Source organism: Salmo trutta, chromosome 23, assembly GCF_901001165.1.
Source record: "Salmo trutta chromosome 23, fSalTru1.1, whole genome shotgun sequence".
NCBI lineage: Eukaryota > Metazoa > Chordata > Actinopteri > Salmoniformes > Salmonidae > Salmo > Salmo trutta.
This window is the reverse complement of record NC_042979.1, coordinates 50,743,137-50,815,225: the sequence shown is the minus strand read 5'-3', so window position 1 is coordinate 50,815,225 and position 72,089 is coordinate 50,743,137. Positions and strand designations below refer to the sequence as shown.

At 44.0% G+C, this 72,089-nt stretch overlaps 1 pseudogene; it reads left to right on the top strand.

Annotated features, from left to right (window-relative positions):
• Nucleotides 1-26,525: 26,525 nt before the first annotated feature.
• LOC115159838 (SKI family transcriptional corepressor 2-like) lies at nt 26,526-67,488 on the top strand (annotated as a pseudogene).
• The last annotated feature ends 4,601 nt before the right edge of the window (nt 67,489-72,089 follow it).

Here is a 72,089-nt window from a genome sequence, read left to right as displayed (position 1 = left end):
CATCCCGGAAGTTGGAGTAGGCGTGGTCAAGTATTTTAGCAGTGTGAGTACTACAGTCAATATGTTGATAGATCTTTGGTTGCATTTTCCTCAAATTTGCTTTGTTAAAATCCCCAGCTACAGTAAATGAAGCCTCAGGGTGTGTGGTTTCCAGTTTGCATAAAGTCCAGTGAAGTTATTTGAGGGCCGTCTTGGTATCGGCTTGAGGGGAATAGACACGGCTGTGACTTTAACCGAAGAGAATTCTCTTGGGAGGTAATACGGTCGTCACTTGATTGTGAGGTATTCTAGGTTGGGCGAACAAAAGAACAAGTTCCTGTATGTTAACACAATCACACCATGAGTTGTTAATCATGGAACACACACCCCCGACCTTCTTCTTCCCGGAGAGATATTTATTCCTGTCTGCATGATGAACTGAGAACCAAACTGGCTGTTTGGACTCAGACAGTATATCCCGAGTGAGCCGTGTTTCCGTGAAACAGAATATATACTGCTCAAAAAAATAAAGGGAACACTTAAACAACACATCCTAGATCTGAATGAAAGAAATAATCTTATTAAATACTTTTTTCTTTACGTAATTGAATGTGCTGACAACAAAATCACACAAAAAGAATCAATGGAAATCCAATTTATCAACCCATGGAGGTCTGGATTTGGAGTCACACTCAAAATTAAAGTGGAAAACCACACTACAGGCTGATCCAACGTTGATGTAATGTCCTTAAAACAAGTCAAATGAGGCTCAGTAGTGTGTGTGGCCTCCACGTGCCTGTATGACCTCCCTACAATGCCTGGGCATGCTCCTGATGAGGTGGCAGATGGTCTCCTGAGGGATCTCCTCCCAGACCTGGACTAAAGCATCCGCCAACTCCTGGACAATCTGTGGTGCAACGTGGCGTTGGTGGATGGAGCGAGACATGATGTCCCAGATGTGCTCAATTGAATTCAGGTCTGGGAAACGGGCGGGCCAGTCCATAGCATCAATGCTTTCCTCTTGCAGGAACTGCTGACACACTCCAGCCACATGAGGTCTAGCATTGTCTTGCATTAGGAGGAACCCAGGGCCAACCGCACCAGCATATGGTCTCACAAGGGGTCTAAGGATCTCATCTCGGTACCTAATGGCTATCAGGCTACCTCTGGCGAGCACATGGAGGGCTGTGCGGCCCCCCAAAGAAATGCCACCCCACACCATGACTGACCCACCGCCAAACCGGTCATGCTGGAGGATGTTGCAGGCAGCAGAACGTTCTCCACGGCATCTCCAAACTCTGTCACGTCTGTCACATGCTCAGTGTGAACCTGCTTTCATCTGTGAAGAGCACAGGGTGCCAGTGGCCAATTTGCCAATCTTGGTGTTCTCTGGCAAATGCCAAACGTCCTGCATGGTGTTGGGCTGTAAGCACAACCCCCACCTGTGGACGTCGGGCCCTCATACCACCCTCATGGAGTCTGTTTCTGACCGTTTGAGCAGACACATGCACATTTGTGGCCTGCTAGAGGTCATTTTGCAGGGCTCTGGCAGTGCTTCTCCTGCTCCTCCCTGCACAAAGGCGGAGGTAGCGGTCCTGCTGCTGGGTTGTTGCCCTCCTACGGCCTCCTCCACGTCTCCTGATGTACTGGCCTGTCTCCTGGTAGCGCCTCCATGCTCTGGACACTACGCTGACAGACACAGCAAACCTTCTTGCCACAGCTCGCATTGATGTGCCATCCTGGATGAGCTGCACTACCTGAGCCACTTGTGTGGGTTGTAGACTCTGTCTCATGCTACCACTAGAGTGAAAGCACCACCAGCATTCAAAAGTGACCAAAACATCAGCCAGGAAGCATAGGAACTGAGAAGTGGTCTGTGGTTACCACCTGCAGAACCACTCCTTTATTGGGGGTGTCTTGCTAATTGCCTATAATTTCCACCTGTTGTCTATTCCATTTGCACAACAGCTTGTGAAATTGATTGTCAATCAGTGTTGCTTCCAAAGTGGACAGTTTGATTTCACAGAAGTGTGACTGACTTGGAGTTACATTGTGTTGTTTAAGTGTTCCCTTTATTTTTTTGAGCAGTGTATTACAATCCCTAATGTATCTCTAGAAGGAAATCCTCGCCCTCAGCTCGTCAACTTCATTATCCAGAGACTGAACATTAGCAAGTAATATACTCGGAAGCGGTGGATGGTGTGCGCGCCTCCTGAGTAGGAATAGAAGTTCACTCCGAGTACCTCTTCTGCGCCGGCGATGTTTTGGATCAGCCTCTGGAATCAGTTCAATTGCTGTTGAGATTTCTAGCTCACTCAGGAAAATAAATAAAAATATATATAGATAAAAGAGAAGCAAATGGGTCTGATGTGTTCAATTAAATGGGGAACGAGTGATTTCTTGAAGTTTCTTAGATGCTCAGATATGTTACGTTATGTGCGCATGCGCAGCTTCACTAGAGACTTAAATTACAGACTTGGTAATCACTTCACCGTAGACAATCATCAGGAGCACACAGCCCGTTGGTATGTAACTGCGAACTACTCAGTCTAGCATTGATGTTTAAGTCACTTATATGTTTGTGCACTGAACGTTTACCTCACTGTGTCGGTGTTAGTTGGCCGGGAGTAACTTGTAGCTCGCTGGGTGCGGTAGCTCAGCGAACCAGATGCTATATAGCATTAGGCTATTATTATCAGCCATTTGCATTGTGCTGATTGTTCGGAGCACTCTGCTGGTTTCTGGTGGCGGTGGTGATAGCGGTGGTTTGGTTCGGTGATCCATGGTGGAGTGCCGCGTTATGTTGCGTTTGTGTGTAAATCCTTTGGACGAGGCATGTGGTGGCATGGGTTCTGTGTCCTGTGACAGCGTCCATAGCAACCTGTGACGGCAGAGTCTCTGTGCGCATGCTCCTCTGGCGCTGGGCATTCTGGGTGATGTAGTCGGTGCTGTTTTAAGCCAGATTCGCCACATCTTTGGTGTTGCCGGCTTATTTGATTTATTATTTACATTATTATTATATTACTTGAATAATATACTAAATAATATATCTGTATAATATATTGTCATTACTTGTTTGTTGTATTTCAGGTTTATGACCTGTGGTCATTTGATTTAAAATAAAATGAAGGACAAAACACGAGTCATGACATTGTGTGCTTCCTGGTGAGCCTTTTCGGAGGGCTAAATAGCGAAAATCCGAACAATTGCCCTGGGGGGTACGAACAAAGGATCCGATTCGGGAAAGTCATATTCCTGGTCGTTCTGCTGGTAATGCTTGTGAGTTACCGCCTCTCTGATATCCAAATGTTCTTCCTGGCCTAATAATGTAAGAAATAACACATAAAACACCTACATTCTGCAAAGTTGCCTAGGGGCTAGAAGCATGGCTGCCTGCTCTATTAGCACCATTTTTACATGGTCGAATTGCTGTAAAGAAACCACACCTAAAGGACACCAATAATAAGAAGAGACTTGCTTGGGCCAAGAAACACGAGCAAAGGACATTAGACTGGTGGAAGTCTGTCCTTTGGTCTGATGAGTCCAAAATTGAGATTGTTGCTTCCAAGCGCTGTGTCTGTGAGACACAGAGTAGGTGAACGGATGATCTCCGCATGTGTGGTTCCCACCGTGAAGCATGGAGGAGGAGGTGTGATGGTGTGGGGTGCTTTGCTGGTGAGACTGTCAGTGATTTATTTACAATTCAATTCAATCTGAACCAGCATGGCTACCACAGCTTTCTGCAGCAATATGCCATCCCATCTGTTTTGCGGTTAGTGGGACTATTCTTTGTTTTTCAACAGGACAATAACCTAAAACACACCTCCAGGCTGTGTAAGGGCTATTTGACCAAGGAGAGTGATGGTGTCCTGCTTCATATGACCTGGCCTCCACAATCACCCGAACTCAACGCAATTGAGATGGTTTGGGGTGAGTTGGACCGCAGAGCGAAGGAAAAGCAGCCATAAAAGTGCTCAATGTATGTGGGAACTCCTACAAAACTGTTGGAAAAGCATTCCTCATGAAGCTGGTTGAGAGAATGCAAAGACTGTGCAAAGCTGTTCAAGTCAAAGGGTGGCTACTTTGAAGAATATAAAATATAAAATGCATTTTGATTTGTTTAAGACTTTTTTGGTTACTACATGATTCCATATGTTATTTCATAGTTTTGATGTCTTCACTATTATTCTACAACATAGAAAATATTACAAATAAAGAAAAACCCTTGAATGAGTAGGTGTGTCCAAACTATAGACTGGTCATGAATAAATGTATTTCTTTTGGGTATCAATTTACAATTTCGATTCACAGTCATTTTTAAAACATAATTCATGTTTTTACAAGCTGAATTTTGTTCTGAAATAAAGATCCTAACATATTAAAATAAAAAACGAATATACAGAGTCCTATTGTCAAGTCCTGACCAGTAAAAGGGGTTATTTGTCATTGTAGTTTGGTCAGGGCGTGGCAGGGGGTGTTTGTTTTGTGTTTTTCGGTGTTTTGGGGTTTAGGTTCTATGTTCTCTATTTCTATGTTTATATCTAGTTTTCTATTTCTATGTTGGGTTTTTGGCAATGACCTCCAATTAGAGGCAGCTGGTTGTCGTTGTCTCTAATTGGAGGCCATATTTAGTTGTGTTTGTTTCACTTTTGTGGGTGGTTATTTTCTGTACAGCCTGAGAGCCTTATGGAACTGATTTTCACCATTTGTTTATTTTGTTTAAGTGTTTTCTTTAAATAAATTAAGAAGATGAGCACTTTACCCGCTGAGCCTTGGTCCAATCCTTACGACACCCATGACACCTATCATGTTGACCAATGCTCCAATCATGGACCAGGTCTTATGTGAGACTAACCTGATTAAATAGAAGATATTTCAATGTGTATTTAAAATGTATTACTCAAATTCTTGAAAATGTTTTGAGAATTATCCATAGGTTTCAAGTCTTGTTTCCTGGATATTACAAAAGGTGTATCGCAGCGTTCGGTATTTGCATCACTACTCTGGACGGTTCTTACTTAGAATATGTGGACAACTATAAATACCTAGGTGTCTGGTTAGACTGTAAACTCTCCTTCCAGACTCCCATTAAACATCTCCAATCCAAAATTACATTTCCTATTTCGCAACAAAGCATCCTTCCCTCATGCTGTCAAACATACCCTCGTAAAACTGACCATCCTACCTATCCTCAACTTTGGCGATGTCATTTAGAAAATAGCTTCCAACACTCTACGTAACAAATTGGATGCAGTCTATCACAGTACCATCCGTTCTGTCACCAAAGCCCCATATATTACCCACCACTGTGACCTGTACACTCTCGTTGGCTGGCCCTTGCTTCATACTCGTCGCCAAACCCATTGGCTACAGGTTATCTACTAGTCTTTGCTAGGTAAAGCCCCGCTTTAGCTCAGCTCACTGGTCACCATAGCAGTACCCACTCGTAGCACGCGCTCCAGCAGGTATAATTCACTGGTCACCCCCAAAGCCAACTCCTCATTTGGCCGCCTTTCCTTCCAGTTCTCTGCTGCCAATGACTGCAACGAACTGCAAAAATCTTTGAAGCTGGAGACACATAAGCACCAGCTGTCAGAGCAGCTCACAGATCACTGCACCTGTACATAGCCCATCTGAGAACAGCCCATCCAACTACCTCATCCCCATACTGTATTTATTTATCTTGCTCCTTTGCACCACAGTATCTCTATTTGCACATTCATCTTCTGCACATCTACCATTCCAGTGTTTAATTGCTATGTTGTAATTACTTCGCCACCATGGCCTATTTATTGCCTCACCTCACTTATCTTACCTCAGCAAAACCAAGTGCATGCTTTACAACCATTCGCTGCCCGCACCCGCCCGCCCGACAAGCATCACTACTCTGGACGGTTCTGACCTAGAATACGTGGACAACTACAAATACCTAGGTGTCTGGCTAGACTGTAAACTCTCCTTCCAGACTCATGTCAAACATCTCCAATCCAAAATCAAATCTAGGATCGGCTTTCTATTTCGCAACAAAGCCTCCTTCACTCACGCCGCCAAACTTAACCTAGTAAAACGGACTCTTCTACCGATCCTCGACTTCTGCGATGTCCTCTACAAAATAGCTTCCAATTCTCTACTCAGCAAATTGGATGCAGTCTATCACAGTGCCATCCGTTTTGTTACCAAAGCGCTTTATACCACCCACCACTGCGACCTGTATGCTCTAGTCGGCTGGCCCTCGCTACATATTCGTTGCCAGACCAACTGGCTCCAGGTCATCTATAAGTCTTTGCTAGGTAAAGCTCCGCCTTATCTCAGCTCACTGGTCACGATAACAACACCCACCCGTAGCACGCGCTCCAGCAGGTATATCTCACTGGTCATCCCCAAAGCCAACACCTTTGGCCGCCTTTCCTTACAGTTCTCTGCTGCCAGTGATTGGAACAAATTGTAAAAATCGCTGAAGCTGGAGACTTACATTTCCCTCACTAACTTTAAACATCAGCTATCTGAGCAGCTAACTGATCGCTGCAGCTGTACATAGTCCATCTGTAAATAGCCCACCCAATCTACCTACCTAATCCCCATATTGTTTTTATTTACTTTGCTGCCCTTTTGCACACCAGTATCACTACTTACACACCATCATCATCTGCTCATCTATCACTCTAGTGTTAATCTGCTACATTGTAATTACTTTGCTACTATGGCCTATTTATTGCCATACCTCCTCATGCCATTTGCACACACTGTATATAGGCTTTCTTTTTTTCTATTGTGTTGACTGTACGCTTGTTTATTCCATGTAACTCTGTGTTGTTGTTTCCATAGCCTCCGTCTCTGCCTGTGAGAGGTGATACACGTGACCCCTGGGAAGTGCAGCGTCAACCAGGAGATTTATCGCACAATCGTCCCGTCGATGAAGTGAAGTGGTAAATGAGTTGCCTTCTTTTTAGACAAGGCGAGAGCCAAATCGGCACATTCAGGGGGAATGCTCAAGGTGGAGACCTGGTCTGGACTCTCCACCGTAGTAGCACCAACGGAAACCCAACCTGTTGGGGCCACCCCTTCCCGTTCGGATCCCGGTAACGGGATTGCTTGACAAGATACATGGCGCGAAATTCAAAACAGCAAAAATCTAATAATTTTAATTTCTCAAACAATCAACTATTTTACACCCTTTGAAAGATAAACATCTCCTTAATCTAACCACGTTGTCCGATTTCAAAAAGGCTTTACGGCGAAAGCATAAAGTTAGATTATGTTAGGACAGTACATTGACAAAACATTGACAAAACATTACACACAGCTATTTTCAATGCAAAGACAGGCGTCACCAAAAGCAGAAAACCAGCTAAAATTATGCACTAACCTTTGACAATCTTCATCAGATGACACTCCTAGGACATTATGTTAGACAATACATGCATTTTTTGTTCTATCAAGTTCATATTTATATCCAAAAACAGAAGTTTACAATGGCAGTGATGTTCAGAAAATATTTAGCCTCCAAAACTGCCGGTGAACAGCGCTACAATTTACAAAATTACTATTCGAAAACATTGGTAAAACATAATATTGTCATTTAAAGAATTATAGATTAACATCTCGTGAATGTAACCGCATTGCCAGATTTCAAAATAACTTTACTGGGAAATCACACTTTGCAATAAACTAGGTACTATGCTCAGAAAAATAGGCTAGGCGATACAGACTAGCGCCATCTTGGAGTCATCTAAAATCAAATATACTATTATAAATATTCCCTTACCTTTGATTATCTTCATCAGAAGGCACTTCCAGGAATCCCAGGTCCACAACAAATGTTGTTTTGTTCGAAGAAGTTCATAATTTATGTCCAAATAGCTCCTTCTTGTTAGCGCGTTCCGAAGGCTACTCAAAATGTATGAAGTGCGCGGAACATGTCGCCACGAAAGTACAATTTTTTTTTATTTACGTTCGTTCAAACACGTCAAACGTTGTATAGCATAAGTCTTTAGGGCCTTTTTCAGTCAGAACTTCAATAATATTCAAGGCGGACGATTGCATTGTCTTACAAAATGTTTCGGAACGAAAGACTACCCACATGCACGCGCATCATAGTAGTAATGGCCCTCCCCCTATGACAAAATTTCCAGGCCTCTCGTTCGGTCAGTTTTTACAGGAGAAGACTCAAACCACTTTGTAAAGACTGTTGACATCTAGTGGATGAATCCTAACTCACTGTGTGTTTCATAGGCAAAGGCTTGAAAGTGATTCCACATATCAGATTTCCACTTCCTGTTAGGATTTGTCTCAGGGTTTTGACTGCCATATGAGTTCTGTTATACTCACAGACACCATTCAAACAGTTTTAGAAACTTTAGAGTGTTTTCTATCCAAATCTACTAATAATATGCATATTCTCGTTTCTGGGCAAGAGCAGTAACCAGTTTAAATCGGGTACGTTTTTATCTGGCCATGAAAATACTGCCCCCTAGCCCCAACAGGTTTGCAAGAAAGACTAAATACCTGTTGATCTCTAGTTCTCACCAAAAATGTACAGATGGACCACATTTGAATAAATACAGTAGCCTATTTTGTTGCCTTACAACCTGATTTAAAATAGATTTTTTGGGGCGTGTGTATCATTTGATTTACACAGCATGCCTACCACTTTGAAGATGCAAAATATTTTTTATTGTGAAACAAACAACTTGAGCGTGCATAACAATTCAGTACTTTGTAGAGCCACCGTTTGCAGCAATTACAGCTGCAAGTCTCTTGGGGTATGTCTCTATAAGCTTGGCACATCTAGCCACTGGGATTTTTGCCCATTCTTCAAGGCAAAACTGCTGCAGCTCCTAACATCAAGGCGGTGACCCGATCCTGTAGGTTCATGCTCTACAACATTCGCAGAGTACGACCCTGCCTCACACAGGAAGCGGCGCAGGTCCTAGTCCAGGCACTTGTCATCTCCCGTATGGATTACTGCAACTCGCTGTTGGCTGGGCTCCCTGCCTGTGCCATTAAACCGCTACAACTCATCCAGAACGCCGCAGCCCGTCTGGTGTTCAACCTTCCCAAGTTCTCTCACGTCACCCCGCTCCTCCGCTCTCTCCACTGGCTTCCAGTTGAAGCTCGCATCCGCTACAAGTCCATGCTGCTTGCCTACGGAGCTGTGAGGGGAACGGCACCTCCGTACCTTCAGGCTCTGATCAGGCCCTACACCCAAACAAGGGCACTGCGTTCATCCACCTCTGGCCTGCTCGCCTCCCTACCTCTGAAGAAGCACAGCTCCTGCTCAGCCCAGTCAAAACTGTTCGCTGCTCTGGCACCCCTATGGTGGAACAAGCTCCCTCACGACGCCAGGACAGCGGAGTCAATCACCACCTTCCGGAGACACCTGAAACACCACCTCTTCAAGGAATACCTGGGATAGGATAAAGTAATCCTTCTACCCCCCCCCCCCTGAAAGATTTAGATGCACTATTGTAAAGTGGTTGTTCCACTGGATATCTTAAGGTGAATGCACCAATTTGTAAGTCGCTCTGGATAAGAGCGTCTGCTAAATGACTTAAATGTAAATGTAAATGTAAGTTGGATGGGTTCCGCTGGTGCACAGCAATCTTCAAGTCATACCACAGATTCTCAATTGAATTTGAGGTCTTGGCTTTGACTAGGCCATTCCAAGACATTTAAGTGTTTCCCCTTAAACCACTCGAGTGTTGCTTTAGCAGTATGCTTAGGGTCATTGTCCTGCTGGAAGGTAGACCTCCATCCCAGTCTCAAATCTCTGGAAGACTGAAAAAAGATTCCCTCAAGAATTTCCCTTTATTTAGCGCCATCCATCATTCCTTCAATTCTGACCAGTTTTCCAGTCCCTGCCGATGAAAAACATCCCCACAGATGTTGCTAACACCATGCTTTACTGTGGGGATGTTGTTCTTGGGGTGATGAGAGGTGTTGGGTGTGCGCCAGACATAGCGTTCTCCTTGATGGCCAGAAAGCTACATTTTAGTCTCATCTGACCAGAGTACATTCTTCCATATGTTTGGGGAGTCTCCCACATGCCTTTTGGCGATCACCAAACGTGTTTGCTTATTTTTTTCTTTAAGCAATGGCTTTTTTTCTGGCCACTCTTCCATAAAGCCCAGCTCAGTGGAGTGTAGGACTTAAAGTGGTCCTATGAACAGACACTCCAATCTCCGCTATGGAGCTGCAGCTCCTTCAGGGTTATCTTTGGTCTTTTTGTTGCCTCTCTGATTAAGGCCATTCTTGCCTGGTCTGTGAGTTTTGGTGGGCGGCCCTCTCTTGGCAGGTTTGTTGTGGTGCCATATTCTTTCCATTTTTTAATAATGGATTTACTGGTGCTCTGTGGGATGCTCAAGTTTAGGATCTTTTTTTATAACCCAATGCTAATCTGTACTTCTCCACAATTTTGTCCCTGACCTGTTTGGAGAGTTCCTTGGTCTTCATGGTGCCGCTTACTTGGTGGTGCCCCTTGCTTAGTGGTGTTGCAGACACTGGGGCCTTTCAGAACAGCTGTATATATACTGAGATCATGTGACAGATTATTTGACAGTTAGATTGCACACAGGTGGACTTTATTTAACTAATTATGTGACTTCTGAAGGTAATTGGTTGCAGACCTTACTTAGGGGATTCATAAAGGGGTGAATACATATGCACGCACCACTTTTCAGTTTTTTATTATTATAATTTTTATTTTTTATTTTATGAAACAAGTAATTATTTCATTTCACTTCATCAATTTGGACTATTTTGTGCATGTCAATTACATGAAATCCAAATAAAATTCGATTTAAATTACAGGGTGTAATGCAAAAAAATAGGAAAAACACCAAGGGGGATGAATACTTTTCCAAGGCACTGTAAGGTTTTAGGTTTTTAGGTTTCATTTATTGGCACCAATGAAAATAAGTGAAAGACAAAACAGAGAGATAAAAAGAGGTAAAAACAGTCTGCAGGTGAGGTTGGAAGACCAAAAAAATAGTACAAACAACAAAGCTTGTTCGATCATTTTAATAAATCATATTCATTATAAATTGTACATGATATACTCAGTATACAAGAAAAACATGTTTGATTATGTGTGTGTGTGAGTGAGTGTGTGAGTGTGAGAGTTAGGCTATATGGAGGACATTACTGAGTGGTTTGGTTCATCAAGCTGACCCCCAGTCTTCATGGAGGAGATTACTGAGTAGTTTGGTTCATCAGGCTGACCCCCAGTCTTCATGGATGTCACGGTTGTCGTAGTGATGAGACCAAAACGCAGCAGGTATGTGTATACTCATCTTCTTTATTAAAAGGAAAGAAGGCAAACCCAAAATAAACATGTATACAAAAAGAAACACACCGACAATAAACAGTCCTGTAAGGCTTGACGCTATACACGGAACAATCTCCCACAAATGACAAACACACCCTAATATATGGGACTCTCAATCAAAGGCAAATAGACACCACCTGCCTTCAACTGAGAGTCCCAACCCCAATTAACCAAACATAGAAACAGGCACACTAGACTAAACATAGAATACATGATAATCAAACAGTGCCCAAACACCCCGGAATACTTATATCAAATGCCCCTTCAACAAACACACCAACCCGAACCACATAAAACGAATACCCTCTGCCACGTCCTGGCCAAACTACAATAACAATTAACCCTTATACTGGCCAGGACGTGACAATGGAGGAGATTACTGAGTAGTTTGGTTCATCAGGCTGACCTCCAGTCTTCATGGAGGAGATTACTGAGTAGTTTGGTTCATCAGGCTGACCCCCAGTCTTCATGGAGGAGATTACTGAGTAGTTTGGTTCATCAGGCTGACCCCCAGTCTTCATGGAGGGGATTACTGAGTAGTTTGGTTCATCAGGCTGACCCCCAGTCTTCATGGAGGAGATTACTGAGTAGTTTGGTTCATCAGACTGACCCCCAGTCTTCATGGAGGAGATTACTGAGTAGTTTGGTTCATCAGGCTGACCCCCAGTCTTCATGGAGGAGATTATTGGGTAGTTTGGTTTGTCAGGCTGACCTCCAGTCTTCATGGAGGGGATTATTGGGTAGTTTGGTTCATCAGACTGACCCCCAGTCTTCATGGAGGAGATTATTGGGTAGTTTGGTTCATCAGACTGACACCCAGTCTTCATTGAGGAGATTACTGGGTAGTTTGGTTCATCAGACTGACCCCCAGTCTTCATGGAGGAGATTACTGGGTAGTTTGGTTTATCAAGCAGACCCCCAGTCTTCATGGAGGGGATTTTTGGGTAGTTTGGTTCATCACATGTTGTGGCAATGTGAAGATAAGAATTCCAGAGTAAGGTACCTCTTTATCTGATTGAGAATTGATTATGTGAGGTGTGGCAGATTGGAGGGTGAAGGTTATGCAGTGTCTTGTGTTATATAGATGGATTTCAGAATTAACCTGGAAGAATCCATTGAAGGGTTTAGGTAAACTGTCTGGGAGGTGGAAGAATCCATTGAAGGGTTTAGGTAAACTGTCTGGGACCTGGAAGAATCCATTGAAGGGTTTAGGTAAACTGTCTGGGACCTGGAAGAATCCATTGAAGGGTTTAGGTAAACTGTCTGGGACCTGGAAGAATCCATTGAAGGGTTTAGGTAAACTGTCTGGGACCTGGACGAATCCATTGAAGGGTTTAGGTAAACTGTCTGGGACCTGGAAGAATCCATTGAAGGGTTTAGGTAAACTGTCTGGGACCTGGAAGAATCCATTGAAGGGTTTAGGTAAACTGTCTGGGAGGTGGAAGAATCCATTGAAGGGTTTAGGTAAACTGTCTGGGACCTGGAAGAATCCATTGAAGGGTTTAGGTAAACTGTCTGGGACCTGGAAGAATCCATTGAAGGGTTTAGGTAAACTGTCTGGGAGGTATGAGTATTTGTAGATGAAAGTGCATATTTGCCGTACATTGATGTCGTAAATAGAGAAGATATTAGGTTTCTTAATGAAAGGTGCAGATGGAGCCACGTAATTAGAGGTGGCTAGTCTTGCAAATGGATTTTGTATGATGAGTAATTTGTGTAGGTAGGAGGCAAATGTACTGGCCCAGACAATATTACAGTAAATGAGATATGGGTAAATTAAGCTGTAGTAAAGAGTTAGGAAGCAAGTCTGATGACCCAAACCAGTAATCTTTCTGATGATACCAACACATTTCTTCATTTTACTGCAGACTGAATGAGAATCATCTTTCCAGGACACCTTCTCATCAATCAGAACTCAGAGGAATCTAGTGGATGTGACCTGTTCCATTTCATTGCCACCAATTGACATTCTGGATCTTTTGTTTTTTTCTTTACAATGTTTCTTATTCTTACTAGTGAATACAATGAAGTTAGATATTTTTTATATTTAAATATAATTTGTTTATCTGGAACCATTCATAAAATGTGGCCATTGCTGAGTTGGCTTCATTACTTTTTGTGGGATAAATCCAGTTGGTATCGTCAGCAAAGAGAATGGCAAGTACGGTAGAAGATACAGCAGCAAGGTCATGGAGATAGATTAGGAATAACAAAGGTCCAATTATCAAACCCTGTGGGACGCCACAGGATATCTTGGCCCTGGTACATGCACAGCCGTTTGCACAAACAAATTGTTCTCTATCATAAACATAACTATATAACCATTTATATGTATAATCATGATAATACAATTTAGAAAGTACGGTTTTATGATCAACCAAACGCTTTGGATAAATCTAAAAAGACGCCTAGAACGTGTTCATTGTTGTTCAGGGCTGTAAAGATTTTATCCACAAGTTGCAAAAGAGCCATATCCCGAGTGGTGCAGCGGTCTAAGGCACTGCATCTTAGTGCAAGAGGCGTCCCTGGTTCGATTCCAGGCTGTATCACAACCAGCCATGATTGGGAGTCCCATAGGGCGGTGCACTATTGACCCAGCATCTCTGGGGTAGGCTGTCATTGTAAAGAAGAATTTGTTTTTAACTGATTTGCCTAGTTAAATAAAGGTTATATTTTAAAAATGTAAATATCTTGGTGCTAATAAAGAATAGTGTTGATTTAAAAGTTTCAACATTCTGTTATACAGCAGTTTTTCCGAGATTTTAGAAAAAAAATTGTACAGACATTGGCCGATCATTTATAAAGGATCTTGGATCCCCCGATTTATGAAAGGGAATAACTGTGGCAATTTTCTAATCTTTAGCAATAAATCTTTAGGAACAATACCAGTTTGCAATGATTTGGTGAAAATATACATTCGAGGCTCAGCAATCGTGAGACACTGATTTCACCAAAGAGGCACCAATCTCATCATGACCTGCTGCTGATTTCTCTAAGTTACCAATTACCTCCATCACCTCCATTACATCAAACTGAAGCAGGGAATGGAAAACGTCCCTTAATGTAATCCAGGGGATTTCCATCAGTTCTCTATTTTCTTTGACAGAGAGGAATCAACATTCACAAAAAAAGTTGTTATATACATTAATTGAATGGTTCTCCCATCAATCGGGTTCCCACCTATATATATATGGACATTTGGATTGAAGATTTAATGTTTAAAAAACATGAGCTAGTTAAAAAGCTAAGATTTAAAGTGGGCTTCTTTTTTGGAAATAGATCTGGCCTCTCCCTAAATAGCAGGAAGCAAATTGTAGTCAACTTTCCTACCAGTTGTTGATTATGGTGATATTGTTTATCAAAGTGCAGCTGCTACTACACTTAAACCTTTGGATGTCATCTACCATAGTGCCCTTCGCTTTTTCACAGGTGACAATTTTAATACTCACCACTGCATCATGTATGAAAAGGTTGGCTGGTCCTCATCAGGGCCAGATTACCGAATGGGCACGCAGGGCACGTGCACTGGGGACCTCCATGGGGCCCGTAAACTGGAGGTCAGAGGGCCCCGAGATAGCATATGATAGCAAAATGTGAAATTAGCTTTAAAACTGCAAAAACTGCAAAGAAAAATCTCAGCCTCATGACAAAATGTTAACAAAAACATGAGATGAGCTATTAAAACAGAAAAAAAATCTCTGCCCAATGGCAAAAAGTGTGGAATTGCAGGAAATTAGCTTTAAAACTGTAAAAATGTGGCAAAGAAATTAACTTTATGTCCTAATAGTGTTATGTTGGGGAAAATCTAACTCAACACATCACTGCATCATGTTATGGCTTGTCATCGGCAAGGACTAGGGAGTTTTTTTAGGATAAAAATAAACGGAATAGAGCTAAGCACAGGCAAAAACCTAGAGGGAAATCAGCTTCAGTCTGCTTTCCACCAGACACTGGGAGAAAAATTAACCTTTTAGCAGGACAATAACCTAAAACAACAAGGCCAAATATACACTGGAGTTGCTTACCAAGATGACATTGAATGTTCCTGAGTGAACTAGTTACAGTTTTGACTGAAATTGGCTTGAAAATCTATGGCAAGACTTAAAAATGACAGTCTAGCAATGATCAACAACCAACGTGACAGAACTTTACACAAAAATAAAAAATAATGTGCAAAAATTGTACAATCTAGGTGTGCAAAGCAAAGTCTCACCCAGAAAGACTCCCAGCTGTAATCACTGCCAAAGGTGAGTCTAACATGTATTGACTCAGGGGTATGCATGCTTTCTGAAGGCACTGTATAGGCGTACACCATGTAAACTCAGCAAAAAAAGAAATGTCCTATCACTGTCAACTGCGTTTATTTTCATCAAACTTAACATGTGTAAATATTTGTATGAACATAACAAGATTCAACAACTGAGACATAAACTGAACAAGTTCCACAGACATGCGACTAACAGAAATTGAATAATGTGACCCTGAACAAAGGGGGGGGGGGTGTCAAAATCAAAAGTAACAGTCAGTATCTGGTGTGGCCACCAGCTGCATTAAGTACTGCAGTGCATCTCCTCCTCATGGACTGCACCAGATTTGCCAGTTCTTGCTGTGAGATGTTACCCCACTCTTCCACCAAGGCACCTGCAAGTTCCCGGATATTCCTGGAGGGAATGGCCCTAGCCCTCACCCTCCGATCCAACAGGTCCCAGACGTGCTCAATGGGATTGAGATCTGGGCTCTTTGCTGGCCATGGCAGAACACTAAAATTCCTGTCTTGCAGGAAATCACGCACAGAACGAGCAGTATGGCCGGTGGCATTGTCATGCTGGAGGGACATGTCAAGATGAGCCTGCAGGAAGGGTACCACATGAGGGAGGAGGATGTCTTCCCTGTAACGCACAGCGTTGAGATTTCCTGCAATTATAACAAGCTCAGTCCGATGATGCTGTGACACACCGCCCCAGTTAGTGTCTTAATGACCGTTCCACAGGTGCACGTTCATTAATTGTTTATGGTTCATTGAACAAGCATGGGAAACAGTTTTTAAACCCTTTACAATGAAGATCTGTGAAGTTATTTGGATTTTTACGAATTATCTTTAAAAAACAGGGTCCTGAAAAAGGGACGTTTCTTTTTTTGCTGAGTTTATATATTTTTTTATTTATTATATTTTTTTTCACATACTAAATTAATCAAATACTAATCACACTTATCTAATATCTTGTTTTTGATCTGTGCTTTACACATGTAAGTACAGTCACACCAGTAAATAAAATAACAAATGTAAATACAATTACACATGTAATTACAATAACGAATGTAAATACAGTAACAGATGTCAGTACTGTAACCCATGTAAATACAATAACACATGTAAATACAGTAACACATGTAAATACAGCAACACATGTAAATACAGCAACACATGTAAATACAGTAACATATGTAAATACAGCAACACATGTAAATACAGTAACATATGTAAATACAATAACCCATATAAATACACTAAAACATACAAATACAGTAACACATGTACATACAATAACACATGTAAATACAATCACCATGAAAATACAGTAATCCATGTAAATACAATAACATATGTAAATACAGTAACACAGGTCAATACAGTAACACAAATAATACAATAACAAATGTAAATACAATAACACATGTAAATACAATAACACCCGTAAATACAATCACTCATGAAAATACAGTAACACATGTATATACAATAAAACATGTGAATAAAATAACTCATGTAAATACAATAAAAAATGTAAATCCAGTAAACCATGTAAATACAATTACACATGTAAGTACAATAACACATATAAATACAATAACACATGTAAATACAGTAACCCATGTAAATACAGTAACACATGCAAATACAATAACCCATGTAAATACAATAACACATGTAAATACAATAACCCATGTAAATATAATAACACATGTAAATACAATCACCCATGAAAATACAGTAATCCATGTAAATACAATAACACAGTTAAATATTCAAATACAGCAACACATGTAAATACAATTATAACATGTAAATTCAATAACCCATGTAAATACAGTAACCCATTTAAATACAATAACACATGTAAATACAGTAATCCATGTAAATACAGAAACACATGTAAATACAGTAACCCATGTAAATACAGTAACACATGCAAATACAATAACCCATGTAAATATAATAACACATGTAAATACAATCACCCATGAAAATACAGTAATCCATGTAAATACAGTAACATATGTAAATACAGTAACACAGGTCAATACAGTAACACACATAATACAATAACTCATGAAAATACAGTAACACATGTATATAAAATAAAACATGTACATACAGTAACACATGTAAATACAATAACTCATGTAAATACAATAACACCTGTAAATACATTCACTCATGAATATACAGTAACACTGTAAATACAATAAAACATGTGAATAAAATAACTCATGTAAATACAATAAAAAATGTAAATCCAGTAAACCATGTAAATACAATTACACATGTAAGTACTATAACACATATAAATACAATAACACATATAAATACAATAACCCATGTAAACACAGTTAAACATTCAAATACAGCAACACATGTAAATACAATTATAACATGTAATTCAATAACCCATGTAAATAAAGTAACCCATATTAATACAGCAACACATGCAAATACAGTAACCCATGTAAATACAGTAACCCATGTAAATACAATAACACATGTAAATACAGTCACCCATGTAAATACAGTAACACATGTAAATACAGTAAGCCATGTAAATACAGTAACACATGCAAATACAATAACCCATGTAAATACAATAACACATGTAAATACAATAACCCATGTAAATATAATAGCACATGTAAATACAGTAGCCCATGAAAATACAATAACACATCCAAATACAATAACCCATGTAAATACAATAACACATGTAAATACAATAACACATGTAAATTCAATAACACATGTAAATACAGGAATAATTATAGTCACATAAGCAGCAACTTGTTGTTATTCACATCTCCTCTATCAATGTGTTATGATAAATAGATGCTATGACAACAATCTGTAAATATTAATCTGTTAAAGTGCCATCAATCACCTAATCACAGGATAACAGTTTGTTTGTGTCTGATATCAAGGACACCATTTATGTATCATTCTGTCAGTCATACAGTATGTTAATCCTGTTTAAAAACTCCCATAAAAGGCTGTTTATTATTCTGAAAAGGAAGAGCTGTTTTGATAGTGTGTTGTTGTTAGGCTTGGGGTAATAGTGTGGTGTTGTTGGATAATAGTGTGGTGTTGTTGGGGTTGGGGTAATAGTGTGGTGTTGTTGGGTAATAGTGTGGTGTTGTTGGGTAATAGTGTGGTGTTGTTGGGGTAATAGTGTGGTGTTGTTGGGTAATAGTGTGGTGTTGTTGGGGTACTAGTGTGGTGTTGTTGGGGTAATAGTGTGGTGTTGTTGGGTAATAGTGTGGTGTTGTTGGGTAATAGTGTGGTGTTGTTGGGGTAATAGTGTGGTGTTGTTGGGGTAATAGTGTGGTGTTGTTGGGGTAATAGTGTGGTGTTGTTGGGGTAATAGTGTGGTGTTGTTGGGTAATAGTGTGGTGTTGTTGGGTAATAGTGTGGTGTTGTTGGGGTAATAGGGTGGTGTTGTTGGGGTAATAGTGTGGTGTTGTTGGGGTTGGGGTAATAGTGTGGTGTTGTTGGGGTAATAGTGTGGTGTTGTTGGGGTAATAGTGGTGCTGTTAGGGTAATAGTGTGGTGTTGTTGGGTAATAGTGTGGTGTTGTTGGGGTAATAGTGTGGTGTTGTTGGGGTAATAGTGTGGTGTTGTTGGGGTAATAGTGTGGTGTTGTTGGGGTAATAGTGTGGTGTTGTTGGGTAATAGTGTGGTGTTGTTGGGGTAATAGTGTGGTGTTGTTGGGGTAATAGTGTGGTGTTGTTGGGTAATAGTGTGGTGTTGTTGGGGTAATAGTGTGGTGTTGTTGGGGTAATAGTGTGGTGTTGTTGGGTAATAGTGTGGTGTTGTTTGGTAATAGTGTGGTGTTGTTGGGGTAATAGTGTGGTGTTGTTGGGTAATAGTGTGATGTTTTTGGGTAATAGTGTGCTGTTATTGGGGTAATAGTGTGGTGTTGTTAGGGTAATAGTGTGGTGTTGTTGGGTAATAGTGTGCTGTTATTGGGGTGATAGTGTGGTGTTGTTGGGGTAATAGTGTGGTGTTGTTGGGGTAATAGTGTGGTGTTGTTGGGGTAATAGTGTGGTGTTGTTGGGGTAATAGTGTGGTGTTGTTGGGGTAATAGTGTGGCGTTGTTAGGTTAATAGTGTGGTGTTGTTGGGGTAATAGTGTGGTGTTGTTAGGGTAATAGTGTGTTGTTGTTGGGGTAATAGTGTGGTGTTGTTGGGTAATAGTGTGGTGTTGTTGGGGTAATAGTGTGGTGTTGTTGGGGTAATAGTGTGGTGTTGTTGGGTAATAGTGTAGTGTTGTTGGGTAATAGTGTGGTGTTGTTTGGTAATAGTGTGGTGTTGTTGGGGTAATAGTGTGGTGTTGATGGGTAATAGTGTGGTGTTGTTGGGGTAATAGTGTGGTGTTGTTGGGTAATAGTGTGGTGTTGTTGGGTAATAGTGTTGTGTTGTTTGGTAATAGTGTGGTGTTGTTGGGGTAATAGTGTGGTGTTGTTAGGGTTGGAGTAATAGTGTGGTGTTGTTGGGGTAATAGTGTCGTCTTGTTGGGTTAATAGTGTGGTGTTGTTGGGGTAATAGTGTAGTGTTGTTGGGTAATAGTGTGGTGTTGTTTGGTAATAGTGTGGTGTTGTTGGGGTAATAGTGTGGTGTTGATGGGTAATAGTGTGGTGTTGTTGGGGTAATAGTGTGGTGTTGTTGGGTAATAGTGTGGTGTTGTTGGGTAATAGTGTGGTGTTGTTTGGTAATAGTGTGGTGTTGTTAGGGTTGGAGTAATAGTGTGGTGTTGTTGGGGTAATAGTGTCGTGTTGTTGGGTTAATAGTGTGGTGTTGTTGGGTAATAGTGTGGTGTTGTTAGGGTTGGAGTAATAGTGTGCTGTTGTTGGGGTAAAAGTGTGGAGTTGTTGGGTAATAGTGTGGTGTTGTTGGGGTAATAGTGTGGTATTGTTAGGGTAATAGTGTGTTGTTGTTGGGGTAATAGTGTGGTGTTGTTGGGGTAATAGTGTGGTGTTGTTGGGGTAATAGTGTGGTGTTGTTGGGGTAATAATGTGGTGTTGTTGGGGTATAGTGTGGTGTTGTTTGGTAATAGTGTGGTGTTGTTGGGGTAATAGTGTGGTGTTGTTGGGGTAATAGTGTGGCGTTGTTGGGTTAATAGTGTGGTGTTGTTGGGGTAATAGTGTGGTGTTGTTAGGGTAATAGTGTGTTGTTGTTGGGGTAATAGTGTGGTGTTGTTGGGTAATAGTGTGGTGTTGTTGGGGTAATAGTGTGGTGTTGTTGGGGTAATAGTGTGGTGTTGTTGGGTAATAGTGTAGTGTTGTGTGGTAATAGTGTGGTGTTGTTTGGTAATAGTGTGGTGTTGTTGGGGTAATAGTGTGGTGTTGATGGGTAATAGTGTGGTGTTGTTGGGGTAATAGTGTGGTGTTGTTGGGTAATAGTGTGGTGTTGTTGGGTAATAGTGTTGTGTTGTTTGGTAATAGTGTGGTGTTGTTGGGGTAATAGTGTGGTGTTGTTAGGGTTGGAGTAATAGTGTGGTGTTGTTGGGGTAATAGTGTCGTGTTGTTGGGTTAATAGTGTGGTCTTGTTGGGGTAATAGTGTAGTGTTGTTGGGTAATAGTGTGGTGTTGTTTGGTAATAGTGTGGTGTTGTTGGGGTAATAGTGTGGTGTTGATGGGTAATAGTGTGGTGTTGTTGGGTAATAGTGTGGTGTTGTTGGGTAATAGTGTGGTGTTGTTTGGTAATAGTGTGGTGTTGTTAGGGTTGGAGTAATAGTGTGGTGTTGTTGGGGTAATAGTGTCGTGTTGTTGGGTTAATAGTTTGGTGTTGTTGGGTAATAGTGTGGTGTTGTTAGGGTTGGAGTAATAGTGTTGTGTTGTTGGGGTAATAGTGTGGAGTTGTTGGGTAATAGTGTGGTGTTGTTGGGGTAATAGTGTGGTATTGTTAGGGTAATAGTGTGTTGTTGTTGGGGTAATAGTGTGGTGTTGTTGGGGTAATAGTGTGGTGTTGTTGGGGTAATAGTGTGGTGTTGTTGGGGTAATAGTGTGGTGTTGTTGGGGTATAGTGTGGTGTTGTTTGGTAATAGTGTGGTGTTGTTGGGGTAATAGTGTGGTGTTGTTGGGGTAATAGTGTGGTGTTGTTGGGGTAATACTGTGGTGTTGTTGGGTAATAGTGTGGTGTTGTTGGGTAATAGTGTGGTAATGTTGGGTAATAGTGTGGTGTTGTTGGGTAATAGTGTGGTGTTGTTGGGGTAATAGTGTGGTGTTGTTGGGTAATAGTGTTGTGTTGTGGGGTAATAGTGTGGTGTTGTTGGGTAATAGTGTGGTGTTGTTGGGGTAATAGTGTGGTGTTGTTGGGTAATAGTGTGGTGTTGTTGGGGTAATAGTGTGGTGTTGTTGTGGTAATAGGGTGGTGTTGTTGGGTAATAGTGTGGTGTTGTTGGGTAATAGTGTGGTGTTGTTGGGTAATAGTGTTGTGTTGTTTGGTAATAGTGTGGTGTTGTTGGGGTAATAGTGTGGTGTTTTTAGGGTTGGAGTAATAGTGTGGTGTTGTTGGGGTAATAGTGTCGTGTTGTTGGGTTAATAGTGTGGTGTTGTTGGGGTAATAGTGTAGTGTTGTTGGGTAATAGTGTGGTGTTGTTTGGTAATAGTGTGGTGTTGTTGGGGTAATAGTGTGGTGTTGATGGTAATAGTGTGGTGTTGTTGGGTAATAGTGTGGTGTTGTTGGGTAATAGTGTGGTGTTGTTTGGTAATAGTGTGGTGTTGTTAGGGTTGGAGTAATAGTGTGGTGTTGTTGGGGTAATAGTGTCGTGTTGTTGGGTTAATAGTGTGGTGTTGTTGGGTAATAGTGTGGTGTTGTTAGGGTTGGAGTAATAGTGTTGTGTTGTTGGGGTAATAGTGTGGAGTTGTTGGGTAATAGTGTGGTGTTGTTGGGGTAATAGTGTGGTATTGTTGGGGTAATAGTGTGTTGTTGTTGGGGTAATAGTGTGGTGTTGTTGGGGTAATAGTGTGGTGTTGTTGGGGTAATAGTGTGGTGTTGTTGGGGTAATAGTGTGGTGTTGTTGGGGTATAGTGTGGTGTTGTTTGGTAATAGTGTGGTGTTGTTGGGGTAATAGTGTGGTGTTGTTGGGGTAATAGTGTGGTGTTGTTGGTGTAATACTGTGGTGTTGTTGGGTAATAGTGTGGTGTTGTTGGGTAATAGTGTGGTGTTGTTGGGTAATAGTGTGGTGTTGTTGGGTAATAGTGTGGTGTTGTTGGGGTAATAGTGTGGTGTTGTTGGGTAATAGTGTTGTGTTGTGGGGTAATAGTGTGGTGTTGTTGGGTAATAGTGTGGTGTTGTTGGGGTAATAGTGTGGTGTTGTTGGGTAATAGTGTGGTGTTGTTGGGGTAATAGTGTGGTGTTGTTGGGTAATAGGGTGGTGTTGTTGGGTAATAGTGTGGTGTTGTTGGGTAATAGTGTGGTGTTGTTGAGTAATAGTGTGTTGCTGTTGGAGCCTGTCTGTGGATTATGAGCTACAATAGATGTCCATATGTTCCCACATGATCCTGTTTGTCCATCGTGTTGTTCTGTTGTGTCACTGAGAAGGGGGAGCTGGGGAGGGACAAGAGAGAAGAGAGGGCGGGGGAGATGGGGAGGGACAAGAGAGAGAAGAGAGGGTGGGGGGAAACGGGGAGGGACAAGAGAGAAGAGAGGGTGGGGGTAGATGGGGAGGGACAAGAGAGAAGAGAGGGTGGGGGGAAATGGGGAGGGACAAGAGAGAAGAGAGGGTGGGGGGAAATGGGGAGGGACAAGAGATAAGAGAGGGTGGGGGGAGATGGGGAGAATGGGGGAGGGGATAACCGCTGTTCATTTCGCTGTTATTTCCCAGGCTAGATGAGACAGAACGAGACAAAACCACAGTTAGGCCATTATACCAAGACAGAACCACAGTTATACCCATTATACCAAGACAGAACCACAGTTATACCCATTATACCAAGACAGAACCACAGTTATACCCATTCTACCAAGACAGAACCACAGTTATACCCAATATACCAAGACAGAACCACAGTTATACCAATTATACCAAGACAGAACCACAGTTAGGTACAATATACCAAGACAGAACCACAGTTATACCCATTATACCAAGGCAGAACCACAGTTATACCCAATATACCAAGACAGAACCACAGTTATACCCATTATACCAAGGCAGAACCACAGTTATACCCATTATACAAAGACAGAACCACAGGTATACCCATTATACCAAGACAGAACCACAGTTATACCCATTATACCAAGACAGAACCACAGTTATACGCAATATACCAAGGCAGAACCACAGTTATACCCATTATACCAAGACAGAACCACAGTTAGGTACAATATACCAAGACAGAACCACAGTTATAACCATTATACCAAGACAGAACCACAGTTATACCCATTATACCAAGACAGAACCACAGTTATACCCAATATACCAAGACAGAACCACAGCTAAACCCATTATACCAAGACAGAACCACAGCTAAACCCATTATACCAACACAGAACCACAGTTATACCCAATATACCAAGACAGAACCACAGCTAAACCCAATATACCAAGACAGGACCACAGCTAAACCCATTATACCAAGGCAGAACCACAGTTATACCCATTATACCAAGACAGAACCACAGTTATACCCATTATACCAAGACAGAACCACAGTTAGGTACAATATACCAAGACAGAACCACAGTTATACCCATTATACCAAGACAGAACCACAGTTATACCCAATATACCAAGACAGAACCAAAGCTAAACCCATTTTACCAAGAGAGAACCACAGCTAAATCCATTATACCAAGACAGAACCACAGTTATTCCCAATATACCAAGACAGAACCAAAGCTAAACCCATTATACCAAGACAGAACCACAGCTAAACCCATTATACCAAGACATAACCACAGTTATACCCATTATACCAAGACAGAACCAAAGCTAAACCCATTATACCAAGACAGAACCACAGCTAAACCCATTATACCAAGACAGAACCACAGTTATACCCATTATACCAAGACAGAACCACAGTTATACCCATTATACTAAGACAGAACCACAGTTATACGCAATATACCAAGACAGAACCGCAGCTAAACCCATTATACCAAGACAGAACCACAGCTAAACCCAACATACCAAGACATAACCACAGTTATACCCATTATACCAAGACAGAACCACAGTTATACCCAATATACCAAGACAGAACCACAGCTAAACCCAACATACCAAGACATAACCACAGTTATACCCATTATACTAAGACAGAACCACAGTTATACCCAATATACCAAGACAGAACCGCAGCTAAACCCAATATACCAAGACAGAACCACAGCTAAACCCAACATACCAAGACAGAACCACAGCTAAACCCATTTCACCAAGGCAGATAATGGCAGAGTTATTTAACGACCATATGAAGCCGAGCAGCTAAACAATAATTATTACCATTAGACCTGCAGTTTACCTGTTCGCTTCGTGGCCCCACTCAAATACATTACTATCTACACTGTCAAGCCCCTCAGGGCAAATACACTTAACATAAATATCAAATAATTAAAAATGAAAAGACAAATTAATGTTGTTGCACGCTAATGAAAATATTAATTTAATGGAGTATTCATTTATTTTGTATTAGAATTTATATTATTACTGTTGCATTTAAATGACTTTTTTTTTGCTTAATGTAGGCATACCAAAACAATGTGAAAAACAACACCCCTACGCCGAACCCTAAACCTCCAACAGTGACCAGCAGTATATCCCAGACATGGAGGGAAGGTTCCAGTGGAATCATCTCAAAAGAACACTTCCTCTTCGTCCTTTGCTACTTTTGTTTTTCTGACTGTGGGACCAGAACAATAACTACAGTAAACAATATAATCTGTTTTCTTTATTCTCAGATATATCTTTCAGGGAATTACAACACGGATCATGGGATTACACAATTAATGCTGGTAGTCTGGGAAGCAGAGAGGGGAAGAATCCTGGTGTGACAGTGAAACCAGACTCTCTGTTAGGCTAGGATAGTCCAGGGAGACCGACCACACAATACCCAGAGCTATAGAAATATCTATGGCTCAGACCCTCCCTATCTCACTGTGATAGACGACACAGGAAAGGAACACCGGTGATGCTCTAACGCTTTTAATTGTATCAGGCTAACCTGAAGCCCTGATATCACTGGGGATAACCCTCTAACCCTTAATGATGAAGCCCCTGATATCACTGGGGATAACCCTCTAACCCTTAATGATGAAGCCCCTGATATCACTGGGGATAACCCTCTAACCCTTACTGCTGAAGCCCCTGATATCACTGGGGATAACCCTCTAACCCTTAATGATGAAGCCCCTGATATCACTGGGGATAACCCTCTAACCCTTAATGATGAAGCCCCTGATATCACTGGGGATAACCCTCTAACCCTTAATGATGAAGCCCCTGATATCACTGGGGATAACCCTCTAACCCTTAATGATGAAGCCCCTGATATCACTGGGGATAACCCTCTAACCCTTAATGATGAAGCCCCTGATATCACTGGGGATAACCCTCTAACCCTTAATGATGAAGCCCCTGATATCACTGGGGATAACCCTCTAACCCTTAATGATGAAGCCCCTGATATCACTGGGGATAACCCTCTAACCCTTAATGATGAAGCTTTTTTTGTGACATAGAAAGTAAGTCTCTGAATCGTTCATTAACCTCTCTTCCCCTGACCACACTTCAAACTAACAATGTTCCAGTGACCACAGCAGCAGAGTACCAAGGTGATTAAACCTCCTCATCAATATAAAACAACAGGCTGATTTATCTGCTTCCTGTCTCTAGTGTCCGGCTACACTAAGAGTCCTGTCAATAACAGCTAACAGCCTCATTAGGGTTTAGAGGCTGTTTACAGGACGAGGCAAGAGGAAGCTGTTTAAAGGCCGTAGTATGAGGGAGCTGTTTACAGGACGTAGTATGAGGAAGCTGTTTACAGGACGTAGTATGAGGAAGCTGTTTACAGGATGTAGTATGAGGAAGCTGTTTACAGGCCGTAGTAAGAGGGAGCTGTTTACAGGACGTAGTATGAGGAAGCTGTTTACAGGCCGTAGTAAGAGGAAGCTTTTTACAGGACGTAGTAAGAGGAAGCTGTTTACAGGACGTAGTAAGAGGAAGCTTTTTACAGGACGTAGTAAGAGGAAGCTGTTTACAGGCCGTAGTAAGAGGAAGCTGTTTACAGGACGTAGTATGAGGAAGCTGTTTACAGGACGTAGTATGAGGAAGCTGTTTACAGGCCGTAGTAAGAGGAAGCTGTTTACAGGACGTAGTAAGAGGAAGCTGTTTACAGGACGTAGTAAGAGGAAGCTGTTTACAGGACGTAGTAAGAGGAAGCTGTTTACAGGACGTAGTAAGAGGAAGCTGTTTACAGGCCATAGTAAGAGGAAGCTGTTTACAGGCCATAGTAAGAGGAAGCTGTTTACAGGCCATAGTAAGAGGAAGCTGTTTACAAGCCGTGGAAGGAGGAGAGGACCTGAGAGAGACGGGACTGTAGCGTCAGTGCGGGATGGCAGCAGAGTGGCCTGGTGATGAGATCAGACAACATTACTGGCTCTGAACAAACATGTTCATTAAGATGATACAAAGGTCTGACGTGAAGATAAAACACATCCTAAAATGATCAAGCAGACCTCCTAGTACTGGTACATCTATAACAGATCTCCTAGTACTGGTACAGCTATAACAGAACACCTAGTACTGGTGCAGCTATAATAGAACACCTGGTACTGGTACAGCTATAACAGAACACCTGGTACTGGTACAGCTATAACAGAACACCTGGTACTGGTACAGCTATAACAGAACACCTGGTACTGGTACAGCTATAACAGATCTCCTAGTACTGGTACAGCTATAACAGAACACCTAGTACTGGTACAGCTATAATAGAACACCTGGTACTGGTACAGCTATAACAGAACACCTGGTACTGGTACAGCTATAACAGAACACCTGGTACTGGTACAGCTATAACAGAACACCTAGTACTGGTACATCTATAACAGGACACCTAGTACTGGTACATCTATAACAGGACACCTAGTACTGGTACAGCTATAACAGAACACCTGGTACTGGTACAGCTATAACAGATCTCCTAGTTGTACAGCTGGACTCAAACAGCCCTCCTAGTCCAGGTTTGGTTTGGTGGTGTTGACTGCATGCTGTGTGGAGTGGTGGCAGCTTATTGGCTGAATAATATCTGTGTGGAGCGGTGGCAGCTTATTGGCTGAATAATATCTTCATAGCTCCTCCCATTATCTAATCGCATGCGCTCAGTAATGTCACAAATATCGCGTGCTATGCTTTTCACCTGTATAGTAAAATGTAGCGTAACCTGGTCACAAGAAAACTATTCGATAAAATAGTCCAGTTGTTTTGTGTCCCATATGTTATGATAGTCACGCTATAAACCCCAGGTACTTTCACCTGAGAGAGGAGACAGAGGGGTAAACCGGTATGATTCTGATGGCACATCAGACCGACCACCTATACCTGAGGAATTGTACATCTACTAGACAGAAGGTAAGATATAATCTAATATAATACATATAAATGTAAATATAAATGTGTATATTTACAGTATCATCCGATGTTGGTTTGACTATTTAGTCAGAAGATATATTCGATTTGGAATCTTTCTTCTGATTTGATTCAGTGACTATTTTCCACTGACCACCTCTGAGAGAAATGATAGATTTCAACATATAACCGTTTCATTCGATATAATTGATTTGTGGCTTCAACAGGACAGCATCAATTATTGCGGTAGGATAACATGAATGAACAGACATTTATGGCCCAATTCTATCACCTCACATGTGTTTCCCGCGTTTACATTTGCACACATACTGATAGAGTAGGCATACATATGTTTTATTTTCATAGTTTCATTGCATGAGCTGTCCTGGTACTTTCCTTGAGTTCGTTGAAAAGTTTCGTTGTCAGGCATGCACCTGCTAAAAGGTGCTGCCCGTCTTACAGACACGTGATTTGGGTTGTGGGCTCTGCATCCTTGAGACAGTCTCAATGTTCAGGAAGGAATACCTGGAACTATAACTATACTATGTACATACTATAGCATAACTATAACGACCTTGGAGTCTGTAAAACAGAGAGACTAAATGTCCTCTGAAATCTGATGCCGGCTGGGCGCCACGTTGTCTGTCGGTCTGTCTCTAATTGATTAATCTCCACTTAAACTTTCAGGAGTTTGTTTGCTGCAGCTCAAAGGAATTCCATGTGGAGTGGTGTTTTAATTATTATATAGCAAAAAGTCCATCAATAATTATTATGATGGGATATGGCTCAGTGAATCAGCCTTCTCTTTCTGTGGTTAAACCACTCTTAAACACTCTTATTCTCAAAATAAACCAAAAGGCTATCGCTTCATATATGGCGCCTCTAAAGAGTCTATATAGAACCCCAAAAGAAGCCTTTTGTTTCTAAAAGTGTGGGTCCATAATAATATGTTACCATGTTGGTGGTGAAATGAGTTGCATTAGGCAGAACCATCTGGTTAACAGTGCTCCCACTAGCACGCTCTATCCTGCACTGCTATAGCAGCTTCAACAGACCTACTAAAGTTTGATTCAGATTTCATTTGTTCATTCAATTGTTCAGAATTGATTTGTGACCAGTTGTATTTTGACATGTGCTTTGTTTTTCCCTCCACCTGCAGATTTCTGACTGAGCAACTCTCCTGCGTCAGAAGACGTTTTTCTACCGACGTCAGGGAGAGGTAGGACTATGTATGTATTGTGGAATATATCCATGTGATTTAGGGATGTGTTCGTATGTATGTATTGTGGAATATATCCATGTGATTTAGGGATGTGTTCGTAGGTATGTATTGTGGAATATATCCATGTGATTTAGGGATGTGTTCGTATGTATGTATTGTGGAATATATCCATGTGATTTAGGGATGTGTTCGTATGTATGTATTGTGGAATATATCCATGTGATTTAGGGATGTGTTCGTAACTGAATAAAATAGCCTCGATCTACTGCACGTGTGGCCTGACTTTCAAGAAGTAAATTTAGGCTACATAATTAAATTCAACCAAAAGGTTTCAGTCCACTTCCAGATGTTGTTATTGTGCTCATGTAGCCAGCAGTATTTTTTTTTTTAATAAAGGCGTCATGGTTTTATAATTCAACATTTATGTTTACACACAAATCTGGACGTGTAGCAAGGCCACATCATGACGTCAGAGCCCACCACCACACCAAGACATTTTATCTGATAGGCTACTTTAATCAAGCTACGGAAGGAGAAGAAGAAGAAGAAGAAGAATAGGAAACAGTTATTAGGAAACAACACTGACACTTTCCTCAATGAAACCCAGATTAGATTAATCTAGATTATACTGCAGGGTAAATCTTCACAGATGAAAACACACATGGTCTTGTAATTTAGTGATAGACCGCAGCATTAAATAAGGATTAAAATCCAGGTCAATTGTGCTCGTGCATTAGCAATAACCTATGTCACTTCCTAATCTACATATAGCCTAGGCCTACTTGTGATATAACATCAAAATGGCAAAAAAAAAAGAAAATCTATAGGTCTGCATTATAATTCTCCAACAAAAGCAAATGTAGCCAAAATACACTGCTCCCACGCGCCCTTCTGCCGCCAAAAGACACGCGGCCTAATCTCTGGCATCAGATGTTAATGATGTTTTACTGGAGGAGATCAGATGATGTATTTCTATATGATAATGACCCACCCCGGGCGCTGTTCATTTGTTGACTGATTTGAAGTTAAACGTCTCCGTATCACTTAGTCTTGTAACTCTTAATTTATAACGTTGTTTCTTATTGACCCTGCGAGGTCAAACAGCTATTCTGTTTTAAACGCATGATTAATTTCACAGTAGGGAGACCGTCACTGACATGACACGTCATGCATTATCAAAATGGACAATGAATTGATTTCGCACTTCAAATGGTCCAGTATAAAATATTATATATAGCCCATATTTATATAGTATAATTATCTTCCTTCCACTAGTATTTGTTGGCACACTTCACAGGCCCATCATTACTTCTACACTGGTGCAAAGCGTCCAAATTAAAGTTTGTTAATTGAAAGGAAAATAAATATAGGCTATTAAAGTGTAACAGAAATAATACATATTATTTGATGATATTATCTTGACTTAATTTAGCCTGTTAAAGTAAAATGCTCGTTTTAAATAATCCAATGCAGTGAACATTGCATTGAGCCAATAGTGTATTGGTTTAATGAAATCGGATTTTCCTATTAAGTGTAGAACTATTCAATACTTAAACATGTATTCCTCCCTGGCTCAATAAATAATTCTCTATTTTTTTTGTTACCATTGTCATTCATATGCGTATATACTCACACCCTGAGTGTGTTGGACGGTGTGACTCTACTATACAGCCTAGTCTCCTATAGTCCTAGCTATACCATTCTAACCCTGGACGGTGGGAAGCTCCTGCCGGTTGATGCTGCTGCCTGGCCGCGTGCTCCGGTGCCTCTGCGGAGGCGAGACAAAAGCTCGAGCAATGACATCTAAATTGGTCTAAAGAGAAACAGATGGGGCTCGCCCTGCGTGCTGCTGTCACCAGGTCCGGTTTAGGCCAACAGCGATCTGTTCATATTTATTAACATGAAGGCAGGGGAATATAATACAAGCAAAATGATCATTCCATTCCGAAAACAAACGAATTGATTGATAAGTGTAGTATATGTAATATTACATTGAATGTATTTATTTAATAAAATGCTGAATATTATTTGCAATCAAAGTAGTGTAAATGTAAAGGGGTTTATTCTATTCACTGAAATCGCATTTATTTTTATTTATAAATATTAACAAATATTTTATTGGAATATCTAGGCTATATTATACCGTTCTTCCATCTCAATGATTAAATGTATCCAGTCAAACCTGAACCTCTTGTTGGTAATTCATCCTAGTTGTCGTTAATTCATATAATTATAATCGGTTTGATCCAGTGTTGCTGACGTCATCTGACTACATATCAATACTATTTGCATCAATAAACTGTTTAGGTAATTGATTAGGTGTTCCGGCTACAAACACTTAATCTGTTTCAGATTAACTGTTTCTCTCTTCCGCCCTGTATTGTTAGTGATGGGAGACATGGTGAGACATATGCGGCCTTCTACAATGATGAAGAAATAGCCGCTCTTTATTACCTTTTCTGTCTCATCTTCTCCTCTCATCTCCGCTTGGAAACTTGATGGATGGATTTCTCTGAATGTTGCCTATGTGGTCTTTAACAGACAATTTATGGAAACCCCGAAATTATCTCTTCATGATGACGACAATTAGAAACTTGATAAATACTCACGCCAGTAAACATGAAACCAGTTAAGTGATTTTAACAATCAGCATAATGTACATTACATGTTCACTACCCAGTCAGCTGACAGAAGGTGTCACAAGCTTTTCGCGACACCCGCAATAACATCCGCTAAACACGTGAATTTGACCAATAAAATGTTATTTGATCATATGGCCAATCAATAAATAGTGAACATTTAAATAAAATTTAATTGCTTGGTTCAGCTAGAAGCATATTGGCACACAGTTCATTGTATTCCTGCATGGGAAATCATAAATGTACAATTTCTTCCATGTATTTATGAAACAATGTTAATTTACCAGACATTCATAGGCCTATTCAATATTGTGATGACGGCCCATATGTGACAGGTCGTACAGGCCTGTAAATTTAAAACATATTTGGTAGCCTATAAAAGCATGTTTCGCGGTCTTGGTAGAGAAATCTTTTGAAAGGCAAATTTGCTTAGGACAAATAAAGTGCAATATAGAATTACCTGAAGGCATATTGATTATATTAGTTACAATTGTTAGCCTATACGCGATTTAGGTTTACAAAGTGTTTTAGCCTACTCCAGGTTATGTTTGAGTTACATAGCGCCATGAGTTCTGTGATGTAGGACCGACACCGTCTAAAATAGGTCACAGCAGCATTTTAGTTAGTGACATCGACCTACTTATTGTTCATCTCGTTGTTGGTAAGCCTGCTACATATCTGCTGTTTGTGGATTTGTGAGTCAGAGTCCTCATTCAGATTGGAGGTGTACAGCCCGTCTTTAGCCCCGGGGCCAGGCTCCTGCATTAGTCTCTTTAGAGTGTTGAGTGTCAGTTAGTGAAACGTCATTGGCTCCTGGCGGAAAGTACGGAGCTGAAAGAGGGGCAGAGCCACGCGCCAATCAAGTCTCGTCCGACACCGCCTGCCTCCAGACACGCGCCTTGTCCTTTAAAGGGAATAAGCCAGAGCGCGCTGCGCACTTTACTCATCACCGACTGGTAACTTTCTTTTATAGAACAACATATATTCTCTTCTTCTAATATTATTTTATACAACAACATATTATATCTTCTTCAATATTCGGACTTAATTTACGTCAGTTTTGTAAGGCGCGTGGTTTTTAATGTATCGTTTGTTTTGGGCGAGAGATAAGGGATGTCTTTATTTTCGTAACATTTGGATTTCTGTCATCACGCTATAGAGGAGGTAAGATATCCTATTTTGTCCACAGTGTAACAATTGAGGTTTGACGTGTATTATTGTGTTATTAGCCTACATTGTTATTTTTGATATTATTATTATTATTATTATTATGAGTAGGCCTGTTATTATTATGAGTATTAAATATTAGTTTTGTGGCTATCGGCATCAATGAGCAATAATTATTAGAATTGTATTATATTGAAAATGAATTCTGGTCTAAATCTGCTGAAAATCACTAGCATACCGATCACCTTTTGCGATATAATATAGAGCCTTTTATTTTAGAATATCTTGCACAGTAAAATACCTCGACCTTCTCCACTGCACATCTTGTCAGTAGGCTATCATGTCGTTGATGTGTATCTACTCTAGGTCCTGCCGGGATGACCCTCACATGTCTGTTTGATCTGCAGGTCAACCTGTATTTTGTCCTATAATGTTACGCGTGACAAATTACATAATTATTCAGCAGAGTTCACACCAAGCCAGGTCATATATTATTATAATACATACTATTAATAATTGGTTCTATACTGCCTCTCAGAATGAGGTGTTATATATTCTCCAGTGTTCTGACCAAACATTTGAAATACAAAATATGTATGAACATCAACGAAATGGAAGTTCTGTTAAATTACAATTATTTTTATTTTTAATTTCGTCATGTTCAGTTGCAATTCTATAACTTTTTATCAACGTTGTACATTTGTGGGCTATCAACAAATGACCCCTAAGTAAAATAACTATTGTTTTTTTTTTTTTTTACGAGTAATGCCTAATGATGGTTTGTCTCTATAATTCTCCCAGATATGCATTTGTTGAAAACAGTTCGGCTACTTCTTGTCTTCATGCGACATCGTGTCTTTAAGCGTTAAAGTCGAATACGCAGCGAGCTCAGGCGGGAGTTGCATTAAACTTACTCTGCAAAATGCGAGAAAAGGTTGAACATTTAACGCCTACAATACAAACTTAATTTAATGTTTATAATAAAATAATACAAATAAGAAACATAAGAAATCAAATGTGGTATTGCTATTCAATCATCGGCGAGTTCTTCACCATTAGGCATCTATTTTATTTTGATAATGAAAATTTGATATAACTATAATAATAAAAGTAATAATCATTATAATTATTTGAACTGAAAATCTGTCTGGCTGATGTGCAGTTTGAACTTAAATGTTAATGTGTGTTTGGTTTTCCAGCAGAGTATCATCCAGACAGACAGACTGACAGGAGGACCGACTCCACGGTAACACAACCTACTTCCTGGTTACCAACACCAGCGCTACCATGACGACCCCCCCCCAGCTCGTTCCAGCAGGAGCCCCTGACCCCCCCCAGACCCCCCCCACTCCTCCTCCCTGAAGCCCAACCAGGTGGGTCAAGTGGTTCTGTATGGTGTACCTATCGTCTCCTTGGTGATCGACCATCAGGAGCGGCTGTGTCTGGCCCAGATCTCCAACACCCTGCTGAAGAACTACAGCTATAACGAGATCCACAACCGTCGCGTGGCGCTGGGTATCACCTGTGTTCAGTGCACCCCTGTCCAGCTGGAGATCCTGAGGCGAGCTGGCGCCATGCCCATCTCCTCCCGCCGCTGTGGCATGATCACCAAGCGAGAGGCGGAGCGGCTCTGTAAGTCCTTCCTGGGGGAGAACAACCCCCCCAAACTGCCCGACAACTTCGCCTTTGATGTGTCACACGAGTGTGCCTGGGGTAGCCGTGGTAACTTCATCCCAGCACGCTACAACAGCAGCAGAGCCAAGTGCATCAAGTGTTCCTACTGCAACATGTACTTCTCTCCTAACAAGTTCATCTTCCACTCTCATCGTACTCCTGAAGCCAAGTACACCCAGCCGGACGCTGCTAACTTCAACTCCTGGAGACGCCACCTGAAGCTGTCAGATAAAACCCCTCCTGATGACCTGGCGTTTGCCTGGGAGGACGTGAAGGCCATGTTTAATGGTGGCAGCAGGAAGCGGTGTCTACCCTCATCTCACTGCTCCCCCATGGGGCCGGGAAAGGTTGTGAACTCTGGTCTGCCCCACATGATGACCCCTGACCTGGTCCAGAAGAGGAGCCGCTTTGAGGATGAGGAGGACCTGGATGGAAGCAGCCTGTCTCCCCATAAGAACCCTCGCAGCTACCCGGTGATCCCTGTGCCCAGTAAAGGGTTCGGCATGCTGCAGAAGTTCCCCCCCACCTCCCTGTTCCCCAGCCCCTACTCCTTCCCAGCCTTCAGCCTCTGTCAGCAGAAGAAAGATGACAGTGAGGTGGCTGGAGGACAGAAGAACACTGGTCTGTCAGGTCTGCTGTGGCCCGGTCGTAAAGACACCTTCTACCCTCCGTTCTGCATGTTCTGGCCCCCTAGGGCCGCTGGGGGCCTCCCGGTGCCCACCTACCTGCAGCCACAGCCGTCCGTCAACACCCTGTCCTCATTGGCCGAGAGCCCTTCCCTAAGGCAGGCCTTCCTTGACCTATCAGAGCCCTCACAGCCAAGGGCAGGGCCAGACATGAGGGCCACACCCAGGTCAGGCCTGTTTGACCCTGACTCCTCCCCCCTGACCTCTGATCTGCGCCCTGTGACCTCAGAGGGCTGGCTGAAGCTGCTGGACGTCCCGTCTCTCCAGGCCAGGAAAGCCTCCTACCACTCCGCTTTCCGACCCGTCGTCAAGGATGCAGAGAGCATCGCCAAGCTCCATGGAAACCTGGAGGAGTTTGGTTCAGATCGCCACCTGTCCCCCGCCACCAGCTGCAGCTACGCCTCTGAGAGCGGAGGAGAGGGGGAGGAAGAGGGAGAAGGAGGAGAGAGTGAGGAGGAAGGAGAGGTGGATGTAGAGACCAAGCAGGATGAGGAGGAAGAGGAATGCTTCAACAGACCAACCCCACCACAGACACACAGCAGCCTGCACCTCCGAGGGCTGACTGAAGGATCAGGACTATGGGAGAGAGGAGAGAAAGAGGCGGTTACCTTCCCCTGCAGCCCTGCAGATCACAGCCAGGACCAGAGCAGCAGTAGCCTGCCTGCATCTCCTCCTGCTCCCCCTGCCAGTCTCACACTCTCTCTCCCCAGCCCCACACACACCCCGCTGCCACTGGAGGACCAGGCCTACAAAAATGTAAATATTCCCTTAAGGCACTTTAACTAATTATTATTTAATTGGCGCTGTAGGCTGGCTGATGTAATATGCATAAAGAGATTGATAGCGGCGTCTCCCTGAAGAAATGAAACATCCACAGTGCTCTGATCCCTGATAGGAAGAACAGTCCGGTATTGTTTAATGGTCAAAATATATCGGTTCTCTCCTTGTCACTTTCTGCCTGTTAGCCTTTCTAATCTGGAACCTGTCGACTCCACATTAACAAGGCCAACGGAGTTGGTCCCCAACCAGGGGAAACAGTCGCGTTGTACTAATACAAGTGAGGAGACATTCACAGTCTAATAACAACACTAATGAAGAGGCATTCACAGTCTAATAACACTAATGAAGAGACATTCACAGTCTAATAACACTAATGAAGAGACATTCACAGTCTAATAACACTAATGAAGAGACATTCACAGTCTAATAACACTAATGAAGAGACATTCACAGTCTAATAACACTAATGAAGAGACATTCACAGTCTAATAACACTAATGAAGAGACATTCACAGTCTAATAACAACACTAATGAAGAGACATTCACAGTCTAATAACACTAATGAAGAGACATTCACAGTCTAATAACACTAATGAAGAGACATTCACAGTCAAATAGTAACATCAATGAGGGAAACATTCACAGTCAAATAACACTAATGAAGAGACATTCACAGTCTAATAACACTAATGAAGAGACATTCACAGTCTAATAGTAACGTCAATGAAGAGACATTCACAGTCTAATAACACTAATGAAGGAGACATTCACAGTCTAATAACACTAATGAAGAGACATTCACAGTCTAATAACACTAATGAAGAGACATTCACAGTCTAATAACACTAATGAAGAGACATTCACAGTCAAATAGTAACATCAATGAAGGAGACATTCACAGTCAAATAACACTAATGAAGAGACATTCACAGTCTAATAACACTAATGAAGAGACATTCACAGTCTAATAACACTAATGAAGAGACATTCACAGTCTAATAACACTAATGAAGAGACATTCACAGTCTAATAACACTAATGAAGAGACATTCACAGTCTAATAACACTAATGAAGGAGACATTCACAGTCTAATAACACTAATGAAGGAGACATTCACAGTCTCTTCATTGGTTAATAGTAACAGGCTTCCCATTGGATAGTAACACTACAGGCTTCCCATTGGTTAGTAACACGACAGGCTTCTCACTGGTTCGTAACACTACAGGCTTCCCATTGGATAGTAACACTACAAGCTTCCCATTGGTTAGTAACACTACAGGCTTCCCATTGGATAGTAACACTACAGGCTTCCCAGTGGTTAGTAACACTACAGGCTTCCCATTGGATAGTAACACTACAGGCTTCCCATTGGATAGTAACACTACAGGCTTCCCATTGGTTAGTAACACTACAGGCTTCCCATTGGTTAGTAACACTACAGGCTTCCCATTGGATAGTAATACTACAGGCTTCCCATTGGTTAGTAACACTACAGGCTTCCCATTGGATAGTAACACTACAGGCTTCCCATTGGTTAGTAACACTACAGGCTTCCCATTGGATATTAACACTACAGGCTTCCCATTGGATATTAACACTACAGGCTTCCCATTGGATAGTAACACTACAGGCTTCCCATTGGATAGTAACACTACAGGCTTCCCATTGGTTAGTAACACTACAGGCTTGCCATTGGATAGTAACACTAAAGGCTTCCCATTGGTTAGTAACACTACAGGCTTCCCATTGGATAGTAACACTACAGGCTTCCCATTGGATAGTAACACTACAGGCTTCCCATTGGTTAGTAACACTACAGGCTTCCCATTGGATAGTAACACTACAGGCTTCCCATTGGTTAGTAACACTACAGGCTTCCCATTGGACAGTAACACTACAAGCTTCCCATTGGTTAGTAACACTACAGGCTTATAGTAAGAGTATTGTTCATGATAGACAATATTAGGCCAAAAGGAGAATTGTTACACTCCATTGACTCTCCAAGTCTGTGAAAGCCAGGAGCTATTGTAATGTACACCAGCATTCTCTATCCCAGGACACCAGTGGTTCTATTGTGGGTAGCATTATTCAACACTATCTCTGACATGTAGATGTTAAAACCTCTGTCTCTCTCTGTGTTCTCAGACTCATAAAAGCAGAGACCATGGACTGCCTGTTTACACAACCAAAGAAAACTCCAACACAGCTCGTGAGTAGCGTTACCTCCTCATCTTATTGGTTTGAAGACATTGGTTCCTTTCTACCAGTTTTCTGTGTGCAGGTGACCAAATCAGCTCTGTTCCCTTATGAACAGATGAATGAATGTCCTTCTGTTCTCCTCTTCCTCTCTCATTCTCCTCTTGATGAAAACAAAGAGCCCAGCAGTTTCTTTGTATCAGAGACAGAATCATCTGGCCCAGAGTACTGGAGAGAGACGGCAGGTAAAACCTCTACTGTAATATCTAGCTGTTTAATCAAGACAGATAAACCTCCTCTATAATATCTAACTGTTTAATCAAGACAGATAAAACCTCTACTGTAATATCTAGCTGTTTAATCAAGACAGATAAACCTCTACTATAATATCTAGCTGTTTAATCAAGACAGATTAAACCTCTTCCTTAATATCAAACTGTTTAATCAAGAGAGATAAATCCTCTACTATAATATCTAGCTGTTTAATCAAGACAGATAAACCTCTACTATAATATCTAACTGTTTAATCAAGACAGATAAACCTCCTCTGTAATATCTAACTTTTCTAACTGGTTTATCAAGACAGATAAAACCATCACTTTAATCAGACTTTTATCTAGACAAGGAGAACAGCAGACTCGTTCTCCTCTCCCAGACCATACTGTAGGTTTAGGGATTACTAGAGATACATAAATAGATGGACTAGCTGATAGACTGTGCAACGGAACAACGGCTGTTTCCAGTGTTCCAATGTGGTCCAGAATGTTTTGTAGAATGTGTTCTACAGGGGGCCATTACAGTTCTAGAATGTGTTCTACAGGGGGCCATTACAGTTCTAGAATGTGTTCTACAGGGAGCCATTACAGTTCAACAAGACAATCAGCTCAACACAGGGAAGGTGACAATCTCCATCTCAACAATATCAAACCCATATAATTGCCTTTTCCCTTGGCAAAACCTTTCATTACAAAGATCACATCTTATTGCCTTTTATATCTGTCACAGAGACATTAAAAGGGTTTTATGACATCTATGCCAACATTCTTATTATGTAGCCCATAATGATATCCTCACATAATGTAGAATTTATTTCAAAAAATTACACGAAACAAATTAAATGAGACCACCTTTGTCTGATTGCTAAACGTCTCCCTGGGCGATGGACGACGTGATTAGAAGTTCTGATTCCAAAGACTCTCAGACTCTGTCTTAAGGAGAGGGCTGTTTCTTGGGAGAAAAATAATCTAATTTTCCATTTATGTAATGCAAACTGCCTTGGCTTTGACTATTCACGGTTAATTGACTGTCAAACGAGGTTGTTATCCTGAGGCACTGTCTGCTGATTTGCTTGTCAAATGAGACAGAGAGAGGAGAGGAGCGAGAGAGCGAGAGAGCGAGAGCAGGCCGTTCCAAATGAGGGAAGTGTTGGGAGGCTTAAGGAGGCAAGACATGAAATGACTAGAGAGGGAAAGAGAGAGGGAGAGAGAGAGAGAGAAAGTGAGAGATGGAAAGAGGGGGAGATTATACATAGAGAGAGGGGGAGATTATATACACAAATGTGCTGGATCGCTTCATTTAAGCCATTTGATTTGCCACATTGTCAGAATTCAGACACAAACACAAGACATTTTCAGGTTCATAGATGAAGAAATCAGGCCATAATGGAAACGACACTAACATTGTAGAAGAGTGATAGAACAATATGGTTATCATGGTTACAGGACTACAGTAATACAAATCCACTGTTACCAACGCAGCACGGCTACAGACACTATAGACTGCAGCCAGAACAATAGGTTTTACAGACAGCATAATAACGAAAATATTGTTTCAAGTCAATTATATTTCAAGCATTTTAGGGAAAGTATTTAACGTATTCACCAAGTGGTTTAATTAGTTATTTACATGATCAAGCGTTTTCCATGATTATTGATTGGTTTATAGCATAATGCAACAACATATTGTCTGACCGATATATTCAGTCAAATGAATAGTGGGCATGATTATAATGAGATTATTAGTGCAGTTTGACATTTAACATTTACAAACATGTGGTTCTTTACGAACGCAATGACCATTGAGAATGTAAATGACAGTAGTTCTCTGAGAATACAGTAGACAGGGCAATAGAAGATCATAGCCAGTCTAGGCTCCAGACAGGTGGAAATATGCAGTTAGACTGACACCTACAGGCCAATGGTTACATTGCAATCAGAGGACTACAGATTATTAGAGGGATAATATATAGGGATATATAGGGATAATATGTATATATATATATATATATATATATATATATATATATAATATATGTCATATTGTATGCTTCATTCATACTCAAAATGTATTTTCTTTCCTCCTTTCCAGGGGATCAAACTCAAGATGGAAGTTCTCCCGTGCCACTAAAGGAGGATGTGGAGAACATGGAGAAAGAGGAACTCCAGAAGGTTCTATTGGAACAGATCAACCTACGAAGACGACTAGAACAGGAGTTCCACGCTCTGAAGGGAAACTCCCCCTTCCCTGTGTTCCGTAGGTCTACCTCGCTGACTCTAACTTTAACCCCTCACACCCTAACCCCTCATACCCTAACCCCTAACCCTAACCCCTCACACCCTAACCCCTCACACCCTAACCCCTCAAACCCTAACCCCACACACCCTAACCCTAACCCCTCACACCCTAACCCCTCACACCCTAACCCCTCACACCCTAACCCTAACCCTCGTACCCTAACCCCTCATACCCTAACCCCTCACACCCTAACCCCTCACACCCTAACCCCTCACACCCTAACCCCTCACACCTTAACCCCTCGTACCCTAACCCCTCACACCCTAACCCCTCATACCCTAACCCCTAACCCCTCATACCCTAACCCCTCACACCCTAACCCCTCGTACCCTAACCCCTCACCCCTCACCCCTCACACCCTAACCCCTCACACCCTACACCCTAACCCCTCACACCCTAACCACTCACACCCTAACCCCTCATACCCTAACCCCTCACACCCTAACCCCTCACACCCTAACCCCTCGTACCCTAACCCCTCGTACCCTAACCCCTCACACCCTAACCCCTCGTACCCTAACCCCTCACCCCTCACCCCTCACACCCTAACCCCTCACACCCTACACCCTAACCCCTCACACCCTAACCCTAACCCCTAACCCTAACCCCTCATACCCTAACCCCTCACACCCTAACCCCTCACACCCTAACCCCTCACACCCTAACCCCTCGTACCCTAACCCTAACCCTCACACCCTAACCCCTCACACCCTAACCCCTCACACCCTAACCCCTAACCCCTAACCCTAACCCCTCACACCCTAACCCCTCACACCCTAACCCCTCGCACCCTAACCCCTCATACCCTAACCCCTCGCACCCTAACCCCTCATACCGTAACCCCTCGCACCCTAACCCCTCACACCCTGACCCCTCGCACCCTAACCCCTCGTACCCTAACCCCTCGTACCGTAACCCCTCACACCCTAACCCCTCACACCCTAACCCCTCACACCCTAACCCCTAACCCCTCACACCCTAACCCCTCGTACCCTAACCCTCATACCCTAACCCCTCATACCGTAACCCCTCGCACCCTAACCCCTCACACCCTGACCCCTCGCACCCTAACCCCTCGTACCCTAACCCCTCGTACCGTAACCCCTCACACCCTAACCCCTCACACCCTAACCCCTCACACCCTAACCCCTCACACCCTAACCCCTAACCCCTCACACCCTAACCCCTCGTACCCTAACCCCTCACACCCTAACCCCTCACACCCTAACCCCTCACACCCTAACCCCTCACACCCTAACCCCTAACCCCTCACACCCTAACCCCTCGTACCCTAACCCCTCATACCCTAACCCCTCGTACCCTAACCCCTCACACCCTAACCCCTCATACCCTAACCCCTAACCCCTCGTACCCTAACCCCTAACACCATAACCCCTCACACCCTAACCCCTCATACCCTAATCCCTCACACCCTAACCCCTCACACCCTAACCCCTCACACTCTAACCCCTCACACCCTAACCCCTCGTACCCTAACCCTAACCCCTCGTACCCTAACCCCTTACACCCTAACCCCTCACACCCTAACCCCTCACACCCTAACCCCTCATACCCTAAACCCTCACACCCTAACCCCTCGTACCCTAACCCCTCACCCCTCACCCCTCACACCCTAACCCCTCATACCCTAACCCCTCGTACCCTAACCCCTCACACCCTAACCCCTCGTACCCTAACCCCTCACCCCTCACCCCTCACACCCTAACCCCTCACACCCTACACCCTAACCCCTCACACCCTAACCCTAACCCCTAACCCTAACCCCTCATACCCTAACCCCTCACACCCTAACCCCTCACACCCTAACCCCTCACACCCTAACCCCTCGTACCCTAACCCTAACCCCTCACACCTTAACCCCTCACACCCTAACCCCTCGCACCCTAACCCCTCATACCCTAACCCCTCGTACCGTAACCCCTCACACCCTAACCCCTCACACCCTAACCCCTAACCCCTCACACCCTAACCCCTTGTACCCTAACCCCTCATACCCTAACCCCTCCTACCCTAACCCCTCACACCCTAACCCCTTGTACCCTAACCCCTCATACCCTAACCCCTCATACCCTAACCCCTAACCCCTCACACCCTAACCCCTCACACCATAACCCCTCACACCCTAACCCCTCATACCCTAATCCCTCACACCCTAACCCCTCACACCCTAACCCCTCACACTCTAACCCCTCACACCCTAACCCCTCGTACCCTAACCCTAACCCCTCGTACCCTAACCCCTTACACCCTAACCCCTCACACCCTAACCCCTCACACCCTAACCCCTAACCCTAACCCCTCACACCCTAACCCCTCACACCCTAACCCCTCGCACCCTAACCCCTCAAACCCTAACCCCTTGCACCCTAACCCCTCATACCCTAACCCCTCGCACCCTAACCCCTAACCCCTCGCACCCTAACCCCTCGTACCCTAACCCCTCGTACCGTAACCCCTCGTACCGTAACCCCTCACACCCTAACCCCTCACACCCTAACCCCTCACAGCCTAACCCCATACACCCTAACCCCTAACCCCTAACCCTAACCCCTCATACCCTAACCCCTCATACCCTAACCCCTCGTACCCTAACCCCTCACACCCTAACCCCTCATACCCTAACCCCTAACCCCTCGTACCCTAACCCCTCATACCCTAACCCCTCGTACCCTAACCCCTCACACCCTAACCCCTCATACCCTAACCCCTCGTACCCTAACCCCTAACACCCTAACTCCTCGTACCCTAACCCCTCACACCCTAACCCCTCACACCCTACACCCTAACCCCTCACACCCTAACCCCTCACACCCTAACCCCTAACCCTAACCCCTCACACCCTAACCCCTCACACCCTAACCCCTCACACCCTAACCCCTCGCACCCTAACCCCTCAAACCCTAACCCCTCGCACCCTAACCCCTCATACCCTAACCCCTCACACTCTAACCCCTCACACCCTAACCCCTCGTACCCTAACCCTAACCCCTCGTACCCTAACCCCTTACACCCTAACCCCTCACACCCTAACCCCTCACACCCTAACCCCTAACCCTAACCCCTCACACCCTAACCCCTCACACCCTAACCCCTCGCACCCTAACCCCTCAAACCCTAACCCCTTGCACCCTAACCCCTCATACCCTAACCCCTCGCACCCTAACCCCTCACACCCTAACCCCTCGCACCCTAACCCCTCGTACCCTAACCCCTCGTACCGTAACCCCTCGTACCGTAACCCCTCACACCCTAACCCCTCACACCCTAACCCCTCACAGCCTAACCCCATACACCCTAACCCCTAACCCCTAACCCTAACCCCTCATACCCTAACCCCTCATACCCTAACCCCTCGTACCCTAACCCCTCACACCCTAACCCCTCATACCCTAACCCCTAACCCCTCGTACCCTAACCCCTCATACCCTAACCCCTCGTACCCTAACCCCTCACACCTTAAGCCCTCATACCCTAACCCCTCGTACCCTAACCCCTAACACCCTAACTCCTCGTACCCTAACCCCTCACACCCTAACCCCTCACACCCTACACCCTAACCCCTCACACCCTAACCCCTCACACCCTAACCCCTAACCCTAACCCCTCACACCCTAACCCCTCACACCCTAACCCCTCGCACCCTAACCCCTCAAACCCTAACCCCTCGCACCCTAACCCCTCATACCCTAACCCCTCGCACCCTAACCCCTCACACCCTAACCCCTCGCACCCTAACCCCTCGTACCCTAACCCCTCGTACAGTAACCCCTCGTACCGTAACCCCTCACACCCTAACCCCTCACACCCTGACCCCTCACAGCCTAACCCCATACACCCTAACCCCTAACCCCTAACCCTAACCCCTCATACCCTAACCCCTCATACCCTAACCCCTCGTACCCTAACCCCTCACACCCTAACCCCTCATACACTAACCCCTAACCCCTCGTACCCTAACCCCTCATACCCTAACCCCTCGTACCCTAACCCCTCACACCCTAACCCCTCATACCCTAACCCCTCGTACCCTAACCCCTAACACCCTAACTCCTCGTACCCTAACCCCTCACACCCTAACCCCTCACACCCTACACCCTAACCCCTCACACCCTAACCCCTCACACCTTAACCCTAACCCCTAACCCCTCGAACCCAAACCCCTCGTACCCTAACCCCTTACACCCTAACCCTAATCCATCATACCCTAACCCCTAACCCTAACCCCTCATACCCTAACCCCTCATACCCTAACCCCTCACACCCTAACCCCTAACCCCTCGCACCCTAACCCCTCACACCTTAACCCCTCACACCCTAACCCCTCGCACCCTAACCCCTCATACCCTAACCCCTCGTACCGTAACCCCTCACACCCTAACCCCTCACACCCTAACCCCTAACCCCTCACACCCTAACCCCTTGTACCCTAACCCCTCATACCCTAACCCCTCCTACCCTAACCCCTCACACCCTAACCCCTTGTACCCTAACCCCTCATACCCTAACCCCTCATACCCTAACCCCTAACCCCTCACACCCTAACCCCTCACACCCTAACCCCTCACACCCTAACCCCTAACCCTAACCCCTCACACCCTAACCCCTCACACCCTAACCCCTCGCACCCTAACCCCTCACACCCTAACCCCTCGCACCCTAACCCCTCGTACCCTAACCCCTCGTACCGTAACCCCTCGTACCGTAACCCCTCACACCCTAACCCCTCACACCCTAACCCCTCACAGCCTAACCCCATACACCCTAACCCCTAACCCCTAACCCTAACCCCTCATACCCTAACCCCTCATACCCTAACCCCTCGTACCCTAACCCCTCACACCCTAACCCCTCATACCCTAACCCCTAACCCCTCGTACCCTAACCCCTCATACCCTAACCCCTCGTACCCTAACCCCTCACACCCTAACCCCTCATACCCTAACCCCTCGTACCCTAACCCCTAACACCCTAACTCCTCGTACCCTAACCCCTCACACCCTAACCCCTCACACCCTACACCCTAACCCCTCACACCCTAACCCCTCACACCCTAACCCCTAACCCTAACCCCTCACACCCTAACCCCTCACACCCTAACCCCTCACACCCTAACCCCTCGCACCCTAACCCCTCAAACCCTAACCCCTCGCACCCTAACCCCTCATACCCTAACCCCTCGCACCCTAACCCCTCACACCCTAACCCCTCAAACCCTAACCCCTCGCACCCTAACCCCTCATACCCTAACCCCTCGCACCCTAACCCCTCACACCCTAACCCCTCGCACCCTAACCCCTCGTACCCTAACCCCTCGTACAGTAACCCCTCGTACCGTAACCCCTCACACCCTAACCCCTCACACCCTGACCCCTCACAGCCTAACACCATACACCCTAACCCCTAACCCCTAAACATAACCCCTCATACCCTAACCCCTCATACCCTAACCCCTCGTACCCTAACCCCTCACACCCTAACCCCTCATACCCTAACCCCTAACCCCTCGTACCCTAACCCCTCATACCCTAACCCCTCGTACCCTAACCCCTCACACCCTAACCCCTCATACCCTAACCCCTCGTACCCTAACCCCTAACACCCTAACTCCTCGTACCCTAACCCCTCACACCCTAACCCCTCACACCCTACACCCTAACTCCTCACACCCTAACCCCTCACACCCTAACCCTAACCCCTAACCCCTCGTACCCTAACCCCTCGTACCCTAACCCCTCACACCCTAACCCCTCACACCCTAACCCCTCACACCCTAACCCCTCGTACCCTAACCCAAACCCCTCGTACCCTAACCCCTTACACCCTAACCCTAATCCATCATACCCTAACCCCTAACCCTAACCCCTCATACCCTAACCCCTCACACCCTAACCCCTCATACCCTAACCCCTCACACCCTAACCCCTAACCCCTCGCACCCTAACCCCTCACACCATAACCCCTCACACCCTAACCCTTTATACCCTAATCCCTCACACCCTAACCCCTCACACCCTAACCCCTCACACTCTAACCCCTCACACCCTAACCCCTCTTACCCTAACCCTAACCCCTCGTACCGTAACCCCTCACACCCTAACCCCTCATACCCTAACCCCTAACCCCTCGTACCCTAACCCCTCATACCCTAACCCCTCGTACCCTAACCCCTCACACCCTAACCCCTCATACCCTAACCCCTAACCCCTCGTACCCTAACCCCTAACACCCTAACTCCTCGTACCCTAACCCTAACCCCTCCTACCCTAACCCCTCACACCCTAACTGCTCACACCCTAACCGCTCACACCCTAACCCCTCACACCCTAACCCCTCATACCCTAACCCCTCACACCCTAACCCCTCATACCCTAACCCCTCACACCCTAACCCCTAACCCCTAAACCTAACCCCTCGTACCCTAACCCCTCACACCCTAACCCCTCATACCCTAACCCCTAACCCCTCGTACCCTAACCCCTCATACCCTAACCCCTCGTACCCTAACCCCTCACACCCTAACCCCTCATACCCTAACCCCTCGTACCCTAACCCCTAACACCCTAACTCCTCGTACCCTAACCCCTCACACCCTAACCCCTCACACCCTACACCCTAACTCCTCACACCCTAACCCCTCACACCTTAACCCTAACCCCTAACCCCTCGTACCCTAACCCCTCGTACCCTAACCCCTCACACCCTAACCCCTCACACTCTAACCCCTCACACCCTAACCCCTCGTACCCTAACCCAAACCCCTCGTACCCTAACCCCTTACACCCTAACCCTAATCCATCATACCCTAACCCCTAACCCTAACCCCTCATACCCTAACCCCTCACACCCTAACCCCTCATACCCTAACCCCTCACACCCTAACCCCTAACCCCTCGCACCCTAACCCCTCACACCATAACCCCCTCACACCCTAACCCTTTATACCCTAATCCCTCACACCCTAACCCCTCACACCCTAACCCCTCACACTCTAACCCCTCACACCCTAACCCCTCTTACCCTAACCCTAACCCCTCGTACCCTAACCCCTCACACCCTAACCCCTCATACCCTAACCCCTAACCCCTCGTACCCTAACCCCCTCATACCCTAACCCCTCGTACCCTAACCCTCACACCCTAACCCCTCATACCCTAACCCCTAACCCCTCGTACCCTAACCCCTAACACCCTAACTCCTCGTACCCTAACCCTAACCCCTCCTACCCTAACCCCTCACACCCTAACTGCTCACACCCTAACCGCTCACACCCTAACCCCTCACACCCTAACCCCTCATACCCTAACCCCTCACACCCTAACCCCTCATACCCTAACCCCTCACACCCTAACCCCTAACCCCTAAACCTAACCCCTCACACCCTAACCCCTCACACCCTAACCCCCCGCACCCTAACCCCTCATACCCTAACCCCTCGCACCCTAACCCCTCATACCCTAACCCCTCGTACCGTAACCCCTCACACCCTAACCCCTCACACCCTAACCCTAATCCATCATACCCTAACCCCTAACCCCTAACCCTAATCCCTCATACCCTAACCCCTCACACCCTAACCCCTCACACCGTAACCCCTCGCACCCTAACCCCTCAAACCCTAACCCCTCGCACCCTAACCCCTCATACCCTAACCCCTCGTACCGTAACCCCTCACACCCTAACCCCTCACACCCTAACCCTAATCCATCATAACCCTAACCCCTAACCCCTAACCCTAATCCCTCATACCCTAACCCCTCACACCCTAACCCCTCACACCCTAACCCCTCGCACCCTAACCCCTCAAACCCTAACCCCTCGCACCCTAACCCCTCATACCCTAACCCCTCGCACCCTAACCCCTCACACCCTAACCCCTCGCACCCTAACCCCTCGTACCCTAACCCCTCGTACCGTAACCCCTCGTACCGTAACCCCTCACACCCTAACCCCTCACACCCTAACCCCTCACAGCCTAACCCCATACACCCTAACCCTAACCCCTAACCCTAACCCCTCATACCCTAACCCCTCATACCCTAACCCCTCGTACCCTAACCCCTCACACCCTAACCCCTCATACCCTAACCCCTAACCCCTCGTACCCTAACCCCTCATACCCTAACCCCTCGTACCCTAACCCCTCACACCCTAACCCCTCATACCCTAACCCCTAACCCCTCGTACCCTAACCCCTAACACCCTAACCCTAACCCCTAACCCCTCGTACCCTAACCCCTCGTACCCTAACCCCTCCACCCTAACCCCTCGTACCTTAACCCCTCACACCCTAACCCCTCACACCCTACACCCTAACCCCTCACACCCTAACCCCTCACACCCTAACCCCTCACACCCTAACCCCTAACCCCTCACACCCTAACACCCTGACCCCTCACACCCTAACCCCTCGTACCCTAACCCTAACCCCTCATACCCTAACCCCTTACACCCTAACCCCTCACACCCTAACCCCTCACACCCTACACCCTAACCCCTCACACCCTAACCCCTCACACCCTAACATCTCACACCCTACACCCTAACCCCTCACACCCTAACCCCTCACACCCTAACCCCTCACACCCTACACCCTAACCCCTCACACTCTAACCCCTCACACCCTAACCCCTCATACCCTAACCCCTCACCCCCTAACCCCTCATACCCTAACCCCTCACCCCCTAACCCCTAACCCCTCGTACCCTAACCCCTAACACCCTAACCCCTCACACCCTAACCCCTCACACCATAACCCCTCACACTCTATCCCTTCATACCCTAATCCCTCACACCCTCACCCCTCGTACCCTAACCCCTTACACCCTAACCCTAATCCATCATACCCTAACCCCTAACCCTAACCCCTCGTACCCTAACCCCTCATACCCTAACCCCTCGTACCCTAACCCCTCACACCCTAACCCCTCATACCCTAACCCCTAACCCCTCGTACCCTAACCCCTAACACCCTAACTCCTCACACCCTAACCCTAACCCCTAACCCCTCGTACCCTAACCCCTCGTACCCTAACCCCTCGTACCCTACACCCTAACCCATCACAACCTAACCCCTCACACCCTAACCCCTCACACCCTAACCGCTCACACCCTAACCGCTCACACCCTAACCCCACACACCCTAACCCCTCATACCCTTACCCCTCACACCCTAACCCCTCATACCCTAACCCCTCACACCCTAACCCCTAACCCCTCACACCCTAACCCCTAACCCTAACCCCTCACACCCTAACCCCTCACACCCTAACCCCTCACACACTAACCGTAACCCCTCACACCCTAACCCCTCATACCCTGACTGTTACTCCTCACACCTTAACTGTTACCCTCACACCCTAACTGTTATCCCTCACACCCTAACTGTTACCCCTCACACCCGAACTGTTACCCCTCACACCCGAACTGTTACCCCTCACACCCTAACTGTTACCCCTCACACCCTAACTGTTACCCCTCACACCCTAACTGTTACCCCTCACACCCGAACTGTTACCCCTCACACCCTAACTGTTACCCCTCACACCCTAACTGTTACCCCTCACACCCTAACTGTTACCCCTCACACCCTAACTAACCCCTCAAACCCTAACTGTTACCCCTCACACCCTAACTGTTACCCCTCACACCCTAACTAACCCCTCACACCCTACTAACCCCTCACACCCTAACTGTTACCCTCACACCCCTAACTACCCCTCACACCCTAACTGTTACCCCTCACACACCCTAACTGTTACCCCCTCACACCCTAACTGTTACCCCTCACACCCGAACTGTTACCCCATCACACCCCTAACTGTTACCCCTACACCCTAACTGTTACCCCTCACACCCTAACTACCCCTCAAACCCTAACTGTTACCCCTCACACCCTAACTGTTACCCCTCACACCCTAACTAACCCCTCACACCCTAACTAACCCCTCACACCCTAACTGTTACCCTCACACCCTAACTAACCCCTCACACCCTAACTGTTACCCCTCACACCCTAACTGTTACCCCTCACACCCTAACTGTTACCCCTCACACCCGAACTGTTACCCCTCACACCCTAACTGTTACCCCTCACACCCTAACTGTTACCCCCCTCACACCCTAACTAACCCCTCAAAAACCCTAACTGTTACCCCTCACACCCCTAACTGGTTACCCCTCAACACCCTAACTAACCCCTTCACCCTAACTAACCCCTCACACCCTGACTGTTACCCCTCACACCCTAACTGTTACCCCCTCACACCCTAACCCCTCACACCCTAACCCCTCACACCCTAACCCCTCACACCCTAACTGTTACCCCTCACACCCTAACTGTTACCCCTCACACCCTAACTGTTACCCTCACACCCTAACTGTTACCCCTCACACCCTAACTGTTCCCCTCACACCCTACTGTTACCCTCACACCCGTAACTGTTACCCCTCACACCCTAACTAACCCCTCACACCCTAACTGTTACCCCTCACACCCTAACTAACCACTCACACGCTAACTGTTACCCCTCACACCCTAACTGTAACCCCTCACACCCTAACTGTTACCCCTCACACCCTGACTGTTACCCCTCAGACCCTGACTGTTACCCCTCACACCCTAACTGTTACCCCTCACACCCTAACTAACCCCTCACACCCTAACTGTTACCCCTCACACCCTAACTGACCCTCACACCCTAACTTTTACCCCTCAAACCCTAACTAACCCCTCACACCCTAACTGTTACCCATCACACCCTAACTGTTATCCCTCACACCCTAACTGTTACCCCTCACACCCTAACTGTTACCCCTCACACCCTGACTGTTACCCCTCACACCCTGACTGTTACCCCTCACACCCTGACTGTTACCCCTCACACCCTAACTGTTACCCCTCACACCCTGACTGTTACCCCTCACACCCTAACTGTTACCCCTCACACCCTAACTGTTACCCCTCACACCCTAACTAACCCCTCATACCCTGACTGTTACCCCTCACACCCTAACTAACCCCTCACACCCTAACTGTTACCCCTCACGCCCTAACTGTTACCCCTCACACCCTAACTGTTACCCCTCACACCCTAACTGTTACCCCTCACACCCTAACTGTTACCCCTCACACCCTGACTGTTACCCCTCACACCCTAACTGTTACCCCTCACACCCTAACTGTTACCCCTCACACCCTAACTGTTACCCCTCACACCCTAACTGTTACCCCTCACACCCTAACTGTTAACCCTCACACCCTAACTGTTACCCCTCACACCCTAACTAACCCCTCACACCCTAACTGTTACCCCTCACACCCTAACTAACCCCTCACACCCTAACTGTTACCCATCACACCCTAACTGTTATCCCTCACACCCTGACTGTTACCCCTCACACCCTAACTAACCCCTCACACCCTAACTGTTACCCCTCACACCCTAACTGTTACCCCTCACACCGTAACTGTTACCCCTACACCCTAACTAACCCCTCACACCCTAACTGTTACCCGTCACACCCTAACTGTTACCCCTCACACCCTAACTGTAACCCCTCACACCCTAACTAACCCCTCACACCCTAACTGTTACCCCTCACACCCTAACTAACAACTCACACCCTAACTAACCCCTCACACCCTAACTAACCCCTCACACCCTGACTGTTACCCCTCACACCCTAACTAACCCCTCACACCCTAACTAACCCCTCAGACCCTGACTGTTACCCCTCACACCCTAACTGTAACCCCTCACACCCTAACTAACCCCTCACACCCTAACTAACCCCTCACACCCCTGACTGTTACCCCTCACACCCTAACTAACCCCTCACACCCTAACTGTTACCCCTCACACCCTAACTTTTACCCCTCACACCCTAACTGTTACCCCTCACACCCTAACTGTTACCCCTCACACCCTGACTGTTACCCCTCACACCCTAACTAACCCCTCACACCCTAACTGTTACCCCTCACACCCTAACTGTTACCCCTCACACCCTAACTGTTATCCCTCACACCCTAACTAACCCCTCACACCCTAACTGTTACCCCTCAAACCCTAACTGTTACCCCTCACCCCCTAACTGTTACCCCTCACACCCTAACTGTTACCCCTCACACCCTGACTGTTACCCCTCACACCCTAACTAACCCCTCACACCCCTAACTAACTCCTCACCACCCTAACTAACCCTCACACCCTAACTGTTACCCTCACACCCTAACTGTTACCCCTCACACCCTAACTAACCCCTCACACCCTGACTGTTACCCCTCAAACACTAACTGTTACCCCTCACACCCTAACTGATACCCCTCACACCCTGACTGTTACACCTCACACCCTAACTAACCCCTCACACCCTAACTAACCCCTCACACCCTAACCCCTCACCCCTAACTGTTACCCCTCACACCCTAACTGTTACCCCTCACACCCTAACTGTTACCCCTCACACCCTAACTAACCCCTCACACCCTAACTGTTACCTCACACACACCCCTAACTAACCCCTCACACCCTAACTAACCCCTCACACCTAACTGTTACCCCTCACACCCTAACTAACCCCTCACACCCTAACTGTTACCCCTCACACCCTAACTGTTACCACCTCACACCCTAACTACCCATCACACACCTGACTGTTACCCCTCACACCCTACTGTTACCCCTCACACCCTAACTGTTACCCCTCACACCCTAACTAACCCCTCACACCCTAACTGTTACCCCTCACACCCTAACTGTTACCCCTCACACCCTGACTGTTACCCCTCACACCCTAACTGTTACCCCTCACACCCTAACTAACCCCTCACACCCTAACTGTTACCCCTCACACCCTAACTGTTACCCCTCACACCCTAACTAACCCCTCACACCCTAACTGTTACACCTCACACCTTAACTGTTACCCCTCACACCCTAACTGTTACCCCTCACACCCTAACTAACCCCTCACACCCTAACTAACCCCTCAGACCCTGACTGTTACCTAACTGTTACCCCTCACACCCTAACTGTTACCCCTCACACCCTGACTGTTACCCCTCACACCCTGACTGTTACCCCTCACACCCTAACTGTTACCCCTCACACCCTGACTGTTACCCCTCACACCCTAACTGTTCCCCTCACACCCTAACTGTTACCCCTCACACCCTAGCTGTTACCCCTCACACCCTAACTGTTACCCCTCACACCCTAACTAACCCCTCACACCCTAACTAACCCCTCACACCCTAACTGTTACCCTCACACCCTAACTGTTACCCCTCACACCCTAACTGTTACCCCTCACACCCAAACTGTTACCCCTCACATCCTAACTAACCCCTCACACCCTAACTGTTCCCCTCACACCCTAACTGTTACCCCTCACACCCTAACTTTTACCCTCACACCCTAACTAACTCCTCACACCCTAACTGTTACCACTCACACCCTAACTAACCCCTCACACCCTAACTGTTACCCCTCACACCCTAACTGTTACCCCTCACACCCTAACTGTTACCCCTCAGACCCTGACTGTTACCCCTCACACCCTAACTGTGACCCCTCACACCCTAACTAACCCCTCACACCCTAACTGTTACCCCTCAGACCCTAACTGTTACCCCTCACACCCTAACTGTTACCCCTCACACCCTAACTGTTACCCCTGACACCCTAACTGTTACCCCTCACACCCTAACTAACCTTATTTTTTGAATACCAGATCATTTCCGCATTATCTGGTATTATGTGGTTTTATTCCAGATCAGTCTAATGATGAACTGAACGTGGTTTTATTCCAGATCATTTCCAGGACCAGATGAAGAGAGAACTATCGTACAGAGAGGAGATGGTGCAGCAGTTACAGATGGTCAGATCACCTACTACTATACCATAAAGTGACATTTATTCTACACTCTATGACCCCTACTACACTGTCTGACCCTAACCCCTACTACACTGTCTGACCCTAACCCCTACTACACTGTCTGACCCTAACCCCTACTACACTGTCTGACCCTAACCCCTACTCCACTGTCTGACCCTAACCCCTACTACACTGTCTGACCCTAACCCCTACTACACTGTCTGACCCTAATCCCTACTACACTGTCTGACCCTAACCCCTACTACACTGTCTGACCCTAACCCTTACTACACTGTCTGACCCTAACCTCTACTACACTGTCTGACCCTAACCCCTACTACACTGTCTGACCCTAACCCCTACTACACTGTCTGACCCTAACCCTTACTACACTGTCTGACCCTAAGCCTTACTACACTGTCTGACCCTAACCCCTACTACACTGTCTGACCCTAACCCCTACTACACTGTCTGACCCTAACCCCTACTCCACTGTCTGACCCTAACCCCTACTACACTGTCTGACCCTAACCCCTACTACACTGTCTAACCCTAACCCCTACTACACTGTCTGACCCTAACCCCTACTACACTGTCTGACCCTAACCCCTACTACACTGTCTGACCCTAACCCCTACTACACTGTCTGACCTTAACCCCTACTACACTGTCTGACCCTAACCCCTACTACACTGTCTGACCCTAACCCCTACTACACTGTCTGACCCTAACCCCTACTACACTGTAACACTGTCTGACCCTAACCCCTACTACACTGTAACACTGTCTGACCCTATCCCTTACTACACTGTCTGACAGTGCGGAGTAAAATCCTTGGAACTGCTGTTATGTGATTATTCGTTTTTTGAACTTTGTAGTTTATATTAAGTATCAAAATATGCTATTGTTATTATATGATCATACTTTTAATACTATGTTATTTGATGAAAACAATTCAATATATCAATAAACCCATTCTGATTAATTCCATTCTGATTAAGCCTATTCTGATGAATCCTATTCTGATTAAACCTATTCTGGTCAAGTTTATTCTGATTAAGCCTATTCTGCTTAATCCCATTCTGATTAATCCTATTCTGATTAAGCCTTTTCTGATTAATCTTATTCTGATTAATCTCATTCTGATTAATCCTATTCTGATTAATCCCATTCTGATTAATCCTATTCTGATTAATCCCATTCTGATTAATCTTATTCTGATTAATCCCATTCTGATTAATCCCATTCTGATTAATCTTATTCTGATTAATCCCATTCTGATTAATCCTTTTCTGATTAATCCTTTTCTGATTAAGCCTATTCTGACTAAGCCTATTCTGATTAAGCCTATTCAGATTCATTTTATTGTGATTAATACTATTCTGATTGTACCATCCTGTAATTCATTGTGTTTAAAACATATATCAAACAAGCATCTGACATGCCTTTCAAGGCTGGGAAATTCATTTGTAGCAGTAGTCAATGAGTTGAACAGTTGAACACATTGGCATCAGTCACTGTTACGCCCTGACCATAGAGAGCCCTTTTATTTCTCTATTTGGTTAGGTCAGGGTGTGACATGGGTGGGTAGATCTAGGTTTCTATTTCTTTGTTGGCCTAGTATGGTTCCCAATCAGAGGCAGCTGTTTATCATTGTCTCTGATTGGGGATCATCCTTAGGCAGCCCTTTTTCCCACCTGTGATTGTGGGATCTTGTTTTTTTGATTAGTTGCATGTGAGCACGCCATTTGCTTCACGTTTCGTTTGTGCTTTATTGTTTTGTTTGGTGATTTTCAATTTATTAAACTATGTGGAACTCTACGCACGCTGCGTCTTGGTCTCCTTCTTACGACGGACGTGACAGAAGATCCTACCAAAAATGGACCAAGCCACGTGGCCAGGAGGAGTAGACATGGGAGGACATCCTGGACGGTAAAGGATCCTGGACGTGGGAGGAGATCCTGACCGGAAGGGATCGCCTCCCATGGGAACAAGTGGAAGCAGCAAGGGAGGAATGGCGACGAGACCGGGGGTCACGGCAATGACGGAAGCCCGAGAGGCAGCTCCAATTTTTTTGGTGGGGGGCACACGGGGAGATTGGCGGAGTCAGGGTTTAGACCTGAGCCAACTCCCCATACTTACCGTGGGGAGCGTGTGACCGGTCAGGCACCATGTTATGCGGTGATGCGCACTGCGTCTCCAGTGCGCATTCACAGCCCGGTGCACTCTGTGCCTGCGCCCCGCATTTGCTGTGCTGGAGTGGGCATTCAGCCAGGACGGATTATGCCGGCTCAGCGCTCCTGGCCTCAGGTGCGTCTCTTCGGCCCAGGATATCCTGAGCCGGCTCTGCGCACAGTGTCTCCGGTGCACCTTCACCCCGCATTTGCCGGGCGAATGTAAGCATCCAGCCAGGACGGGTTGTGCCAGCTCTACGCTCGAGACCTCCAGTGCGCCTCTACGGCCCAGTGTATCCGGTGCCTGCTCTACACACCAGGTTTCCAGTGCATCTCCCCAGTCCGGTGAGACCTGTTCCAGCTTCACGTACCAGGCCTCCAGTGTGTCTCCCAAGCCTGGTAAGCCCTGTGGCAGCTCCACGCACCAGGCTGCCAGTACGTCTCCTCAGTCCGGTGAGACCTGTTCCGGCTCCACGTACGAAGCCTCCAGTGATGATCCATGGTCCGAAGCCTCCAGTGATGATCCATGACACGAAGCCTCCAGTGATGATCCATGGCCCGGAGACTGTAGTGATGATCCATGGCACGAAGCCTCCAGTGATAATCCATGGCCCGGAGCCTCCAGTGATGATCCATGGCACGAAGCCTCCAGCGATGATCCATGGCACGGAGCCTGCAGCGACGGTCCCTGGTCCGGAGCCTCCAGCGGCGGTCTGCAGTCCAGATTCTCCAGTGGCGGTCTGCAGTCCAGAGCCTCCAGTGGCGGTCGGCAGTCCAGAGCCTCCAGCGGCGGTCGGCAGTCCAGAGCCTCCAGCGGGGGTTCCCAGTTCAGAACCTCCGGCGACAATCCACGGTCCGGTCCCTCCGGCGACAATCCACGGTCCGGTTCCTCCGGCGACGATCGACGGTCCGAAGCTACCGGCGACAGTCCAGGTCCTCTGGCGACGATCCACGGTCCGGAGCTTTCGGCGACGACCCCCGAAATAGAGTCGCCACCGAGGATGGCGGATCCGCGAGCAGAGTGGGGTCTACGTCCCGCACTGGAGCTGCCACCGAGGCTAGATGCCCACCCGGACCTTCCCCTACTGAGTCAGGTTTTGCGGCCGGAGTCCGCACCTTTGGGGGGGAGTACTGTCATGCCCTGACCATAGAGAGCCCTTTTATTTCTCTATTTGGTTAGGTCAGGGTGTGACATGGGTGGGTAGATCTAGGTTTATATTTCTTTGTTGGCCTAGTATGGTTCCCAATCAGAGGCAGTTGTTTATCATTGTCTCTGATTGGGGATCATACTTAGGCAGCCCTTTTTCCCACCTGTGATTGTGGGATCTTGTTTTTTTGGTTAGTTGCCTGTGAGCACGCCATTTGCTTCATGTTTTGTTTGTGCTTTATTGTTTTGTTTGGTGAGTTTCAATTTATTAAACTATGTGGAACTCTACGCACGCTGTGTCTTGGTCTCCTTCTTACGACGGATGTGACAGTCACCCTCTGAATCTGCTTGTCAGTTACACAGTACCAGTGAAATGTTTGGACACACCTACTCATTTAAAGGTTTTTGTTTATTTTTTCTATTTTCTACATTGTAGAATAATAGTTAAGACATCAAAACTATGAAATAACACATATGGAATCATGTAGTAACCAAAAAAGTGTTAAACAAATAAAAAAAAAAGTTAAAATTTTAGATTCTTCAAAGTAGCCACCCTTTTCCTTGATGACAGCTTTGCATACTCTTGGCATTCTCTCAACCAGCTTCACCTGGTATGATTTTCCAACAGTCTTGAAGGACTATTCTGAGCACTGCTTTTCCTTCACTCTGTGGTCCAACTCATCCCAAACCATCTCAATTGGGTTGGGTGGTTCTGGAGGCCAGGTCATTTGATGCAGGACTCCATCACTCTCTGTTATTTAATAGTTTTGATGTCTTCACTTCTTTTTCTACAATGCATAAAATATTTTAAATAAAGAAAAACCCTTAAATGAGTATGTGTGTCCAAAACTTTGACTGGTACAGTATATAGCTGAATATATCCTGTTCTCCAATTATATATAGCTGTGTTCTCCAGTTATATATAGCTGTGTTCTCCAGTTATATATAGCTGTGTTCTCCAGATACATATAGCTGTGTTCTCCAGTTATATATAGCTGTGTTCTCCAGATATATATAGCTGTGTTCTCCAGTTATATATACCGTGAGGGAAAAAAGTATTTGATCCCCTGCTGATTTTGTACATTTGCCCACTGACAAAGAAATTATCAGTCTATAATTTTAATGGTAGGTTTATTTGAACAGTGAGAGACAGAATAACAACAAAAAATCCAGAAAAACGCATGTCAAAAATGTTAGAAATTGATTTGCATTTTAATGAGGGAAATAAATATTTGACCCCCTCTCAATCAGAAAGATTTCTGGCTCCCAGGTGTCTTTTATGCAGGTAACGAGCTGAGATTAGGAGCACACTCTTAAAGGGAGTGCTCCTAATCTCAGTTTGTGAACTGTATAAAAGACACCTGTCCACAGAAGCAATCAATCAATCAGATTCCAAACTCTCTACCATGGCCAAGACCAAAGTGCTCTCCAAGGATGTCAGGGACAAGATTGTAGACCTACACAAGGCTGGAATGGGCTACAAGACCATCGCCAAGCAGCTTGGTGAGAAGGAGACAACAGTTTGGTGTGATTATTCGCAAATGGAAGAAACACAAAAGAACTGTCAATCTCCCTCGGCCTGGGGCTCCATGCAAGATCTCACCTCGTGGAGTTGCAATGATCATGAGAACGGTGAGGAATAAGCCCAGAACTACATGGGAGGATCTTGTCAATGATCTCAAGGCAGCTGGGACCATAGTCACCAAGAAAACAATTGGTATCACACTACGCAGTGAAGGACTAAAATCCTGTAGTGCCCGCAAGGTCCCCCTGCTCAAGAAAGCACATATACATGCCCGTCTGAAGTTTGCCAATGAACATCTGAATGATTCAGAGGACAACTGGGTGAAGGTGTTGTGGTCAGATGAGACCAAAATGGAGCTCTTTGGCATTAACTCAACTCGCCGTGTTTGGAGGAGGAGGAATGCTGCCTATGACCCCAAGAACACCATCCCCACCGTCAAACATGGAGGTGGAAACATTATGATTTGGGGGTGTTTTTCTGCTAAAGGGACAGGACAACTTCACCGCATCAAAGGGACGATGAACGGGGCCATGTACCGTCAAATCTTGTGTGAGAACCTCCTTCCCTCAGCCAGGGCATTGAAAATGGGTCGTGGATGGGTATTACAGCATGACAATGACTCAAAACACACGGCCAAGGCAACAAAGGAGTGTCTCAAGAAGAAGCACATTAAGGTCCTGGAGTGGTCTAGCCAGTCTCCAGACCTTAATCCCATAGAAAATCTGTGGAGGGAGCTGAAGGTTCGAGTTTCCAAACGTCAGCCTCGAAACCTTAATGACTTGGAGAAGATCTGCAAAGAGGAGTGGGACAAAATCCCTGAGATATGTGCAAACCTGATGGCCAACTACAAGAAACGTCTGACCTCTGTGATTGCCAACAAGGGTTTTGCAACCAAGTACTAAGTCATGTTTTGCAGAGGGGTCAAATACTTATTTCCCTCATTAAAATGCAAATAATTTTATAACATTTTCGACATGAGTTTTTTCTGGATTGTTTTGTTGTTATTCTGTCTCTCACTGTTCAAATAAACCTACCATTAAAATTATAGACTGATCATTTCTTTGTCAGTGGGCAAATGTACAAAACCAGCAGGTGATCAAATACTTTTTTCCCCTCACTGTATATATATAGCTGTGTTCTCCAGTTATATATATATAAAACTGTGTTCTCCAGTTATATATAGCTGTGTTCTCCAGTTACATATAGCTGTGTTCGTGTTTAGTCTGTAATGATATATCTGATTCAGTGTCACGTCCTGGCCAGTATATAAGGTTAATTGTTTTGTAGTTTGGTCAGGGCGTGACAGAGGGTATTTGTTTTATGTGGTTCAGGGTGGTGTGTTTGATTAAGGGTGTTTGATTTAGTATTTCCGGGGTTTTGGTTTATAGTCTGTTTATGTATTTCTATGTCTAGTCTGGTGAGTGTGTTTCTATGTTGGTTAATTGGGATTGGGACTCTCAGTTGAAGGCAGGTGTTGTCTATCTGCCTTTGATTGAGAGTCTCATATATAAGGGTGTGTTTGTGATTGGTGGGTGATTGTTCTGTGTTCAGCCCTAGGCTTTACCAGACTGTTTGTTGTTTGTTCATTTGCGTGTTTTGTTGTTTTGGAGTGTCCGTTTTGAAAGGTAATAAATCTAAAAATGAGTATACACGTACCTGCTGCATTTTGGTCCTCATTCACCAACGACAACCGTGACATTCAGAGGAGGAGCTGATGGATCTGTCTATAGTTTACAGTCTGTATATATATATATATATATATATATATCTGAAAACCCTGAAGTATGAGGTTGTGTTTTGAGTATCTAACCCTAGAGTGAGGGGAGGTTCAGAACAATCAATTTATATTTGTTTGCAAATCAAATGCACAAAATAAATGTCAATGACTGCATAACACGGTATATCGACACTAAGTACACTGGACTAATGTTACTGCTCTACCTTGTTTTACAGATGCCAAACATCATCCGGAAAGAAAAGATCACATCACATCTTAACAAAAAGAGCTAAATTGTAAGTACCTTCTTGATTTTCTGTAAGTGTTTTGAGAAGGCAATGGAAAATATGTTGTTGTGGGGGAGTTTAAAATAGGGGGGAGGGGTTCTAAGCTGACGTGTTTTAAGATGGTCATACTAAGCATCATTTTGCTATTTGATTTAGAATTTTAGGACCCATAAGTATAAAATAATATATATATATACAAATTATTAACAAAAAAATTGAATTTGGCCTTTACTACAATAGAGAAAAGCATAGAATAACACAGTTAAAACATACATCATAATGAACAAGGTTTTGAAGTGTCTGTCCTATATTTAGGATATATAAAAAAACTCAGCAATATATACAGTTAAAGTCGGACGTTTACATACACTTAGGTTGGAGTCATTAAAACTCGCTTTTCAACCACTCCACAAATTTCTTGTTAACAAACTATAGTTTTGGTAAGTCGGTTAGGACATCTACTTTGTGGAGTGGTGACACAAGTAATTTTTCCAAGAATTGTTTACAGACAGATTATTTCACTTATAATTCACAGTATCACAATTCCAGTGGGTCAGAAGTTTACATACACTAAGTTAACTGTGCCTTTAACAGCTTGGAAAATTCCAGAAAATTATGTCATGGCTTTAGAAGCTTCTGATAGGCTAATTGAAATCATATGAGTCAATTAGAGGTGTACGTGTGGATGTATTTCAAGGCCTACCTTCAAACTCAGTGCCTCTTTGCTTGACATCATGGGAAAATCAAAAGAAATCAGCCAAGACCTCAGAAAACATTGTAGACCTCCACAAGTCTGGATCATCCTTGGGAACAATTTCCAAATGCCTGAAGGTATCACGTTCATCTGTACAAACAATAGTACGCGTGTATAAACACCATGGGACCACGCAGCCGTCATACCGCTCAGGAAGGAGATGCGTTCTGTCTCCTAGAGATGAACGTACTTTGGTGCGAAAAGTGCAAATCAATCCAAGAACAACAGCAAAGGACCTTGTGAAGATGCTGGAGGAAACAGGTGAAAAAGTATCTATATCCACAGTAAAACGAGTCCTATATCGACATAACCTGAAAGGCCACTCAGCAAGGAAGAAGCCACTGCTCCAAAACCGCCATAAAAAAGCCAGACTATGGTTTGCAACTGCACATGGGGACAAAGATCGTACTTTTTGGAGAAATGTCCTCTTGTCTAATGAAAGAAAAATAGAACTGTTTGGCCATAATGACCATCGTTATGTTTAGAGGAAGAAGGGGGATGCTTGCAAGCCAAAGAACACCATTCCAACCATGAAGCACGGGGGTGGCAGCATCATGTTGTGGGGGTGCTTTGCTGGAGGAGGGACTGGTGCACTTCACAAAATAGATGGCATCATGAGGAAGGACAATTATGTGGATATATTGAAGCAACATCTCAAGACATCAGTCAGGGAGTTAAAGCTTGGTCGCAAATGGGTCTTCCAAATGGACAATGACCCCAAGCATAAGTTGTGGCAAAATGGCTTAAGGACAACAAAGTCAAGGTATTGGAATGGCCATCACAAAGCCCTGACCTCAATCCTATGGAAAATTTGTGGGCAGAACTGAAAAAGCATGTGCAAACAAGGAGGCCTACAAACCTGACTCTGTTACACCAACTCTGTCAGGAGGAATGGGCCAAAATTCACCCAACTTATTGTGGGAAGCTTGTGGAAGGCTACCCGAAATGCTAACAAATACTAATTGAGTGTATGTAAACTTCTGACCCACTGGGAATGTGTTGGAAGAAATAAAAGCTGAAATAAATAATTCTCTCTACTATTATTCTGACATTTCACATTCTTAAAATAAAGTGGTGATCCTAACTGATCTAAGACAGGGAAATTTTACTTGGATTAAATGTCAGGAAATGTGAAACTGAGTTTAAATGTACTTTGTTAAAGTGTATGTAAACTTCCGACTTCAACTGTATATATATATATATATATATATATATATATATTTTTTAACGCGTTTTTGGGCACAAAACTACTTCCATTCATCCTTTAAATCGGTACTGGTTATTTTCAGACGGGTTCAGTGACAATGATTTCCGGCTGTAGTTCTGCCACCTTTCACCGCAGATGCGGAAGTGCGACATGACATGACATAGGTGGATGCGGTGGATTGAGACGTATCCAACGCACGGGTGCCACACCCCTTGACTTTTAAAATTAAACACTAATATATTTTCATTAGATAAGTATCCACGCCCCTTGACTTTTCACACATTTTATTGTGCTATAATGGATTCATTTGTTCTTTTTTTGTCAACGATCTACACAAAATACTCTAATGTCAAAGTGGAAGAAATATGCTAACATTTGTAAATAATTAATGAAAAATTAAACACTAATATATTTTCATTAGATATGTATTCAACCCCTTGAGTCAATACATGTTACACTCATTTTGGCAGCAATTACAGCTGTGAGTCTTTCTGGGTAAGTCTCTAAGAGCTTTGCACACCTGGATTGTGCAACATTTGCCCATTTTTTTTTTTTTTACATTCTTCAAACTCTGTCAAATTGGTTGTTGCTCATTGCTCGACAACCATTTTCAGGTCTTGCCATAGATTTCCAAGCAGATTTAAGTGAAAACTGTAACTCGGCCACTCAAACACTGTCTTCTTGGTAAGCAACTCCAGTGCAGATTTGGCCTTGTATTTTAGATTACTGTCCTGCTGAAAGGTAAACTTGCCTCCCAGTGTCTGGTGGAAAGCAAACAGAACTAGGTTGTCCTTTAGGATATTGCCTGTGCTTATCTCTATTCCATTTCATTTTTATCCTGAAAAACTCCCTGGTCCTTGCCAATGACAAGCATACCCATAACATTATGCAGCCACCACTATGCTTGGAAATATGGAGACTGGTACTCATGGATGTGATTTGCCCCGAACAGCAATTGTATTCAGGACAAAAAGTGTATTGCTTTGCCACATTTATGCCACATTTATTTTTGCAGTATTACTTTAGTGCCTTGTTGCAAACAGGATTCATGTTTTGGAATATTTTTATTCTGTGCAGGCTTCCTTCCTTTCACTCTGTCAATGAGGTTAGTATTGGGGAGTAACTACAGTGTTGTTGATCCATCCTCAGTTTTCTCCTATCACAGCCATTCAACTGTAACTGTTTTAATGTCACTGTTGGCCTCATGGTGACATCCCTGAGCGGTTTCCTTCCTCTCCAGCAACTGAGATAGGAAAGATGTCTATCTTTGTAGTGACTGGGTGTATTGATACACCATCCAAAGCATAATTAATAACTTCACCATGCTCAAAGGGATATTCAATGCTTTTCGTATTTTTACCCATCTACCAATAGGTTATCTTCTTTGAGAGGCATTGGAAAACCTCCCTGGTCTTTGTGTTTGAATCTGTGTTTGAAATTCACTGCTCAACTGAAAGACCTTACAGATAATTGTATGTGTGGGGTACAGAGATGAGGTAGTCATTCAGGAAATCATGTTAAACACTATTATTGCACACAGAGTGAGTCCATGCAATGTATTATTTTACTTGTTAAGGACATTTTTACTCCTGAACTTATTTAGGCTAACAAAGGGGTTGAATACTTATTGACTCGACATTTCAGCTTTTAATGTTTAATTCATTTGTAAACATTTTGGGGTATTATCTGTAGGCCAGGGACACATTTTTTTTTATTTTAAATTAAATTGCATTTTAAATTCACGCTGTAACACAACTAAATGTGGAAGAAGTCAAAGGGTGTGAATAGTTTCTGAATGCACTGTGGGGTCTGAAAAGACTGATAAAGATGAGCACAAATTACTGTATAAAATAAATAATTTGCAACCTTTTACGTTAGAGGCTGCTGCCCTATATACATAGACTTGGAATCACTGGCCACTTTAATAACGGAACACTAGCCACTTTAATAATGTTTAAATAATGTTTACATACTGCTTTAATCATCTCATATGTATATACTGTATTCTATTCTACTGTATTTTAGTCAATGCCACTTTGACATTGCTCAATCTAATATTTACACATTTCTTAATTAATTTATTTTACTTTTGTCACGTCCTGACCAGTAATAGGGGTTATTTGTATTGTAGTTTGGTCAGGACGTGGCAGAGGGTATTTTGTTTCATGTGGTGCAGGGTGGTGGTTTGCTTAGAAGGGTGTTTGATTTATTTTTCCGGGTTTTAGGTTATATTCTGTTTTTTGTATTTCTATGTTCTCTCTAGTTTAGTATTTCTATGTTAGGTAATTGGGTGTTGGACTCTCAATTGGAGGCAGGTGTTTGTAGTTGCCTTTGATTGAGAGTCCTATATATAGGTATGTGTTTTGTTTGTGTTTTGTGGGAGATTGTTCTGTGTATAGCCTTGTGCCTTACCAGACTGTTATTCGTCATTGTGTTTTGTGTGCGTGTTTATTTTGGTTTCCCTTCTTTTCCTTAATAAAGAAGATGAGTACATACGATCTCGCTGCGTATTGGTCCGACAATGATTTCTCTTTATCGTCTGACGAAGAAGTGTGTGACAACTTTAAGATTTGTGTTTATTGTTTTGAATTGTGAGATACTACTGCACTGTTGGAGCTAGGAACACAAGCATTTCACTACACTCGCAATAACATCTGCTAAATATGTGTATGTGACCAATAAAATTTGATTTGCATTCAAATTCTGAGCTATATTTTATGCTCAAAAACGTTTATTTTATTATACTTTTATATTATATTTTATATTAATACAATTGCTCAGAATTTTTTTTTATTAACAAGTAATATTTTTTTCTCCCAAAAAGGTAGGGCTCAAAATTATTGACACCCCTGTTTTCAATACCTTTCAATACCTCACCTGACCACATCAATCATTTTTGACCCCACTGTAGGTTATATAATATACTAAACATAATACACATGGTATAATATGATAGTAATGATGTCATAACTTTGACTCACCAGGGAACTTGGAAGTCCTGAACCATCTGGACAAGAACCTGAGGTCCTATGAACCTTAGGAGTGAAATGGAGGTGGAGTGAAACCAACTAAAACAGACAACTATGAAAAAGGACAAAAAAAGGACGTGAAGATGTTTGACAATACAACATGTGACCTCGTCCCCCAACCAATCCTTGACAGTCTCTGACATGGAGCATGGAGGAAACAAATAAAGACTTTGTCTACTACTCTGACACCAGGTCCAAACCTAGAACAATATTAAATACTACTGCAGTGAAATGCTACAGCAGACAGCCTGTATATATTCCACCTACCATCCCAGGATACACACAGAACCAATCAGCTATGAAGGACTCAGATCTTTGTTGGTGTTCCAATACAATGATTGAACTCTTTTCATCACAATGTATCTATATGTGTTTGTTTATCTATCTGATCTGATTAAATGACTGACTACATTACTGATTACATTACTATGATCCTGTTCATGACACGTCACATGTTAAAGGAGGTTAAAGGTCAGAAGTGAAATACATCAACAGAGAACAGTAGAAACAGCCCCTCACCCCTCCTAGTTAAGAACATATCATGGATAAATTGTCATGAGTACAAAATCAATAATGTTATTATTACAAACTGTTAATGTATTTAAATATGTCCTTGTTGTTTCTATACTATTTATGTGGATAAATAAAAAGTCTATACAAGAATTAAACAAAGTACTGTGGAATCCTAATTATTACTTTGGTGTTAATTTGGTGAGAAGAAATTGTTTTATAAGACGGGATAGGGTTAGTTTAGGGTTAGGTTAGGGTCAGGGTTAGGGTTAGGTTAAGGTTAGGGTTAGGTTAGGGTTAGGGTTGGGTTAGGGTTAGGGTTTGGGTTAGGGTTAGGTTGGGTTAGGGATAGGGTTAGGGTTAGGGTTAGGGTTAGGTTAGGGTTCGGGTTAGGTTGGGTTAGGGTTAGGGTTGGGTTGGGTTAGATGGTAGATAGTGTATAGGTACAGGGTTAGATGGTGTATAGGTACAGGGTTAGATGGTGTATAGGTACAGGGTTAGATAGTGTATAGGTACAGGGTTAGATAGTGTATAGGTACAGGGTTAGATAGTGGATAGTGTATAGGTACAGAGTTAGATAGTGTATAGGTACTGGGTTAGATAGTGTATAGGTACAGGGTTAGATAGTAGATAGTGTATAGGTACAGGGTTAGATAGTGTATAGGTACAGGGTTAGATAGTGTATAGGTACAGGGTTAGATGGTGTATAGGTACATGGTTAGATAGTAGATAGTGTATAGGTACATGGTTAGATAGTGTATAGGTACAGGGTTAGATAGTAGATATTGTATAGGTACAGGGTTAGATAGTGTATAGGTACAGGGTTAGATAGTAGATAGTGTATAGGTTCAGGGTTAGATAGTGTATAGGTACAGGGTTAGATAGTGTATAGGTACTGGGTTAGATAGTGTATAGGTACAGGGTTAGATAGTGTATAGGTACAGGGTTAGATAGTAGATAGTGTATAGGTACAGTGTTAGATAGTAGATAGTGTATAGGTACAGGGTTAGATAGTGTATAGGTACAGGGTTAGATAGTGTATAGGTACAGGGTTAGATAGTGTATAGGTACAGTGTTAGATAGTGTATAGGTACAGGGTTAGATAGTGTATAGGTACAGGGTTAGATGGTAGTTAGTGTATAGGTACATGGTTAGATAGTGTATACGTACAGGGTTAGATAGTGTATAGGTATAGGGTTAGATGGTAGATAGTGTATAGGTACAGTGTTAGATAGTGTATAGGTACAGGGTTAGATAGTGTATAGGTACAGGGTTAGATAGTGTATAGGTACAGGGTTAGATAGTGTATAGGTACAGGGTTAGATAGTGGATAGTGTATAGGTACAGGGTTAGATAGTGTATAGGTACGGGTTAGATAGTGTATAGGTACAGGGTTAGATGGTGTATAGGTACAGGGTTAGATAGTGTATAGGTACAGGGTTAGATAGTGTATAGGTACTGGGTTAGATAGTGTATAGGTATAGGGTTAGATGGTAGATAGTGTATAGGTACAGGGTTAGATAGTGTATAGGTACAGGGTTAGATAGTGTATAGGTACAGGGTTAGATAGTGTATAGGTACAGGGTTAGATAGTGTATAGGTACAGGGTTAGATAGTGTATAGGTACAGGGTTAGATAGTGTATAGGTACTGGGTTAGATAGTGTATAGGTACAGGGTTAGATAGTGTATAGGTACAGGGTTAGATAGTAGATAGTGTATAGGTACAGGGTTAGATAGGTATAGGTACAGGGTTAGATAGTGTATAGGTACAGGGTTAGATAGTGTATAGGTACTGGGTTAGATAGTGTATAGGTACAAGGTTAGATAGTGTATAGGTACAGGGTTAGATAGTGTATAGGTACAGGGTTAGATAGTAGTTAGTGTATAGGTACAGGGTTAGATAGGTTATAGGTACAGGGTTAGATAGTGTATAGGTACAGGGTTAGATAGTGTATAGGTACAGGTTAGATAGTGTATAGTACAGGGTTAGATAGTGTATAGGTACAGGGTTAGATAGTGTATAGGTACAGGGTTAGATAGTGTATAGGTACAGGGTTATATAGTGTATAGGTACAGGGTTAGACAGTAGATCGTGTGTAGGTACAGGGTTAGATGGTGTATAGGTACAGGGTTAGATAGTGTTTAGGTACAGGGTTAGATAGTGTATAGGTACAGGGTTAGATAGTGTATAGGTACAGGGTTAGATAGTGTATAGGTACAGGGTTAGATAGTAGATAGTGTATAGGTACAGGGTTAGATAGTAGATAGTGTATAGGTACAGGGTTAGATAGTAGATAGTGTATAGGTACAGGGTTAGATAGTGTATAGGTACAGGGTTAGATAGTGTATAGGTACTGGGTTAGATAGTGTATAGGTATAGGGTTAGATGGTAGATAGTGTATAGGTACAGGGTTAGATAGTGTATAGGTACAGGGTTAGATAGTGTATAGGTACAGGGTTAGATAGTGTATAGGTACAGGGTTAGATAGTGTATAGGTACAGGGTTAGATAGTGTATAGGTACTGGGTTAGATAGTGTATAGGTACAGGGTTAGATAGTGTATAGGTACAGGGTTAGATAGTAGATAGTGTATAGGTACAGGGTTAGATAGTGTATAGGTACAGGGTTAGATAGTGTATAGGTACAGGGTTAGATAGTGTATAGGTACAGGGTTAGATAGTGTATAGGTACTGGGTTAGATAGTGTATAGGTACAGGGTTAGATAGTGTATAGGTACAGGGTTAGATAGTGTATAGGTACAGGGTTAGATAGTAGATAGGTATAGGTACAGGGTTAGATAGTGTATAGGTACAGGGTTAGATAGTGTATAGGTACAGGGTTAGATAGTGTATAGGTACAGGGTTAGATAGTGTATAGGTACAGGGTTAGATAGTGTATAGGTACAGGTAGAAATAGGTTATAGGTACAGGGTTAGATAGTGTATAGGTACAGGGTTAGACAGTAGATCGTGTGTAGGTACAGGGTTAGATGGTGTATAGGTACAGGGTTAGATAGTGTTTAGGTACAGGGTTAGATAGTGTATAGGTACAGGGTTAGATAGTGTATAGGTACAGGGTTAGATAGTGTATAGGTACAGGGTTAGATAGTAGATAGTGTATAGGTACAGGGTTAGATAGTAGATAGTGTATAGGTACAGGGTTAGATAGTGTATAGGTACAGGGTTAGATAGTAGATAGTGTATAGGTACTGGGTTAGATAGTGTAAAGGTACAGGGTTAGATAGTAGATAGTGTATAGGTACAGGGTTAGATAGTGTATAGGTACAGGGTTAGACAGTGTATAGGTACAGGGTTAGATAGTGTATAGGTACATGGTTAGATAGTGTATAGGTACAGGGTTAGATAGTGTATAGGTACAGGGTTAGATAGTGTATAGGTACAGGGTTAGATAGTGTATAGGAACAGGGTTAGATAGTGTATAGGTATAGGGTTAGATGGTAATAGATAGTGTATAGGACAGTGTTAGATAGTGATAGGTACAGTGTTAGATAGTGTATAGGTACAGGGTTAGATAGTGTATAGGTACAGGGTTAGATGGTAGATAGTGTATAGGTACAGGGTTAGATAGTGTATAGGTACAGGGTTAGATAGTCTATAGGTACAGTGGTTAGATAGTGTATAGGTACAGGGTTGGATGGTAGATAGTGTTTATAGGGTACAGGGTAGATAGTCTATAGGTACAGGTTCGGTTAGATAGTGTATCGGTACAGGGTTAGATAGTGTATAGGTACAGGGTTAGATAGTGTATAGGTTACAGGGTTAGATAGTGTATAGGTACAGGGTTAGATAGTGTTTAGGTACAGGGTTAGATAGTCTATAGGTACAGGGTTAGATAGTGTATAGGTACAGGGTTAGATAGTGTATAGGTACAGGGTTAGATAGTGTATAGGTACAGGGTTAGATAGTGTATAGGTACAGTGTTGGATGGTAGATAGTGTATAGGTAAAGGGTTAGATAGTCTATAGGTACAGGGTTAGATAGTGTATAGGTACAGGGTTAGATAGTGTATAGGTACAGGGTTAGATAGTGTATAGGTACAGGGTTAGATAGTGTATAGGTACATGGTTAGATAGTAGATAGTGTATAGGTACAGGGTTAGATAGTGTATAGGTACAGGGTTAGATAGTGTATAGGTACAGGGTTAGATGGTGTATAGGTACATGGTTAGATAGTGTATAGGTACAGGGTTAGATAGTAGATATTGTATAGGTACAGGATTATGATAGTGTATATGACAGGGTTAGATAGTAGATAGGGTATAGGTACAGGGTTAGATAGTGTATAGGTACAGGTGTTAGATAGTGTGATGAGTTACAGGGTAGATGGTTGTATATGTACAGGTTAGATAGGGTATAGGTACAGGTTTAGACTAGTGTCATAAGGTTACCAGGGTTAGATAGTGTATAGGTACAGGGTTAGATAGTAGATAGTGTAAAGGTACAGGGTTAGATAGTGGATAGTGTATAGGTACAGGGTTAGATGGTGTATAAGTACAGGGTTAGATAGTGTATAGGTACAGGGTTAGATAGTGTACAGGTACAGGGTTAGATAGTGTATAGGTACAGGGTTAGATAGTGTACAGGTACAGGGTTAGATGGTAGATAGTGTGTAGGTACAGGGTTAGATAGTGTATAGGTACAGGGTTAGATAGTCTATAGGTACAGGGTTAGATAGTGTATAGGTACAGGGTTAGATGGTAGATAGTGTATAGGTACAGGGTTAGATA